At 37.7% G+C, this 55,589-nt stretch overlaps 8 protein-coding genes and 1 pseudogene across 11 annotated transcripts; 6 read left to right on the top strand and 3 right to left on the bottom strand.

Annotated features, from left to right (window-relative positions):
- Positions 1–545: 545 nt before the first annotated feature.
- Positions 546–4,204, top strand: LOC137735143 (pentatricopeptide repeat-containing protein At2g13600-like). The gene is made up of 2 exons (XM_068474532.1): positions 546–657; positions 1,182–4,204. The coding sequence occupies exon 2, from the start codon at positions 1,239–1,241 to the stop codon at positions 3,357–3,359; it is 2,121 nt and encodes a 706-aa protein (XP_068330633.1). The 5' UTR covers positions 546–657; positions 1,182–1,238; the 3' UTR covers positions 3,360–4,204.
- Positions 4,205–4,893: 689 nt separating this feature from the next.
- Positions 4,894–7,713, top strand: LOC137735152 (uncharacterized). Its single transcript, XM_068474544.1, has 5 exons — positions 4,894–5,049; positions 6,041–6,146; positions 6,763–6,881; positions 6,994–7,115; positions 7,255–7,713. The coding sequence occupies exons 2-5, from the start codon at positions 6,041–6,043 to the stop codon at positions 7,556–7,558; spliced, it is 651 nt and encodes a 216-aa protein (XP_068330645.1). The 5' UTR covers positions 4,894–5,049; the 3' UTR covers positions 7,559–7,713.
- Positions 7,714–7,870: 157 nt separating this feature from the next.
- On the bottom strand, positions 7,871–11,345 carry LOC137735145 (calmodulin binding protein PICBP-like). Its single transcript, XM_068474534.1, has 2 exons — positions 8,349–11,345; positions 7,871–8,240 (listed from the first exon to the last, which is right to left on the bottom strand). The coding sequence occupies exon 1, from the start codon at positions 11,138–11,140 to the stop codon at positions 8,363–8,365; it is 2,778 nt and encodes a 925-aa protein (XP_068330635.1). The 5' UTR covers positions 11,141–11,345; the 3' UTR covers positions 7,871–8,240; positions 8,349–8,362.
- Positions 11,346–18,690: 7,345 nt separating this feature from the next.
- LOC137735146 (origin of replication complex subunit 3) lies at positions 18,691–26,062 on the top strand. Of its 2 annotated transcripts, none has more exons than XM_068474535.1 (17): positions 18,691–18,760; positions 19,457–19,555; positions 19,656–19,989; positions 20,079–20,248; positions 20,338–20,468; positions 20,597–20,870; positions 20,957–21,034; positions 21,525–21,580; positions 21,686–21,773; positions 22,055–22,275; positions 22,675–22,744; positions 23,396–23,478; positions 23,569–23,622; positions 24,213–24,288; positions 24,544–24,671; positions 25,262–25,438; positions 25,905–26,062. In XM_068474535.1, exons 2-17 carry the CDS (start codon positions 19,481–19,483, stop codon positions 26,008–26,010), a joined length of 2,121 nt encoding a protein of 706 aa, XP_068330636.1. In that variant the 5' UTR covers positions 18,691–18,760; positions 19,457–19,480; the 3' UTR covers positions 26,011–26,062. The 2 variants fall into 2 exon arrangements, with proteins under 2 accessions (XP_068330636.1, XP_068330637.1); XM_068474536.1 differs by having other exon boundaries at positions 21,534–21,580.
- A 1,391-nt stretch (positions 26,063–27,453) lies between these two features.
- LOC137735149 (uncharacterized) lies at positions 27,454–31,291 on the top strand. Of its 3 annotated transcripts, none has more exons than XM_068474541.1 (5): positions 27,454–27,826; positions 28,559–28,625; positions 29,417–29,670; positions 29,754–29,861; positions 30,341–31,291. In XM_068474541.1, the coding sequence occupies exons 3-5, from the start codon at positions 29,502–29,504 to the stop codon at positions 31,081–31,083; spliced, it is 1,020 nt and encodes a 339-aa protein (XP_068330642.1). In that variant the 5' UTR covers positions 27,454–27,826; positions 28,559–28,625; positions 29,417–29,501; the 3' UTR covers positions 31,084–31,291. The 3 variants fall into 3 exon arrangements, with proteins under 3 accessions (XP_068330642.1, XP_068330641.1, XP_068330640.1); XM_068474540.1 differs by having other exon boundaries at positions 27,455–27,826; positions 29,421–29,676; XM_068474539.1 differs by having other exon boundaries at positions 27,456–27,826; positions 29,417–29,676.
- A 521-nt stretch (positions 31,292–31,812) lies between these two features.
- Positions 31,813–35,141, top strand: LOC137735148 (transcription termination factor MTERF15, mitochondrial-like; annotated as a pseudogene).
- A 777-nt stretch (positions 35,142–35,918) lies between these two features.
- Positions 35,919–38,116, top strand: LOC137735147 (transcription termination factor MTERF15, mitochondrial-like). The gene has a single exon (XM_068474537.1). The coding sequence runs from the start codon at positions 36,100–36,102 to the stop codon at positions 37,297–37,299; it is 1,200 nt and encodes a 399-aa protein (XP_068330638.1). The 5' UTR covers positions 35,919–36,099; the 3' UTR covers positions 37,300–38,116.
- Positions 38,117–38,256: 140 nt separating this feature from the next.
- LOC137735151 ((+)-borneol dehydrogenase 2-like) lies at positions 38,257–40,142 on the bottom strand. Its single transcript, XM_068474543.1, has 2 exons — positions 39,993–40,142; positions 38,257–39,219 (listed from the first exon to the last, which is right to left on the bottom strand). Exons 1-2 carry the CDS (start codon positions 40,028–40,030, stop codon positions 38,424–38,426), a joined length of 834 nt encoding a protein of 277 aa, XP_068330644.1. The 5' UTR covers positions 40,031–40,142; the 3' UTR covers positions 38,257–38,423.
- Positions 40,143–42,758: 2,616 nt separating this feature from the next.
- Positions 42,759–44,680, bottom strand: LOC137735150 ((+)-borneol dehydrogenase 2-like). Its single transcript, XM_068474542.1, has 2 exons — positions 44,520–44,680; positions 42,759–43,779 (listed from the first exon to the last, which is right to left on the bottom strand). The coding sequence occupies exons 1-2, from the start codon at positions 44,555–44,557 to the stop codon at positions 42,981–42,983; spliced, it is 837 nt and encodes a 278-aa protein (XP_068330643.1). The 5' UTR covers positions 44,558–44,680; the 3' UTR covers positions 42,759–42,980.
- Between the last annotated feature and the right edge of the window lie 10,909 nt (positions 44,681–55,589).

Raw genomic sequence — 55,589 nt, forward strand, 5'->3', positions numbered from 1 at the left:
TTAGTTTTGTTGTCCCCTCACATGTTCCACATAAAAACACCAATGAAATTTTCACGGAACTTAACAGCAGGGACAACATTGATGTGCAAGAGAGCATAACATAAATGATCAAAACTATGTATTTGCAATACATAAAGGACCATTTGTGATAAAATCAAATAAAAACTTTTAAATAAATATATCACATTATTCACATCTGACTATTAGGTAAGAATTGTATAAAATATCTAAGTACTCCAACGTTTAATGTCTTTTAAAAATCCCTTAAATCTAAATTAGACTAGGCACTCCAATTGGACTAACCTCAAATAGTATGTTAACAAGATCAAATTTTTTAAATCAAATGATGTGTCACCGACAAGAAACAAGCACGTTAATCGATACTTAATTAGTAATCTAATAATCTACAATCACATTATTTGGTTTGCAAATTTAATTTAAAAATTTTGATCTCTCCTGCATTAACTTAGGTGAATTATTAGGGTTTTGGTCTCCTAATTGGTACCATCACAAGAGTGAGAAACATTACGACGACGCCGTTTTGTCCCTTGATGCAAAATAGTGTTCTGACGAGTTCGAGTAAAGCAAACAGAGTTTTAAACCTTCACAAGCTCTGCTCGTTCTCTTCCTCTACCGCCAGCCTCTCTGATTCTCCAGGTGAGCTTCCTCCTTCTCTTCTCTTTTCTTCTTTCCCTTTTTCTGTTGGAATTTTCTGTTTGCTGTCCCTGATTTCATTTGGGGTATTTTGGATTTTAACTGCGATGGATGATGTAAAAGCAAAAATGCTAAATTTTGAGCGCTCAATCTCATTCGTTTATTAGTAGAAAACCAGCATTAATTCAAATTACGCAATCAATTTATCAACTTGCTGCTTCACATTTTTCTGTGAATTGGGTAATGCTCGTGGCAGCCCATTTTTTGGGTTATGGCTGCTGTTGCTGCAGATTTTTCGTTTGGTTTTGGAGGTTTGATTGTTCTCGTTTCTTTCTAGACCCTTGATTTTTTTTATTAGTCACAGTTGATTCTTGCTTTGGCATGTTTTCGACATTGAAGCACAATCCGCTTGTGTAATTCGTTAATTGGATAATTCGAGTTGGCATTTTGTGTGTTTCTTCCTTTAGCACATTTTTCATGAGATGATTACAGATGACATTAGTATATTTCTTGTTTCCGCGTTATAGGAGGCGAGTTGATGTGTTTTCGAGCCAATGCTGCTTTGTTGTAGCTAAGACAATGGAATGGGAACTAGACATGGATTGTTCAAACAATTTGTGGGTGACCTCTCTTTCCTCGACTCCACACCCTTTGGGAAGCTATTGGACTCATGCATCCGAACCAAGTCGGCACGTGATGCACGTCGCATCCATGCCCGTATCATCAAGACCCAATTTTCCTCGGAGATTTTTATCCAGAATAGGCTCATTGATGCTTATGGAAAATGCGGTTGCTTGGATGATGCACGCAAACTGTTTGATAAAATGCCTGAAAGGAACACTTTCACTTGGAACTCCATTTTAAGCACATTAACGAAGTTGGGTTTAATTGATGAGGCTGTGAAGATTTTTAGGTTAATGCCTGAGCCTGACCAGTGCTCATGGAATTCGATGGTATCAGGGTTTGCCCAGCATGACCGCTTTGAAGAATCTTTGGAATATTTTGTTAGATTGCATGGGGAGAATTTTGTGCCAAATGAATACTCATTTGGTAGTGCTCTTAGTGCTTGTGCAGGTTTAAGAGAGTTGAAAATGGGTGTTCAAATTCATGCTGTAATTGCAAAATCCTCGTACTCATCAGATGTTTATATGGGGTCTGCACTTATTGATATGTACTCTAAATGTGGGAGTGTTTCTTGTGCACAAAGAGTTTTTGATGGGATGAATGACCGGAATACTGTTTCTTGGAACAGTTTGATTACTTGTTATGAGCAGAATGGCCCAGCAAGCGAAGCCTTGGAAGTTTTTGTGAAGATGATGGAGTGTGGGTTCAAACTGGATGAACTAACTTTAGCCAGTGTGGTAAGTGCATGCGCAAGCTTGTCTGCAATAATGGAAGGTCAGCAAATACACGCTTGTGTTGTAAAATGTGATAAATACAGGGATGATCTTGTTCTGTGCAATGCATTAGTTGATATGTATGCAAAATGCAAAAGGGTAAAAGAAGCCAGGTGGATTTTTGATGGGATGCCTGTTAGAAATGTTGTTTCAGAAACTTCCATGGTAAGTGGATATGCAAAATCGGCAAGCGTAAAAGCAGCAAGATTGATGTTTACAAGGATGATGGAAAGAAATATAGTCTCTTGGAACGCACTTATTGCAGGGTACACACAGAATGGGGAAAATGAAGAGGCCCTTGGACTCTTTCTCCTCCTGAAGAGGGAGTCTGTTCTGCCAACCCACTATACATTTGGGAATCTACTCAATGCTTGTGCAAGTCTTGTTGATCTGCAGCTTGGCAGGCAGGCTCATGTACATGTATTGAAGCACGGATTTCAATTCCAGGTCGGGGAAGAGCCTGATATTTTTGTCGGGAATTCTCTAATAGATATGTATATGAAATGTGGATCTATTGAAGATGGCTGTCGTGTTTTTAAAAATATGTTGCAAAGGGATTATGTATCCTGGAATGCCATGATTGTGGGGTGTGCACAAAATGGTTACGGGATTGAAGCTCTTGAATTATTTAGAAAAATGTTGGCATCAGGGGAGCAACCAGACCATGTCACTATGATTGGTGTGCTATGCGCTTGTAGCCACGCAGGATTGGTTGATGAAGGGAAAAAGTACTTTTACTCAATGAGTGAGGAACATGGTTTGGTACCATTGAAGGACCATTATACATGTATGGTTGATCTGCTTGGTCGAGCTGGCTGCCTTATTGATGCCAAAAATTTGATAGAGGTCATGCCAATGCAACCTGATGCTGTTATATGGGGGTCTTTGCTTGCTGCTTGTAAAGTTCATCGTAACATTACCTTAGGGGAGTATGTGGCCGAGAAGCTCTTAGATATTGAACCTAGGAACTCTGGACCATATGTTCTTCTCTCAAACATGTATGCCGAGCTCGGGAGATGGGCTGATGTTATACGAGTAAGGAAGCTGATGAGACAACGTGGAGTTGTCAAGCAGCCAGGTTGCAGTTGGATTGAAATACAGGGTCATGTGCATGTTTTCCTGGTGAAAGATAAAAGGCATCCTCAAAGGAAAGAAATACATGATGTTTTGAAGTTGCTTCTTGAACAGATGAGGCGATCTGGATATGTCGAAGATGCTTGTGATCTCGAGTCTGATGAAGAACATGGTGAATCCCAACTAACCTCATTGTACCACATCGATATGTTGGAAGATGCAGCAGTCGGGTGATTTTCCTCGATAAAATTTGGTAAATACTCATCTTCATTCTTGGAAACGAAAAAGAAAAGAAAGCTCACAGAGTAATGTCATACTTTATTGTTATCATGCCTATGTTTCTTCATTTCAATTTATGGTGGATGATTATGCATTGGGTGGAAAAGAGAGAATCTCTATGTTTTGGGGCAGATTATAGTGAGCTTCTTTAGTAATGGATCCATTCAATGATGATTCAGATTCCTCCTTGGATGTAAGTAGTGATTTTGATTCACCTGAAAAGCCGTTGTTCATATCACGGTTTATATGCAGAGGGCAAGATGCAACTGAGGTAAAGTTTATATCACCTACACAGGCATACAGCCTTCCCTAGTTTTGCATCTTCAGATTTCAGAAGGCATACAAGTTATCTGCCGCCTGACTTATGGGATAAAATGCCATTCTAAGTTTCATACCGACCGAAGGCTGTCCATAAGAATGGAAGGCGATCCCCATCCCTTTACCGAACTAAGAAACATGGCTTCCGTGTCAGTATCGACCCATGGAGACTGATAAAGTTGAGCAAAGAGAAAGCATTGATAGCAGCAGAGAAAGGATTTGAACCACTACCGTTAGAGACCAAATGTGGACCACCGATGATGACCACACATAATAAAGGCGCGGCCACTGCAGCATCAGGCTTTACACCTCTGATATCCAAAGGGTGGATGCCAGGGTCACCCGGCGGAAAGTTTTGAAGCCCAAGAAGGCGGTTTTCTGGCTCACCAATCATGTTCTCTGGCATTGTGCCCTCACCAAAGAACAAGTAGGAAAAAAGAAGAAAAAAAAAAGTACTATTAGAGAAAATTTTTTGACTTGAAACTGACAGAGGTGTAATTTTACATTCATGGAAATGCATGTTAATGGTATTCATGTTGTTCTACATAAAACTAATATTGCCTAATTGATGTGGGTGAGGCCAATCGACCAGGGGCCGTTCCATAGAGTAGCATAAAATATCGCTTTGTCAAAATCATAATTACCGAGATTGCCTAACATTTGGCATAATCGCGGAGCTCCTCTGGGTGAACAATTACATTTGGCTTCAATGGAATAAATAGAAAACTAACTCTAAACAAGAATGTTCTTTCATAACTAATTGTCATAACGCAACGTGAATATTAAGAACAAAAGTAACATCTTCATACCAAATTTTGTGAGAGATTTTTCAGTGTGCCAGAAACACGGCTTGATACACAAAGTGTCATATTACAAGTGGTTCGATACTTGAAAAAAAAAAAAAAAAAATCTAATCAATTGTATTATGACACTTAATGTATCAGACCGTGTTTCATATTACAATGGTTCGATACTTGAAAAAAAAAATTCTAATCAATTATATTATGACATTTAATGTATCAAACTATGTTTTCGGCACATTGAAACAATTCTCTTTACTTTGGAAGCAAACTGGGATGCACAGATAACAGCTGGCAGCCTGGCACTAACAAATAGCCCAACATAAGCCCATAAAAGGCCCAATTACACCATTACAGAAATGAGAAATCTTCTCCAACTCGTCAGAGTCGGAACTCAGAAACTCAGAAGGGAGTGAGCGAAAGAGGAAGAGGAAAGATAACAAAGAGAGTTGAACGGTGCCGTTTCGCAAGCCATCTTCTTCCACGAGCCGAAAAAGTTTCGTCCCAAAACCTGCAACTTTCTCCGGGTCAGTTTCGTCCTCCTTTTCCCATCTCCTTGGTTTTTTTCGTTTGGATTTTTCTGTTGCATTTGCATATTCTAATTTTTGGGGGTTTTCGGAACGTAGTAATTCAATTTTCATGTGGTGCAAATGATCGTTTGAACCCTTTGAGTTGTTTTAAGATTAATCTTAATTTTGATGATTAATCAAAAGTTTAGAATTGAAGTTGTCATTGAGTTGTTATTTTAGTTGCTTGGATTACGAAATATTTCTACAAGACTTTGGAAAATTAAAGTTTTATCTCAATGGAATTTTGAATGGAATGTTGAATTTCTGTTACTTTTTGTGCTTGCTTGGTATGTGGATTGATCATATGAATTTTGATCAAGCTGTATAGGAGTATGGCAATGAGAGTGCACCGTGTTTCACTCCAACAGAGTGGCATTTGTTCCTTTGTGGTTGAGTATACGGAATTTATCCCTTCGGAATGATGGATTTAAGTATCTGTGACGGGGGATGCATTTCGAGGGAAAGGAGGGTCCGATTGTATTGTGGTTGAGGATATGAAAATGGATATTTGAAGTGTTTTACCAAGTTTTGTAAATTTAGGAATCAAAGGAAAAACTAAGATGACAGGACATACTAAAAGTATTAATAGAGGCCATATTCCCATAACATAATCCACTGCCTAAGTCATGTCCTAGGTTTCGGGCGGGACATAAATGTATTGGTTGAACCGGTGATTTTCTGGAGCTTTTGGTGAATCTACTATGTTCTTATTAGCTTTGTGCTAGAGGCTATGCAATGTGCCTTGGTTTTTTCTGGAGGTCTCAGGAAGATAGTCATGGTCGTTACTTCTTGTGGATTTTATGGTCTAGCATCTTATCATTAAAGCACATTCCTTTTCTGATTTTTCTTTACATTTTCCTGTTAAAGTTAGTGTTCAAAAGCTTGACGTTACATCAGTCTTTGCTCAAATTGTAATTCTAATTTTGGTGTTTGCTTTATGCTGTAACAGATGGAGGGAAGTTTTGCTCATGAGCTCTACTCAGAAAGTTTAAGCCTATCAAAAATACAATTGGATGGTGAACCCAGTGCAAACAGTATAGAAAGTGATCGACAAGGTATTTTAATGGTTTAAAGCACTCTTTTGTCCGTATAACATGGTCCACCTATGATATTCGTTGATTTCATCATATAGTCAGCCGTAGATAAGTAAATGCATAGGTTTTAACTGGTGAACGCATTTAATTTCAGAAGAATCAAATTGTGTATTAGAGCCTAAATAAAATTGTGTAATTGGACCCGTAAGTAGGTTCTTTGTTTATTCCTAGGTTGTCAAGGATACCTAATGAGCTGCATTAAATCTTTGTTTTCCTTGGAGCTTATCCTACACTGGATTGTTTTTGTATTAATGCACGTAAAATTTGAATTCAACGTGTGATGTAGTAAATGTGAAACAAATACTCCAATTAATCAAAACACAGTCATCCATATGCACTCCATTGAGTGAGTATGCTGTCCGATATCACTGGAGTGAGAAAGGTAATCCTTAAAGGATAAATGGTCCAAATTGTCACACTTGTAGTATGTAAATGAAGCTCTTATTTGCCTTTGAGTATTGCTCTTTCAAGGTTTCTGCTTTTGTATTAGTTTTATATCTTCTTGCCCAACAGGTAATTCTTCTAGCATATAGCTGTTCTCTGTGGTAAGATTCCTGGGTTTAATGTTTTCTTGCAGACCATGATAGGGTTGAATCGTGCGATGAAGATGGATCTTGGTATGCTTCTGACGATGAATTGCATGAACAATCTGCTTTGGGCCGGGAATGGCAGCGGAGACATAACCAATACCATACGGTTGTTGACAGTTCGGACATACTTTGGTCATTATCCGGGTTTAGTTAGTTGTTTTACATGCATATTTTAGGTAGTTCTCTAATATATGCCTTATTTATTGATAAATATGTAGACTGGTTACCGTGATGGTGTAATAGCGGGAAAAGAAGCTTCTTCACAAGAGGGATTTAATATTGGCTTTAAGAAATCGGTCCTTGTTGGGTACAACTTTGGTCTTGTCAGAGGTGTTACGAGGTAATATAAAGAAGCAAATATTTTTTTGCTGTAGTAATTTCTCACTTGCGTAAATTTTTGTACTGTTTGGAGTTTCTATATTATCTTACTTTAGTTTTGTTTTCTTCTCTATCCATTCTGGCGTATCTTCCATCCACAGTGCGCTGGCTTGCCTTCCAGATGGTTTAAAGGAGAAGTTGATTGAAACAGAAGAACAACGAAATGGATTTCAAAGATTGTTTGAATCTGTGCATTCTATTTCAACAAAAGGTGCCCTCGGGTATTTGTACGATGATATGATAGCCAAAAAAGATAGAGAACAGAGTGAAATTTCTGATACAACCGGTTCTCTTGAAGTTGGCTCGCCAGAGAAAATAGCACATGTTAGTGGCCTAGGCAATCACTTTGCAGAACTCCAGTCACTTCTTGTCAAGTGTCCTGCAATTAACGTACATCTACCGTAGACGAGATTATTGTTGTAATTTTGTGAGTATTTATTTGACATTTGTGAATTTAAGTTCTGAGAGTTATTTGCTAGAGTTCCATGTCATAGGAATCTTAAATTTGGAGAAGTGTTTCCAATTGGATTCATTCTGTTTATATGTGATCTTGCGGGAAATCTAATTATAATTGTTTTCTTTTGCTACAATGCGATAGTAAGACCTTGTGGATATAAGCAACATATGAATAACTGAAAGTTATTGTAGCATGCATGAGCAACTTTTCTTTTCCGCGATACAAGTGATATTGGGAGAGTCGGGAATTGAATATAGGAACTCGAGAATGGGGCTAAACGCTCCTAACTGCTTGAGCGACAAGTCAGTTGACACTTGACATGCATATTAAGCAAACAAACATATATATATTGTTTTGGAGGCCTGTGCCTCCTGCAACAGTAGAGGATGAAATGGTAGCAAATCACACCATAAAACATTAAACTGCCATTATGTATTGTTAATCAAAGTACACTAGCATGGAGCTGTAGGAGAACCACTCTCGAATCGTCACTGCATGAAGCTGTCTCCTTCCTCTGCAGAAATTCTGAAAGGAGCCGAGAAACGGGGAGTTGTGTTCTGCTGGAACTGTAGTTCTCCTATATTCTTGTGCCTTCGCTTCAGTAGCTTATAGATGTTGCAGTCTTTTCACCTGCACAACAGTATGAGAATGGTTCCCTTTGTTATTTGATACACGCGCTCATGAGCAGCTATTAGAATTAATTATCTGAAGGCTCGGAGATAGTGATTATATATTCACCTCAGTAACTGTCATCAGCTACAAGCTTGCATAGGTCTTGCGTGACTGAAGCCTGTTGATGTATGCCGAAGATGTTTTTCCACTTTGGGCGCTGGCATGACCGTTTCAAAAGCTGCAACAAGCAGTGCCACCTTCTTCTTCCTTGCAGGAGCAAGTTTTGTGACAGCTTGCTGGAGTGCATAGTCAAGCATCCATTCGTCTGTATTTTTCTTGTCGTCGATAATCTGATGCCTGAGGTCAACCTTTTCTGGTTCGGGGTCAGGAACCAAAGGCAGGTAATTCGGTTCTCTTGGATTGAACTTCCTTTGCTCCTCCCCATCCATGTTAAGTTTCTTGCATTTGATTCTTTTCCAGTAGTTGTAGGTGTTGGGAAGTTCTTGGTCGAAGTTGCTTGCTGCTTCAGAAAATTTTCGCTTCATCCCAGGGCTAACGCTATTATTGGCCGTGTTGAAATTTTTTGCGGCTTCTGGCTCTGAATTGTTTTCCACTTCCATGTTATCAGGTTCTCCTGTGTTGTTACCGAAGATATCTGATTTTTTCAGCCTTAAATCGCTTTGATCCTCAGATTCATTGGAACTTGAAATTTTGGGCTTCGTGTACTTCCCTTTCGACAGGTTACCATCTTCAGCAATGTCATTATGCTGGAAAGGTTCAGTCTTCTTGCCATTATCATAATCGTCAACCTTGACAGCATCTTCATCAGCTTCAGAAGCATCGTGCACCGAATCAGAAAGCTGAATCTCCGGTGATGGTTTGACATCACCTATTTGCTCTGTTGCTTCCATTTGATTTTCAGGATCCCCTGTAGGGAGTTCGGGTTCCAAGCCAAAGTCACCAGGTGCAACATTTTGATTTGTTTCTGAATTCTCTTTATCAGGGCTCCCGTTGCATCCTTCATCTGTTTCGGCATCATCTGTGTCGCAGCTATCCTGAGAAGGAATAGAAATTCGGTCTCCTGTCAGCGTACTAGTTTCATCTTCATGAAATGTATTATTTGGTTGGTTCTCTGAAGCTTCATCTGTCTCCACAATGGTGTAGTTGCTTTCAACATGTCCAAGGTGAGAGCCGATCTCATGATCCTCTGCTTCAAAACTTTCATTTTGTTCTTGAATTTCCACACCAGTTCCTGTTAGTTCTTCAGTTGGCTCCTCTGTTGAAGATATTTCTATGCAATCTGTCTCCGATAGTTCACTGCCTCCTTCAAATGCATCCTGAGTGTAAGAAAGTTGGTCGTAATTCCATCTTTCATACTCTTTCTCGGACTCTAGAATCTCAAAATTCTGTTTAATGACATCCTGTTCACTGACATCACCATCATTCTGCAGTACTCCATAATATTCCTGAATCATATTATCGCTGTTACCTTTCATTGCGTCAGAGTTGATCAGCGATTCTTCTTGCTTATCAGTGTCTTGAATTTTTATTGAACAACCGGCATTTGGGACAGATTCATAATCACCAAGCACTGTAGTGGCAAATTGCCCTTCCTCCCACTCCATGTCAATACTTTCAGAACTGGAATAATCCATTTCAGTGCTTGAAAGGTCTTGAGAGTCACTCTCTTTCAAGCAGCTTCCATTGGAATTGTCTTCTTGATCTGACTGTGGTCCGTAGTCTTCATCTGCATCTTCTTTTTGGTCTTCTTCAGGAAATTCTTCGAAGCTTTCTGCCTCAGATTCACTCTCAGAATGCGGTGATCTATCCGACAGGCTGTTGGCATAATTTTCTGTTTCTGCTTCATCACTTGCATCATTTGGAAACGCAGGACCCTCGTAAACTTCTTGTTGTCCTACAAAATCAGCTCCTGCTTTCCTTCCAATTGCCTTGGTGCCATCTTCCTCGTTTGTAGTATAGATTTCAACAAAGAAATCCAAAGCAGCTTCTTTCTCTGCAATTTTTTCATTCTCATCAAACAACATTTTCTGCAAATCAATTTCTTTTGTTCCATCATTACATCGCTTTGCTCCGCGTGGACTCAGAGCTTGCAATTTCATCATCTTCTGGGTCTTCAACGAACGTCTTCTTGCAGACAAGAAACTCTTCAATGGTGGCATAGGCGAATGATGATGGCCATTAAGAGAACAGTACGTATACGGGCAAACCTTCATGATTGAAGTTCCCTCAGCTTCGGTTCCCCCAGGACTAATCGTCAGATAGTCAGGAAACTTTGTATCCTTCAGTGTTGAAGAACAAGTTGCTCTCTGAACATTCACATCTGCACAAAGAGCAACCCTGGAAGTTTTTTTCGCCGAAGCTCTTGGCGGCTTAAAACTAGGGGACTTCATTAAAGTTCTCACAAGCTTCAAACCAGATGTCCTTGCTAAACTTCTTTCAGGTTTACTAGAAGCAGAGCTAAGCTTTGAACTGCCTGAATTTTTTCGGTTCTGGTTCTTACTATCCGAAAATATAGGCGGAGAACTTCGAAGACTAACCTGTGACTGCTCCTTCCTTGCATGAGAACAGCTGGTGGGCTTCATGTAGTTTGGCGAGCCGTAAGTTGCCTTGGTCAGAGGCTGCTTCTGAGGGGAAGCCGCAGTGCTTGGAACATTGAGAGGCTGCGGTGGCGGGCTTCCTGGCTGAGATAAGTTCTTCCTCAAAGGTGATGATCTCAAGCTCTGAACATCTGAAAGCTTGATTGATCTAGCTTTCTTCATCTTCTTCTTCTTCAAATCAGCTCCTCTGTGTTTCCCATCTTGGAACTGAGAAGACGTCTTCAGGCTCGAAAACCGCTTCTCGAATTTATCATGATCAGCTTGGATTCCAAGCTTGTTTGGCACCTTTCTTTGGACCATATTGAAAGGAAAACCAGAAGCGAAGACAATTCAAGGGTCACAGAGGAAAGCCATTCCCTCTTGTCCCATGCTTTGTTTTTGCATGGGGAGATTGCATTGGGAAGGCAGGAAAGGGATTCTTGGAAGCCAACGGGGCAGAGATTCCATGGGAGTTCTTAGCTTTGGTTTCCTGCTTGCTCGGCAGATGATGGGTGTTTCGAGTAAGGCTGAGACAAGGTCCCCTTTTTTTTCTGGCTTTTTAATTTTTATGAATTATCTCCTTTAAAATAAAATAAAAAAATGAATTATGAAGTTTGTGACATGGGAATTCTACATATGGCACTCACTTGTTTGTTATTTCTTAATAATGTATTAGCAGAGAGCACACATTTTGTACGTGTGAACAATTTTTCTTATTAAGTGCATTTTTTTTTCTATACTATTATTCCTTCTCGTCAACTTTTTTCCCTTTTTTTTTTCTATTTTGCCCTTCTTATGTAAATATTGTATATCAAAAGTGTTATTAAAATAGGAAATGATTATCATTTTATAAAAATAAAAAAATAAAAAAATAAAAAAAAATAAAATAAGATAAAATAGGAAAAATATGGATATAATTATCATTTTATCAAAAGATACAAAATTACTATTTTACCCTCATGTAAATATTGTGTATTAAAAAATGAGGGCAAAATTGAAAAAAGTGGGGAGAAAAAGTTGACAATGGATCCTCTTAATAGAATGGATAGATTATAGGAGTAGAGGTTGGACAAGAATCATATCTTTTGCTTTTCTGACCTAAATACCCTCCATTCTTGTTTGTTATTTCTTAATAAGGCATCAACAGTCGAGATTAAGGCATAAAAAACACATCTATTTATTTATTCTCCACTCTTGATATTAGATTGAGGACTGAGGACCATATATTCATTGATCACCCGTTGATTAGGAGAACATTTATAATTCTAGACATGCTATATACCTACCATACTATATGTTCAATTAAATTGGAGAGATGTCACTTATTATTACAGTCTAGTAGTATTCATCTTCATTTGTAAGTGAGAAGTCTTAAGTTAGATTATCGTCAGAGACGAATTTGAACTACATTATTCATAACCATTGTGAGGCTTAACCCACTTCTCAACCTCTTAGAACAGATAATATTGTTTATTAAAATAATATTAAATTGAAGAGAGGATTAGTTGAACTAATTAGTAGGCTCGAATATTTGTTGTACCCTTCCAATTATATAATGAGGTAGAAAAGCCACCTACCAATTAAACAAATCAATGTTTCTCTTAAATGGTATGGGAAGCGTAATAGTATCAATGTTGTGATACAAGAAAAATATTTGTTAATTTAAAAGTGATTAATTGTTTTGATGATTAAGATTATTTTGTTTTAACGCACTCGCTCTCGGTTCAAACCCTTTCTTCTTCTCCTTGGACCAAATTAAAATAATTACATCGCTTGCTTCTATTATCGAAGAGAAAGACATTCGAGAAAAAAAATTTTGGGGGCAGGGGGGGGAATGAAAGGTGGAGAAGGGTATAATCGTAATTTCACAAGGGGCACAATTTTCTTGTGTATTATTTTGGACTGTCAGTTTGCAAAAAGATAAGGGGCATTGCCAACTGGTCGGCGTTAATGGGCTGCTCGTGGGCTCTACCAGGAGCCTAAAATTGCCCGTTTGCAAAAAGACGCTCCTCCGTCTGAATTCCCAATGAGAAAAGCGTTGTGACATCAAGAATGTGAAATGGGCCCACTTTAGTGGGCATTTAATAATTTTTGTTGATTTTTTTTTTTAACTTTTTTTTTTTTTTTTTGGTCAAATAATAAATTTTGTTAGATTAACTGACTTGAATATACATTATCATACAAAGGCTCAACAACTTTTCACTCTTGTTTCAGAAAACGTTTAGAAGAGGGAATACTACTTCATTTCAAGGTTAAGCATACCACAAATCTCTATGAAGACATATAGAGGGGGTTTTAATCTTTTGTTTTTTTTTTTCTCAGATTGCCAATTGAGAGAGATTATTGGCAGCAGAATTCGAATTAAATACTTGATCTAGTGAAAGAACGAAACTTACTAACTCAGTTATCCCTCGAAGGCAATTTTTGTTGATTTTTCAGAAGCCTTGAATGTGACTTTTCTTCCTTCCACTTAATTGTGATGGAACAAGGCTATTTACCATTGTGATTGGAATGGTGACGTGAATAGAAGGCAAGGGGGAAAATCATTTTGTGCCCATTAGGAAGTAACGTTATCGACTTTATATATTCTCCATTTTATTTCTGCAATTTTAAGTAATTAGTTTATAAAAATAATATTTTAAAATAAATTTGTTTTAAGAAATTAAGATAGTTAGACATGACTTCTGCTTATTAAAAGATTTTATATAAAGTATATTTTTCTTGAGTTAGGGTTCTTAATTGTACATCAAAGTACTTGTCTAGACTTTGTTTAGTGGCATAATATTTACACGACATTTGCAGTTCACTTTTTTTTCTTGTTGACAAAATCTCATAACTTGTATTATTTTTATTTTTTAAAATGAGACAATTTGTGACAAGTTACGGTTTTCCATTCCTTCCAAGCCCGGAGAGGTTATGGAGAATTTCACCTGCTCGTGGCAACAGTTAAGCAAACTCACCAGCTCGGAGCATCAAATCCAGACAACATTTGTATTATTTCACTCTTTTTTTTTTTTTTTGAATACCTCGATATTTTTTACACTAAGGGGAGAGGGAGTTCAGCAAAGCCACATAATGGGCGACCTAATTTGATATCGAATTTGTCATCCACGAGATTCGAACTTAAGACCTCTCACCTCCTTTCTTAAAATGGATGAATATGCGTAAAATCTAACGGAAATGGATCCTCTCCGGATCCTTTCCTCCTAATCCACCAAGTTCGGAGTTCGGGACTATTGAAATTTGATCCAACAGCTACAAATAGGGGTTCACTGTAAAAGTTATAATAATTTTAGCCGTTGGATCAAATTTCAATGGTGTGAATCTCCGAACTTGATAGATTAGAAGGAAGAGATCCAAAGATACTTTTTTTTTAAATCTAACGACTTCAGTTCGAACTCGATTATTTCATCGTTGAAATAATTACATATACTAAAAAACTGAAGGAAAAAATATATATATATATATACACACACACACTACAGTTAACTTTGAAAATATGAAATAATCAAAAGGTTTACCCTACCATGCAATCATGCATCTTCTGCACCATAAAAAGAAGGGTATATTATCAATTTCCCCCCTGAACTTGTGACCATTGGCCAATTTCCCCCCTGAACTTTAATTTTGGCCAATTTCCCCCCTCAACTCTCATAATTAGTCAATTCCCCCCCTGAACTTTAATTTTGGCCAATTTCCCCCCTCAACTCTCATAATTAGTCAATTCCCCCCCTGAACTTTAATTTGGCCAATTTCCCCCCTCAACTCTCAAAATTAGTCAATTTACACCCTACTGTTAATTTTTTTTTTAAATTTTCCATCTATTCTTTTCTTAATTTTCAATCTTTCTAATAGCTTCCAACAAAGTACTAAAATTAACATAAACTCACCTGCATAATATAGGGTAAAATGTACAAAAACATAATACAGTTAGTATGTGACATGGGTTGATTATAAGAAAAAGTTATGAATCGGGTTTAAAGCATGTAGAAGAAGAAATAATAACAAAAAGAAATAATAATCCTAAACTCATGGATCAAACCTATTTCAATAAAATGAGTTATTCTTAATAAGGAGTCGAAAATTATGAATAGACTAGCCATTTTTTTACTAAAGCTCGATTCTCCGCAATTTACTTGAACTTAGCTTTCACTTTTATAAAGAAAATTGTATTCACATACAAAAATTTACACATCAATCCTTTTTGTTATCAATTTTGTATAGTCAAAAATCAAATAAAATTACTCCATACTGATTTATTATGACTAATAATACTATCTATGATAAATTGTAAAATTCTAAATTTTAATCTATTTGTAATAGGATAAAGATATAGGAACATGATTAACATACATCTTATTTAGTTTCTTACACACACTTGTTTAATTATGATCAAATTAAAAATTTAACAGTAGGGTGCAAATTGACTAATTATAAGAGTTGAGGGGGAAATTGGCTAAATTAAAGTTGAGGGGGGAAATTGACTAATCATGAGAGTTCAGGGGGGAAATTGGCCAAAATTAAAGTTGAGGGGGGAAATTGGCTAATGGTCACAAGTTCAGGAGGGAAATTGATAATATACCCTAAAAAGAAAGATCCAATGAGGATGATGGATTAATCAAGTACACTACAATGATTACCAGCCTCCACTAAAAGATATTTTGGGCAATCGTGCATGGATTGCATCTCTCTCTCTCTCTCTCTCTCTCTCATAACCCCCGCGCGATTCAGTAATAATGCCATGGATACGAAATAGTATTTTCAACTTAATTATTCTACTAAATATATACTTATTGCCTCATAAATTGTAAATTCGTTCCTAAATACATTATAAAAGCATCCCCAATAGGGGCTCTATACTCCATGAGGCTATTGCATTTCAAGCCTTAGCGAGAAATTTCATCCCTAATGAGCCGGAAAATGAGACTAGATCCACCACCAGGGCTTGCAACTTCCTTAATTGGGTAGCATAAAATTAGGCTACATCTAGCCCCAAAAAGCAATGGGTCCCATAAAAAAAAGTAGCAACCCATATGAGCAAAATTCTATCACTCTCCCTCCACTTTCGAATACACTTATACTCTCCATTTATTATTCTTTTTTAATTCTTTTTTCTTACTTATTTTCTTGCAATTTGGCTAATTAATGATTGTTTAAAATTTCATAAGAATTTAAATTTCAAATTGATTTAACGTTCATGCGCATTGGTGGATGAAATTGTCAAGTAATTTTTTTCAAAATTGTATGATACTAATTTACCAATTGGTGCTAGATAAATTGTTGTGTTATATGTGAAAAATTAAATTATTTAAAAGGACGAAGTGGGAGTTTGTTTCTTTCAACGGATGAGATTGAGATAAGAGAATTTAATCCAATGAACAATTCATAAGTGATTAAATCTAACTTTGTCACATTTTGAACTTTTTAGGTTGAAAGGTCCATAAAAATAATAATAATTAAGATAGCACGTCCAAAAATCAACTTACGAAAAGCTAACACAAAAAAAAAAAAAAAAAAAAAATCATCGCTTAATCAAATTACTACATAAATGAATATATATATATATATATATATATATATATATAGCCCCATATAGAGCCCGAAATATATAACCCCTCATTGTGAGTGATTCTTTTATAAAGCCTCAAAGATTCCTTAGAGCTCTAAAATGAGCTATATCCACCATTTTTCCAACCTCATAAAGAGCTCCTCACTGGGGATGCTCTAAAGATTTCCTTAATGCTCACAAAGAATATTTCAAGAATATAAAAACTTTGCATTCTTTCCAAAAAAACGTGGGTTAACACTCACGTTTTTCAGTCGGTTTTGCATATACATAAATCACTGTTTAATCTATTTATTTTCACCTGGGTCTTACTGCGAAGATTTGAAAATTATGGTGCGACTTTCCGTTGAGATTCTTGAGTGTAGAAACCCCATTTGACAACCAGTGTCGGATCTAGGAAAAATATTTCAGGGGGTCACTTGTAAAAGTTTACAAACAGTTTTTAGACAATAACAACCTTAAAAATTAAACCATAGTTCCATCATTCATAACTTATAGAACAAATAACAATAAAAGTTACAATAGTCCCCGACGCTTTTTGATATTTTGAAAACGTTGCATTATAGCTTCATTGTCAATGGAAGAAAAAACATTGCTCACAATATAAACCATTATGCTATCACTCAACCATTGATCTCCCATTCGGTTACGCAATGGAATCTTTACAATATTTATAGCGGAAAAAGCTCTTTCCACTGAAGCAATAGATACTGGTAGAACCAAAGCCAATGTAATTAGCAAATACACATGATTATATACTCTATTCCTCCCTGTCTCCACCATTTTTTTTTTTTTTTTTTGCATGGCTACCAATTCCTTTCAATTGAGAAAATTCACTACTTGAACGCATATCAAGAATATAATGCCCAAGTTGTTCTTCAAGTGCCAAGAGTTGACAAGTAGTAAAATCATTCGAATAAAATGAGCAAAACAAATTAGCTTTTATTCATCAAAAGTCGAGAATGAATCATCCAGGCTCAAACTTGCTAAACAAAGTGCAACTCTATATTTACCTCATCAAGCGACTATTTAATTCCACAAGTTACTTATTGACGATAGCAACAAAGAGCTCCACATGATAATGATGGAAATTTACGATTCTTTGAGCTCTACGCCATGATCTCCCTCGAGTAACATATCCATCATACATGTGTTTATTTTTTTGGCTCTTGGTGTTTATTTATTTTTATTAAACTAAGGGTCCGAAACTATGTCATTTTGACAAAGTAATATTTATTAAAAAAAATAATAAGAAGAGCTGCTCTTACAGTTGGAGAACATGTATGAAGCCAACTCCAATATTTAAAGGGGCACCACCCAAGTTATCCATGGACATTTACCGAAGTTCGAAGGGTCAACACTCAAGTTATCCTTGGACATTTATTGAAGTTCAAGGATCAGCTGACCTCCTGCCCCTCAATGCATCCGCCTTTGTTGACACTGTTATGGGCCTCCCTACTATATTTTTCACTTATTTTTTAGTTTTCAGCTTAAATATTCTACTAAATGTATATTAGTTGCTCAATATACTGTAAAACTACATCCAAATTCCTTAAAAAGTTTAACTTGATGCTTGGGATTTTTTTTTTTTTTTTTTTTTGTGAAAATAGAAAATTTGTATTTTTGTCAAAAAAACATGGGTGTTAGTCGGGTTCGACGCATGCATCAATGAAAATAGAAAATTTGTATTTTTGTCAAAAAAACATGGGTGTTAGTCGGGTTCGACGCATGCATCAATGAAAATAGAAAATTTGTATTTTTGTCAAAAAACATGGGTGTTAGTCGGGTGTTACCTTCCATATTTGTGTGTTTCCAATTTTCAAACAGATTAATCAAGGGAAAAAAAAACGAAAATTCTTGAGGCCATATTTTGCCTTAGAACCCATTGAAGGCTTAAACCCTAGGTTTTAATGCCCAAATTCCTAGATAACTTAAATTCGTAACTCTAAGCTTTAGAGTCTAGGGGTGGGCAAACGGGTAGAGGAACCGCGGGTTGAGACAGGTAGTTTAAGTTCAGAGCAGGTACTGCCCGGTTTCAAATATTTTAGAGAATAAACAGAGCGGAGCAGGGCAGAGCAATGTCAATTGTGGGACGAGCCGAGTCTGTATACTTAGAAAAACGAAACCCCAAACCAACCCATTTCTAATTATAATGAACAGCCGAGATTGAATCACAACCCATCATCCAATCTCAACTAGGGGTTTGGTTTCCTAATTGGTAGCACGAGTTTGAGAAACACTACGACGACGCCGTTTTGTCCTTTGATACAAAATAGTGTTCGGACGAGTTATAGTAAAGCAAACAGGGAGTTTAAAACCTTCACAAGCTCTGCTCTCTCTCTCTTCCTCAACCGCCAGCCTCTCTGATTCTCCAGGTGAGCTTCCTCTATCTCTTCTCTTTTCTTCTTTCCCTTTTTCTGTTGGAATGCTGTCCCTGATTTCATTTGGGGTATTTTGGATTTTAACTGCGATGAATGATGTAAAAGCAAAAATGCTAAGTTTTGAGCACTCAATCTCATTCATTTATTAGCAGAAAACCAGCATTAATTCAAATTACGTAATCAATTTATCAACTTGCTGCATCTCATTTTTCTGTGAATTGGGTAATCAGTTTAGACTGCGTTTTGACCTTCATTGAAGTGGCAATCCTTGTGCATTTGGACAATCGCGTCCTCCAGTCCCCAGGCAAAGAATCAGAATGTTAGCATATATAGGGTGGTTAGGAGATGTACCTTGGGTGGAACTCACGAGCAGTGAAATTAACCACTTATTTGTTGATTTCTACATCCCGTCAAGTTAGTAATTCTAAGTCGTTCATGTGAAAATCTGTGGGCTTACTGTCAGTTCTCCATTTCATTTGTCTTGGTTAGTTTTCATGCATCAGTGATTGCAATTTTCATGTTAAGATTGATTAACTTCTCTTTCCTGATTCAATTTACCAAAGATGATGTCTTTCATATACATAGCATGGAAATTTGGTATTTTCTTGGTCATTCTTGGATTATTCATAATTTTTTCCTCCGACACCACTAGCTTTTAAAATGAAACCCTAAATTTGGCTAATCGTGTAGACAGTAGAAGAGAAAAGAGCATCAATGGCGGCTTCATCTGCAAGTGCGGATGATTCACCGCCTCCCTCAAGCCCCGATGCCGCACAAAACAACCTCCAGGTCCCTTGCGTTCCTTTCCCATTGCGTTTATTTATGCTTTTTTTATTTTTTATTTTTTTTCTTTTTCTTACGAATTTTGTCTAATTTTCTAATTGAGCAGCATTTCTTCATCCTTCACAAAGCATCTGAAAAATCAACTTCGAGTGGGAAACCCCGAAAAAGGCTTGACCCATGCCCAACAAAGCTTAAGGAAGGCGACGAGGGCTGCTTGAGAATGGAAGCTTTTCAGTTAGTTTGGTCAGGAATCGAGTCCTCCATCAAGGACGTTATGAGGAATATGAATGCTCATGTTTTCAACCAGATACACAGCTGGGTATGTGATTCCTTCAGTGCTATCAAGCCAATTGCTCCCTTCTCTTCTCCCCTCGGCCTGTTTCCGATTGTTACCCATGCTACTTGTTGCGCACAGCTCTTCACTGCGCTCCTTCTCACCAGTATGTTTTTGTTCTGCATCTCTTCCCTTTTATTTATCCTAATTTCAATTTGAGTTGATGGAGTTGATCGATTGAGTCATTACTGGCAGAGAATATGGAGTTTGTTGACGATTTCTCGACATTTCAAGAGCTTGGCCTCTGTCTGAAATCTCATGGATGCCATGTTGCTAGCCTTTCCTCACTCGACTTTTCACCAAAAAATGGGATTGCTGGTTCTCTTTCAAGTTTATTGAGACAGTTTTTGATGTGGTCTTTCGATGTAAGTGTTTACCTTTCTTTGTGCCTTCAATTTATTCAATTATACAACAAGTAGATCCTTATTCAATTTATTTTATTTTATTTACTCAGGCAGCTGATATGTCCATATTGGCATCATGGTACAACCAGCATGGAAACTATGGTTCTCCGGTGGTTGTCATTATAGACGACATGGAAAGATGTTCTATTCCTGTCTTGTCTGATTTCATTCTTATGTTGAGGTATTCTTGCCCCAACCCCTGCTTTTTGCTTAAACAATAAATAACACAGATACTCTCCCTCCATCTCTCTCTGTGAGGACAGGATTTTGCTTACCTGGCCTTGTAACTTGCTCCACTGTTTGTATCAGCGAATGGGTTGTCAAGATCCCAGTCATTTTAATAATGGGAGTTGCAACAACATTGGATGCCCCAAGCAACATACTTCCTTCTAATGTGCTGAAGAAGTTGTGCCCTTGCAAGTTCACGTTGGGATCACCGGCTGAGAGGATGGATGCAGTTGTTGAGGCTGCTCTTGTGAGGCAGTGTTCTAGTTTCGCTGTTGGTCACAAGGTGGCTATGTTTCTGCGAAACTACTTCTTAAATCAGGACGGTACATTGACATCTTTTCTTAGGGCTTTAAAGGTTGGTAATTAAGTTGTTACATTTCCTCTCATGTTCTCTTGTCATCATGACTAAGGCCGCTGCTGATGTCAAAAAGTATATTTCAGATAGCCTGTGTCCAACATTTCTCCTCGGAGCCTTTAAGACTCATACTTGGTGGGTTGCTTGTTAAAGAAGACACCAAGGTTAGCATCTATGGAGTATCACTTTCCTCTGTGTCTACCATTTACAATGTTATACATTGATAGATAGCATTCAAGCAAGGTGCATAACTCATACCCATTTTATTCATATTCCTTTTCTGCCATCTCTTATTTAGATTTTTCATTTAATAGACAAAAGAGAAGGATTTTCCTTTTTGTACTCTACTGAACTGTAACAAAGTGGTCAATTACTAATAGATCCCGTCATAATCCTGTTTTGGATTTGGATTCTGGAAGGAGACACAGAACATTTGGTTTATGTGTAGATGTAGTTTATGCAATCAGATATGCACATGTTGGAATATCCATGAAAGCAACAATGATCAACTTGGTGATTATTGCTCCCTGCTTGCATTCTTTATTATATTTATTTTAATACTATGCATTCATGATAAGTTTCTCCTACCTCCCCCAACCCAATGCCAATCAATGTTTTGCATATTTTTACTACGATGTAATTTGGCCATTGAAGGGATCTCAGAATGAGAAAGTGATCAAGTGTGCTTCCCAAGTTTTATGTCATGGAAGGTAATCATAAGATTCAAACATATTTATACATTTTTAGTGAGGATGAGTTCAAAATGTGAATAAAAACGATAACATGCTGACAGCTGTTGGAAATTCTGTCACCAGGGATCAAATGGCTGAACAAACTGATATCAATATAGCTGGTTTAACAGAGTTGAAGAGATTGCAGATGCTCTGGAGCACTGTTGTTCTGGTGACTCCTTTTTTGTATTATATTTTTTTACAGATATTAATTATTTGTGGTTCAACATTCCTAAGCTTAACATTTTCCGACTTATAAGCTTAAATGCAAATTTTGATATGTTTTCACGGGTTTTGATACCTGAACCTGAATTTTTGTAGTTAATGTCTGATGAGTGAAAGAACACAGTTTAGTGTTTATTTCTTCTTTTTATATTCTTAGGGCCTTATACCTTTCTTGTTTCATATCATCAAATTGGCTTTTCTGTATTTTGACACACAAGTGTTTTGCAGTGCTTATATGAAGCTGGGAAGTGCGACAAAGTTCAATTGCTAGATTTATTTTGCGAGGCGCTTGATCCAGATGTTTACAACTCATTCGCTTCTGATAATGATAATTGCACTGGATTGGGAAAAAAATTTGTTACATCTTTGTCAAATGATCACTGTATGCTTGAACAACATTTGAGCTCCCGAAAGGGACGCCTTATTTGTCAGGTAGTTCGCAAAGTGAGGTAAGTAATGTGGGCTAAAAAATTCAAATTTACTGAAGTAGGTCTCACTTTGCACGCATGGTTTAGTTCTTATGTTTACTTTGCCTGAAATTGCTAAGAAGCATAGGTTTTTTAATTATTTTATTTATTTATTAATATTTATGCTTTTCTGTTTTATTCTTATTTAAGCACCATGCTACTTAGACTCAAATTAGATGAGTATCACTTTATCTGTTCTATGTTTTGTTAGATGTCATTCCAATTTTTAATTTTTTTATATTTTATTATATATTACATATATATGTCATTTATGTTCATCATTATACTGAAATTGGAAGTTTTTCATATCAGTTAAGTTTCATTTTTTTCTTCGTCGGTAGTCTCTAGTTTCTGAACCGTCTAAACTTTGGAATTGACCAGGGATCTTCCCGCAGCATTACTCTGTCAGTTGCTCAAAAGTTGGGAAGTTCTCACTGTCAGTGTTCTTGAGGTATGACATTAGTTTCTTTGTCTTCTTAGTAGCTTGTGATATATTTGTGTATTGTGATGCTGTGCCTTTTGGAGAAAAGAAGACTAGTTTTCTGAAATGAAATTGTCACATAACTCAGCGCTTGTATTTTGTGATCTCATTCTGCATGCTTTGTTGTGGCCTTTCTTTCTTCCTCTTCTTCTTTTAACTCTTGAATATCATAGTAGTGAATATATGCACAGAAGATGATTTGGAATTCATCTCTTCGTTTGCACATAACTCAAGGCAATCTCGATCTACTTTTGTTTATTAGTCAAATACTAGTCAAACAATTGAATGTCCACAAAAGATAATTTGGAATTTTGACACACATCATTTCATTTATCTTTTCCATAACTTTATGTTGTGCCTGAACAATTATGAAATCTGTTAATGGGAATATATATTCCTTAACAGCTTTAAAAGTACTCAATGGTCTATGTGTGCCTTAGAGATGCTAAACATGTAAAGTACTCTGAGTTTCTTACAAATGCTATGCTTTGTTGTAATTTTGTCATCATAGTCTCCTTACCTCATGAGTCTCACCTAGCTATTACTATTACATGATTCAAGCAGTGATAGTGGTAGATTACTAAGTTAATTGAGTGACCATCAGTTATGTGCTTGAAATAGATTCATGGCATGATAAAGGAACTGCAGTCCTTATTGAAATTTGAGGAAGGAGGTTGCAAGCCAGATTTGACTGACATATCCAAGTATCATCTCTCTCCCACTTCCGTTCCTTTTAAACTAGCATGTGAACTGCCCTATCTTATTTTTATTTTAAACCTCTATTCATGTGACAGGAGGCATATATCTCACAGTGGAAAAGCTGCTATATTAATTGATTGCATGGTTAGGTAATTCTTATTACTTTGCAATTGTCTTTTTCTAAAACTATTACCCTAAGCCCCAATGAACTGACCTAATTAATTTTGAATCGGAATTGGAGTAGGAATGGGCGAATGGGGCGAATGGTACTGAATTACTAATACGCCAGAATCGGAATGAAAACCAGTTTGATTACTAAAATGTGCGGAGAGCTGTTGGGTTAATGTGAATGGGTAAACTTGAAATTTAAAAAACGGTGTGTAAAAATAATAAATTTTGATTCCTTGTGTTTCCAGGAATAAAAATATCTCACCCCAAAGAGTCCGATTCTTCAAAATCACGAGTTATTCCTTATTCTGTGTGGGCCTCACTTATATTTTGATTCCAGATGTGAATTATTAAACATGAAGCATTGAGTCTATTGACTTCTCTCTTGGCAGTGATAAGGTTTAGGCAAACACATATGACTCCTTTGTGTAATATCATAATAAAGCAACTGAAATGTGCTTTCTTAATACCTGTTATCTGGATTGGTTTTATACCTTACTTTCCGGTTATTGAAAAGCATTCTGGGCTAATATCGTCCTTTCTATTTTATTTTTTAATGTCTTCATGACAGGTATTTCATGATGCCAATTGAGTGCATGCATCTTCATGAGATTTTCTGTTTTAGAAATGTTGAAAAACTTCAATCGGTAAGCATCACAGTGGCTGCTCTGATTAATATACCTATAGCTGCAACTTGCTACTTATGATGAAATTCGTATAGGATTTTCATACTATCATATTTTCAGATATTGTTGTGATTTAAGCATTGAAATTCTTGGAAGTTTGATATGTAATGTTTTGACAGGTTATTTAGCTGATTAGCATGCCTGCCACTTATGAAACTTTTTAAACCTAATTTTGGAACTCTATAAATTAATTTCTTAACTTCTTACTTATTTCAGGCTTTAATAGGCGACTCGAGGAAGAGGATTCAAGTGGATCTTTTGGAGTTCCATAAAATCCTAAGATGCAGTTGCTGCAGTAATATTGGCAACATTCCATTGTCTCCCATGCCTGATACCTCAATTGTGTGAGTATAATCATAGCCTGTCACCTTAAAACTGTTTGAAAAGCTATGAGAAACATTGATGCAAGCTATGGAAGCCATAGCTCAAGTTTGCACTGTACTTTCTGAAAAGTGATGCTAATTTTCAGATTCGTTATGTTTATATCCAACTACTTTGTAGTCTAGACATGTAGGGTCACTTTGTGATCATTGTCAAAGGCAAAATCAAATTTTCTACTGGTTTCATATCATTATGCATATTCGGTAAATCTTGAATTTTTTTTTTTTTTCCTCTTTCGTCTAGGACTGAAAATATATTTTTTTAGGGAATTTTCTTTTCTGACAATGAATAACTTATTATCTCTAGGTGATAATTTGTTTGCATTGCCTTTTGGTATTGGATGACCAATAGGTCAAATCATACATTATGAGTAAGGGAATACAAGACAAATGTTTGAATCATAAGATCTATGGCTGATAAGTGTACATGTGTTGCGTTTTTAAATCATGGTGACTCAATTTGAGAGTAAGCGGGAATATACCAATGTGACTTTAAACACTGGACGTGTGTTTCCTTAACTTGGTTGTTATTAGATGTTCATTTTATCTTGTAGGTATACCCTGGCTCAGGAGCATGGGGATCTTATCAACCTTCATGACTGGTTCCAGTCTTTCAAGACAATTGCAATTCAGCCCAAGAGGAAAGCGAAATGCAAGTTAAAGCAGTCCCCACTACCCAAAAAAAGAAAGGAAAGCAATGACTCTGAAAACAAGAGTGAAGCATCTATTCAGTATCCTTTTCGATTTTCATTCTTCCGAGTGCAGATTATCTTCACTTGTAGTGAGTTGATGCAGTCTCGTTTGGCTTATTTATAGATGAATTATGCATTCAACGGCCTGACTTTAGACTAAAGAACTGACCTAATCAAAGATGTTTATATTGCTAGACATAATCTCACTGTTTCTGTTGACCCTTTTTTACAGCTATGGAAGGATAAAATTACCAGTCACGAAACCAAATCCCAACTTCTCTCAATTATCGTTTTCTGACCTTGTCACGCGTTGTGAGATGCAACAGTTCCCAGGGGTTGTCGATCACATATCTGCTTTGTTTTTATAGATGCATAGCATAGCATAGCATGCATTACTTGTTCCTGCATCAAGGATTATGTTCTGTTGTGTTTTTTCCCCATATTGAATGACTGCCAAAAATTTGAGTTGGATGTGTATCATAGTCCTTAACCTTGCTTTTCACAGAGCACGATTTTGCAGGGCAATTACAGAACTACAGATTACAGGCCTCATTCGGATGCCCAGCAAAAAACGTCGTGACTGTGTGCAGAGGGTGGCCTTTGGTCTCTGACAAGTTGTACAAGTTCAGTTTGGCTCTTAATTCCCACCCCCCCCCCCCCCCCCCCTCTCTCTCACTTGCATCGGCTTGGAAGTACTGTGTTTTAAACTAGTTATAAATAAATAAGATTCATAGTGAGTTTAACATTTGACACGGGAAAAAAAAAAAAAAACTAACGAAAATTTAATTTAATTTTTTTTAGTTTTAATGAAAAATGACAAGTGAATGGTATCAGGAAATGTAAAAATATGGTTTTTCGTTAAAAAGTGAACAGTGCCGGAAGTGTTTTGTTAAAACTCCAAAAAAAAAAAAAAACTTAAATAATTTCAGATTTAAGAAGTTGAGATAAAACCACATTTGTTGGGGTTCGCATGTTGGGTTTCAAAGGATAGTTAAAAAGCTTAAAATCATGCATTTTGCCTTGAAGTTGCTTGGATCACACAAATATAATCAAGGGTGAAATGGGAATGTGCTTTTAAATATTGTTGGTGGTTTCATTATCACAAATCATGATGATTCTCATCTTGTTGTTGCGGGTACAAAACAACTAACAACTTGAGCACTCTCATGGCTCAAGCTTTGGCCCTCAAAGTGGGCATCATTCAAGATAAGGATCCTAAGGATTTTGAAATTCTATCCGTTCATCGTACATCGTGCAGTAAAAGATTATTAGGTACTGTTTGTGTTTAATTTTAAATAAAATAATTAAAAATAATTTATGGTCGCACGATGAGCGAATAAGATGTAAGAATCTTTAGAATAATTTATGTTGGTGGATTTCATTTTTGTTTTCAATTGGAGTTATAGGTTGCGTCCCAGCTTCCATGGATGGTTTTTGGGCATTATTTTAACTTGACATCTTAAACAAATGAGGTTTAGTTATATTAATTATTATTAGACCCAGACTGCAAAATTCCTTCTGCATTCTTATTCAAAGGAAAAGATTTTTATTCTCTTCCGAGCTGAAATTTAGACGGGCAATTTGTAATTGCACTTTTACTTGATTTGGTATTTTGTAATCGTATGAATGTAACGGATAATTTTCAATTTTCATTGTATAACTGACAATCCAAGAAGACGCCTTGTAATTCTCGCAAAATTCAAGTTAACTAGATATGATATGACGTGGCTACTTTCTGCCAATAGCTGTTGCATTTTTCTAGGGCATTCCTCCCAATCCCACATTCCTGCCTGCCATGTTACCTTCTATGTTCGGAGAAATTAGTTTTAGTTGTGACGGGAACATAAATGGTACTTCATGTATTTTTATGTAAATGATGAAAATTTAAAATTTTTAAGTTATTAATCTTTTAACACACATATATCATCATTTATATAAAAATATGTGATGTATCATCTCGTGTAATAGTATCACTGGAAAATCTCTCATTAATTTATGTGTTTCCAAATTTCAAACAGATTAATCATATTGTAGAGGAAAAACAGAAGGAAAATTCTAGAGGCCATCTTTTGCCTTTAGAAGCCATAATTGTGTGCTTCCAATTTTCAAACAGTCACTCGACCTCTCCACCATCCGTCCCTCGGCCCCCTCGACTCCAACTCTCAATCGTCTTCTCCTCCTCGACGACGACAGTGCTCACCAGCCTCACTTCACAGAAATCACCCAGCCTATTACCGCCGTCGCGACCAACACAACGGCACCATCCATAAACCCATCCTCCTCGACGACATCCCAGAGAACCCAGGTCCCAGAACCACGACGGCTCGATTCTCTCCTCTTCGACAACACCACCGCCGTCGCAACCACCATCACCCCGTCACCGCCGTCGAGGACACTGCTACCAGCCATCATCCCTCTAAAATTTAGGTAATTTTGAATTAGGCTTTTGTTATTAATGTGAATTTCTGGTGTAGGGATTTTAGGGGTTTTAAATTAGAATTTATAGATTGATGATTGATCTGTTGCCACCATTAATGTATTTCTGAAACTTTGAGAAAATACATGAACACAAAATAAGCTCAGCAGAGAGATCTTCAGGTTTTCTCGGCAAAGCCCTTTTCTTTAGATCATAGCATTGTGTTCTTTATTATTCGATTAGTCTACATGGGCCGTGTGTTGTTTCGAAAAGCACCCAACTACAAGTGATTATTAGACAGTGTGTCAACAGACTCAACACCATTGCATCTGACGTAATTTTTACCCCATTTATAGCTTTCGCCGGTACTTATGAAATTTGATACTACTTGGCCTAGTGGCACGTTGGAGTTTGCCTTTAGACCTTGAGTCTAATCTGCAGCTATATTGGACTTTGCCCGTAATAAAAAATAAAAAAATAAAAACCAAGTTTTCGTAGTTAACTTGACCCCATTTCATCACCCTTGGGGTAAATTCTAGGTGTGAGAGAAAATGACTGTAGTGATTTTTCATATTCTGTTTATATAAATACATGCTGTGGAATTGCTTCACTCATGATTGTACCTGACCTGTGACTTCGGTATATGAAAATCGGATTGCTGTGTTTTATATCAACTTATACTGCATCTCCAATGTTTTTTTTTCCCATGTATTAATATTGGATTCCTTCATTTTGATTATTAGGCAAAGATCCCTGATATTGAGAAGTGCTTAGACGTTGTTGCCACTTTGCAAGCCAAGAAGGGTACTGGTGAGGTTCCTTTTTTGTGATTCTCCACCCTTTGCAGTATGTGTAATACTATACTTGTTCTATTTCTATTTTTATTTGATGGATTTTCCCTAGTGATGTCCCATTTGCGAAGCATGTTTTCTCATAACACATTAACAACATTGAGTATGAAGCAAGTCTGGTACTTATAGCTCTCGGATATTTTGTATGTTGATCTGATCTTTAGATGTCTCGGATGTTATTTTGAATGTCTCGGATTTAATGTATCGAACAATGTTGGATGATGTAATGTTGTTATTTTGGATGTAATGTTAATCTATGGACTTGGATGTTGGACTTTGTAATGTTTGGATGTGTTGTGCAAACTATAAAATCTGTACTGTGAGTGAATCTGTGCGGCTGTGCTGCAGTAAAAATTTAGCTTTTTCTTTTTTTTTTTCCAAAAAAAGGACCCATGGACCTGGCCCGGACCGACCTGTTTCAGTTAGGTCCGGTTCCTGCATTAAAATATGTTATACCCACCTGGCCCGGCCGTTTCTTTTAAACCCGGGTCCGGTCCCTTCAAAATTGGGCCCGGCCCGTGCCCAGCCCTACTCACGAGCAGTGAAATTAACCACTTATTTGTTGATGTCTACATCCCGTCGTTTTAGTAATTCTAAGTTGTTCATGTGAAAATCTGTGGGCTTATTGTCAGTTCTCTGTTTCATTTGTCTTGGTTAGTATTCATGCATCAGTGATTGCAATTTTCTTGTCAAGATTGATTAACTTCTCTTTCCTGATTCAATTTACCTAAGATGATGTCTTTCATACAGATAGCATGGAAATTTGGTATTTTCTTGACATAGGTCATTCTTGGATGATTCAGAATTTTTTCCTCCGACACCACTAGCTTTTAAAATGAAACCAAAAACAACTGCTGTGCCTAGAGCTCAGAGATCCAAATCTTTTCAGGGGGATGGACCTAATTGGGTTCTTATTGCTGGTGGTGCCTTGTTAAGTACATTGTCAATTCGTCTTGGTTACAAGCTGAAGCAAGCACTTGACACAAAGCCCAAGGAGAATGCTAGTAATGGTTCGAATATTTCTAATGTGTATAGCTTTTTCCTTACAGTAGCTCCTTCTACCTTTTAACATTGTTGTCAATTTCAGGAAGTGGAAAATCCTCTGACCAAAGAAAGTCTGCAGGTTGCCGTGTGCACTCAAACGTTTATTCCTTTACACAACAAAATGATGGAGGTTGCTTTAATTGCATGTCAGGTATGGAGTAGTAAATTCTTGGCTTTGGAATTTCTGAGGTTTAAACAAGTAGTTTCTGTTCAGGATTCAAAACTAGTTTTGGCCAGTGGTTGATTACACATTCATTTGCATGGTTCTCCTTTGGGTGTGAAAGCTTGTCTGATATATTGTGAGATACAACCATATTGAAAAAGAAGAGAATGAGAAACTCGGTGTTCAGTTTTTAATGCTACACCTTAATCTAACTGGGCTTTGTTGAGAGTAACAACAATTGGACTCTTTCTGAAGAGTGAGGCTGAAGAACTGTATGGAAAGTTTTGCTGTTAAACAGCAATCCGTATTTGGATTGATGCTAGTTGAGTTTCATTTGAATTGCGTTATGTTTGTTGCAATTTATTTGCAGTTCTCCCATATTGCTTGATGAGCAGTAGCGTGATATATTATTTGACAGCCCATTATAATAATCTGGTTGTTTCATATATGTAATGGGTTTGAAATAGGAACTGAGGGCATGATGGAGATGAAGTGCCTGCCCAATGACCAGATGCTGACTGAATCTGATGGTGCCTTGCCTTTAGTCATGGTTCCAGCCCCTGGATTTAACAAGGACAATGGCATTGTCTGGGCATCTTCTCCGGATTGCCTTGAGTTGCCTCCAAAGCCATTCCTCCAGTATTCAAACTCCTCAGATTCTCCTTGTGTTTCAGAATCTGGGTCTGACATCTTTAGTAAGCGGGAAGTCATACAAAAACTGAGGCAACAACTGAAGAGAAGAGATGACATGATATTAGAGATGCAGGATCAGATTGTAGAGCTGCAGAGTTCACTGAACACGCAGCTGGCACATTCTACCAATCTACAGTCACAACTTGATTCAGCAAACAGGGACTTTTTTGATTCGGAGAGAGAAATCCAAAGGCTTAGGAAGGCAATCGCTGATCACTGTGTGGGACATGTGAGCCCCATTGACAGATCACCCAAGGTCACTATTTGGCAACCTGAAGAAAGAAATGGTCATGTGAATGGATTTCCTGATGGGGAAAGCAACTTTGATGCAACCGAAAGAGGAAGAGGGGATGGAGAGAGGGTTGAGATGCTCAAGAGGGAAGTAGGAGAATTGAAGGAGGTGATAGAAGGAAAGGAATACTTGCTACAAAGCTACAAGGAGCAAAAAGCAGAGTTCTCACTGAAAATCAAAGAGTTACAGCAGAGACTGGATTCTCAACTCCCTAATATTTTGTAGGAAACATTTTGCTTTTGTGTATTCTATTGCTTGTTCTGCTTGTTTTTGTGTATTCTTTTGTTGTGCTTGTTTTTGTGTATTCTTTTGCTTGTACGCATCAGCCCTACTTTTGTCTTCAAAGTAGGGCACTCGCTTACGACGGTACCACTCTACTCACAACATACTTTTCCTTTCGTGAGAGCCTTTTCCCACGCAACTTTTCATTGAATCAGGAACCGAATTGGCCATTGCCTTTGAAACAAAACCTCTCAAAACTAGGTTTTTGAAATTGTGTCTATATATAAACCGTAACATTTTGCGCGCTGAAGAACTTCATCGCTCAAAATGCATGGTTCGTTGCACAAAATGTATTATAAATGCACACTAAATGGGAGCGGATAAAGGGTATTTGTCCGTTTCAATGAAACTTTGGGTGACGAATATGTGGAAATTTTTGTCGCGTAAACATTTGGCGGAAAAAAATTTTTTCTCGCTTTTTCTTGCGCGACGAACACTCGTGATCGTCGCGCGAAGTATTCTTATGTGACAAATATTTTCGTTGCATGAAGTTTTATTTTTCCTCTTATCCTGCCATTTTTGCGCGACCAATATATTTTTTTGTTGCGCAAGTGCGATGACGACGAGAAGAAGTACAAAGGGATACATTTGGCTCCCACTTTTGAGGTGCCTTGGATGAGCAGGCAACCAAATACTGGCGACTAGTAAGTTCTCAGCTTATTAATATTTGATTTTCTTCTAGTGTAGCCTGAAGTGTGAGGCTTTAAAGTCCAGTGGGCCAGAAAACAGGAAATGAAAAACATACATCTTACTAGAGAGCCGCCGAGGTTTTGGATTTTCCACCTGAAAGTGATCAGTACCGGCGCCGTCTAACATGGCAGCCCTCTTCATCCTGAAGGCCGGCAGATTGGGTCGTTCACTATTTTCCAAAACTAAAAGATTTGTTCTTGGAGATGTAAAACTCCCACATTGTACTCTTCAAAGTCTGATACTCTGCAGACACTTGGCCTCAGAAATCTCAGAAACCCAATCCAATATCACAGTCAGTTACCTCATAAACTCATGTGGGTTGTCTCCGAAGGGTGCAATTTCAACATCTAAGCGGGTCAAGTTGCGATCCCCGGAAAGAGCAGACTCCGTCTTGGCCCTTCTCAGAGACCGTGGATTCTCTGCAACCCAGATCTCCAAGCTTGTGAGGTCGTGCCCACAGCTTCTCGTAACCAAACCGGAGAAAACCCTTTTGCCAAAGCTTGAGTTTTTCACTTCTCTTGGAGCTTCAAAAGATGACCTCGCAAAATTTCTCGCTTGCTCTCCTGCTGTTTTGGGTATGAGCTTGCAGGAACGGATAAAACCCACTTGCCATTTCCTTAGGAAACAGCTTTCTGAGAAGAAGCTCGTTGTTTTTTTTGAAGAGAGGCGGCCCGCGGATTTTCTTGGAAGGCCATTCGAAGAATGTGGCGCCAAATATTGAGATTTTGAGAGAATCAGGTATGCCCCAATCATGTATTTCACTGTTGCTGGTTCATTATCCTAGCTCTTTAATGCGGAAGCCTGAGAATTTTGGCAAAGTTGTGGATGAGGTTAAGCAAATGGGATTTGATATGGAAAAAATTATATCTGTTGCAGCAATAAAAGCATTGTGCAGTAGTAACAGTAAATCCATATGGAATCGTAATTCTGAAGTTTATAAGAGGTGGGGTTGGTCGGAGAATGATGTTCTCTCTGCTTTCAAGCGGTTCCCACAATGTATGACTATGTCGGAGAAGAAAGTAATGCAGGTAATGGAATTTCTAGTGAACAAAATGGAATGGCCGGCAGGAGTGATTAACAAATACCCAATCATAGTGGCTCTCAGTTTAGAGAAGCGAATAATCCCAAGGTGTTCGGTTGTTAAAGTTTTGATGGTGAAAGGATTTATAAAGGAAATTGAAAATGTGAGTTTGTGTTCTGTAATGTGCCCTGCAGACAAATGCTTCTTGGCGAAGTTTGTGGCCAGATATATAGATGAAGTACCTGCATTACTGAGTGTGTATCAAGGCAAAGTTGAAGTCCAGGATGCATGACATTGGTTGGTCAGGAGAGGTGAGATTGTAATAATTTTAGCCTCTCGATTAGTAGAAGCTAACATATCGATATTGCCTTCCTTATACCTAATATGCTATTGATATTCTATGGAAGTAAATTCAGTTGTCAGTCATGGCCAAAGAGAAATAACATTTGTTCATCTTCAACTCCACTGACTAATCGCATTAGTTTTATATACATTCTTATCTGAAAACCAGCTTCAGGTTGACCTGCACTCCGAGGTGCATTGTTGGTTCTTAAATTTGGATTGTCTTCATGATTTCTTTTGTTAGAAAACACAAATTTACATGCTTCTTATGGGTTCGTTTTACTATATAGTTTAGTTTACTCTGTTACTAACTACCCTCTAGAAGCTAGCCTTTTTTTTAGTGGTCATGGCCTAGATCAGTATCATTGTGTCATTTTGATTCACTTGTGCTTGTTTCTTAGCATTTGCCTTTAATCAAAAAATAAATTGCAGTGGGTTGTGAGTGTTAATTGGGTTCTTCCGGGACACAAAATGCCAGCTTTGGTGGGATTTGTTATCAGGAGTCATTTGGCTTGTAATGATGGAACATTATGTAAGCTCCTTAGTTATGTGAAGGAGAATGTGATTCCGGAATCGTTGTATTCTTAGCATTTTATTCATGCTGTGAAGTTATGTCTTCTTTACAGCGAGTACCCATCCCAGTGCACCCGAATTGTTTGGTGATGGAATGAAAGTGGGATTTTGTTGCAAGTAATTAAATGGCTATTTAGGTTGAGATATGGTTGCTAGCCATCCTAGGTATAAATGTTGCTCATTTATGGCCTAGTTTCCTATGCCAGACAGATGAGGTGATTTAGAGCTTCTCTCTCCCTTTCTAGAGTGATGGTGAGAAGCGAGAGTGTCATAAGGGAGATCGGGTGGAGAGAGTATTTGGTAAGTTTCGATCTGGTTATAGGAAAGGCAGCCTACTCTTATTACCGTTTATATAGGTCTTACATAGTGCTTGATCTTATTTTTCGTTCTATTGCTTGGTACCCTATGCCTGCCTTGTTTGCAATCAATAAATTGGTACTAACGGTTATAATCTCTTCCACAGATTCACTGGTGCAATTCTTCAAAGGTAATCAAAAACCCAAAACAGTCACAAAACAGCTCAAATTGCCCGGATGAAACTTTCTTCTTCTTTTATATCTTTAATTTATATTAGTCATGGTAATTGTGTTTGTTTTCGTAGAAACTGAGTGGAAAAATGAAAAGAAAAACAATCACTGTTTTCCCTTTTGTTTCGTATCAGCTGTTGCCTTCGTGAGAAAATGTGACACTCCTCCCAAGCAAGGTATGTAATAAATCCACGTTTAAGCTACGAGTCTGATTCAAGAATGTATTGTCGATTTCTACAGCAGATTCTCATATTCGTCAACTATTCCGTTGAAATGCTTGTGCTTCACTTCCGTTGTCTGCTTATAAATATTTACTCAGCAGTTTTTACTTGTGTTTATTAGTTTGAATAAGAATTGTTGGTGGCTGGAAATCTTGCTTGCGTACGTTGTTCCATGGTTTAAAATATGTGAGCTACTGTCGACATGGATTGGTGAACGCATATAACCGCTGACATGTCTTGATGCAAATCTTTTTGTCCGTAAATTCGGCAGGCGAGGAACTCTTCACCTTGAATTTCCATCGGAGGTCCATCTGTTCTTACTGAGTACTTGTGGCTTGTACATTTAAGTTTTACATCGGGAGAGTTTTACTGGACGGGCGGTCCTGTTTTGTTAAGTGTTTCTATAGACTGCCTCTTTTAAGCCTGTTTCGTTGTAATTTCTTTGTCTTGCGCTGGATGGGTTGTTTTTACGTTGTGCTGGCTTCAGTTTTTCTCCCACGTGCACATGAGTCGTGTGCATGGCTGCGCCTGACCCAGACATTAACGAGGGCGATGATACTGCAACTTAATATCAATGCCATGGTAGCGACGTTAATGCTCAATAGAAATTTCTGTGATATGTGTCGATATTTTGTATCAATACGTCGATATAATGTTGTTAAGATGGCATTAATGTTTGATTATTATATTGTTGTTCACGTCAATCTCTCAAGTGATGCAAAGATCAAGTTACATGGCACAGATACACTAACATGTAGCCTCTCGTACTGTTAAAATAAGAGCATATAAATAAAAATATACATATCTTTATTTTATTAACCTAAAAGGTTACCGTAATCAAGGTTCTAAAAAACGCTAGACGCTAGTCGGGTCGCGTGTTGGGGTTTTGCGCCTAGGCAATTAGGCGGGCACCTGGTTCTAAAAAACGCTAGACGCTAGTCGGGTCGCGTGTTGGGGTTTTGCGCCTAGGCAATTAGGCGGGCACCCAGGCAGACCAGACAAATTTAAGTAAATTTATTATATTTCGTATTAATGTGTTTGCTTATACTTGAGTATATATAACCTCATCATAAATCATAAAATAGAATGACATGTATATTATGAAGCATTGAAAGATAATGAAAACATGGGAAATAAGCATATAATATGTGTTTATTTAAGTATTTAACAAGTTTCTTACAATTTATTAAAAAAATAAAATGCAAAATTAAAGTTATCTATTTTTTATCGAAATGAGTCACGACCTAGACAGATACCTAGGTGAGTCTGAACAGGCTAGGCGGTTTAGGCATGCGCCAACAAGTCTAGGCGTATTTTTTTAATTTTCAAATATCTAGGCATTAATCGGGACAATAATCAATCGCCTAGCATCTAAACAGAGCTTAACGGTGGTAGGCGTTAGAACAGTGACCGTAATTTTGATTGGCACCAGAAGTTACGTTAACGGTTCAGTCACAAAGTTCTCAATGCGAAGCCCATGAAAAGCTAAGCTTTCTCCCGGGCGAAATGCTAAAACCCTCTGAACTGATGAGCCGCCGAGGTTTCGGACTTTCCACCTGAAATTGGACATCGCCGGGAACCTAACATGGTAAGCCTCTTCAACCTGAAGGCCGGCAGATTGGGTTATACCCTATTTCCCAAAACTAAAAGATATGCTGTTGGGTTTGTGGATCTAAATCCCTCGCATTTTGATTCTTCTCTTCAAAGCCTGATACTTTGCAGACTCCTGGCCTCAGAAATCTCAAAACCCCAACCCAATTGCACAGCCAATTACCTCGTAAACTCATGTGGGTTGTCTCCGGAAGGTGCAGTTTCAGCATCTGAGCGGGTCAAGTTGCGATCCCCGGAAAGATCAGACTCCGTCTTGGCCCTTCTCAGAAACCGTGGATTCTCTGCAACCCAGATCTCCAAGCTTGTGAGGTTGTGCCCACAACTTCTCGTAACCAATCCGGAGAAAACCCTTTTGCCAAAGCTTGAGTTTTTCACTTCTCTTGGAGCTTCAAAAGATGACCTTGCAAAAATTATCGCTTCCTCTCCTGCTGTTTTGAGTGTGAGCTTGCAGAAACGGATAAAACCCACCTGCCATTTCCTTATGAATCTGCTTCCTAAGAAGAACTTCGTTGTCTTTTTGAAGAACGGCGGCACGCGGATTTTATTGGAAGGCCATTCGAAGAATGTGGCGCCAAATATTGAGATTTTGGGAGAACTAGGTATGCCCCAATCATGTATTTCTCTGTTGTTAGCTCATTTTCCTAGCTCTTTAACACGAAATCCTGAGAATTTCGGCACGGTTGTGGATGAGGTTAAGCAAATGGGCTTTGATATGGAAAAATCAGTGTCTGTTTCTGCAATAAAAGCGTTGTGTAGTAGTAATAGTAAGTCCATATGGAGTCGTAATTGTGAAGCTTATAAGAGGTGGGGTTGGTCGGAGGATGATGTTCTGTCTGCGTTTAAGCGGTTCCCTCAATGTATGACTAAGTCGGAGAAGAAAATAATGCAGGTAATGGAATTCCTAGTGAACAAAATGGGATGGCCGGCAGGAGTGATTAACAAATACCCAGTCATTGTGGCTCTCAGTTTGGAGAAGCGAATAATCCCAAGGTGTTCGGTTGTTGAAGTTTTGATCTCGAAAGGATTGATAAAGGAAATTCAAAATGTGAATTTGTATTCTCTGTTGAACCCTGTGGAGAAATACTTCTTGAAGAGGTTTGTGGCCAGATATACAGATGAAGTACCTCAATTATTGAGTGTGTATCAAGGGAGAGTTAAAGTCGAGGATGTATGATGTTCGTAGGTCAAAAGAGGTTAGATATTGTTGATGTAGTATCGTAGATGCAGCGCTGCTCATTGTCATTGGTAGCAGCTAGCTTTTGGCTCAGTGTATTTTTCTAGAAATGAATTCAATTGGTTGTCATGGATGAAGAAAGATGAAAAATCATTTTTCGTCTTCCCCTTACACTGCCTAGCTGATTTCGTTATACGTATACTCTCTTATTTGAAATTAACTTGAGATTGACCTGCTCTGCTCTGTGGTTGTGGCGCCTTCAACTATAGGATGGATGGTCCTTGACTTTGTTCATCTTGGAATTGCCTTCGGTAGATATGTTGCTTCTATTCGGTTTCAATTTAATCTATTTATAGATATGAAGGAATGAAAAAGCTTTTGTCTGATGTTTCAAATTTTAAGACGTGTAAGATATCGGTGCTTGTCTGTGTCTGTCCTTGTTCTGCTCTGCTAATACTTGTTATCCACAAATAGCTAGTCTTGTTTGCAGTGACAATGGTTGGGTGGTTAATACCATTCTGCATTGTGACTCCCTTGTGTTAGCCTACTTTGCGAGACCATTAGGATCTCGTTATGCTGAATATTTCTAGTATTTAAACTGTCTCGTTCGCACTTTACCCTATGGGATCTCGTTATGCTCAATATTTCTCGTATCCAAACCATCTTGTTTGCACTGTTTACCCTATTTGTTTTGAAGGCTCTGGAGTCATATTTACGGTGAAGGTGTTTTCTTATTGCTCGGATTTGTTTTGAATGAAAGCTTCAAAATGATTCCGGAAGCCAGTGTTCTCCGAAGGTGAGTTATTCATAAGCTTTGACATTTCCATGGCCTGGCAGATGCATAAGTTCCATATAACTTATGATGGAAAAGAATGCAACAATCCAGCAATATGCACACAAAATGGTCAACTTAGAAATGTGAAAAAATACTTGTAAGAATCCTGGTAGACAGTTAACTGTAAAGAGAGATGGAAACATACTCGGCATTTCATTATCTGAAATTGGACTTCTAAGAAACAGATAAGTGCATCAGGAGGAAACGGAAGTGCAGAAATCATTTTCCACGACAAACGCTCCAAAGATGCTAGCGGAAATATAAGGACCAATCCATTTAACTCTTCTCATCATCTAAAGACTCTCAGTGAGTGATTCACACAAGTGAAGCCCCCATCGATCATGAGATTATCCCCACTTATATACTTGGACTCGTCACTTGCCAAAAAGAGCACAGCATTAGCTACATCATCAACTTTCAGTTCCACTCCTTGCAAGTTGGCATTTTTTGATACAAAAGATCGGAAACCTGTCCCATCTTCGATTCTCGCATCCTCCTGCAGGTGAGCCAAAGCCAAATTCGTTGCAACTGCATATGGAGAAACGCAGTTAACGCGTATCCCATGATTCCCAAGCTCAGCTGCAACGTTCTTGGTCAGCCCCAACACAGCATGCTTAGACCCTGTGTATGCATGTGGTCCAATGCCTCCTTGAACACTTGAAACACTGGAAAGAGAAACTATGCTGCCCTTTTTCTGCGGGATCATTGCCCTAGCTGCGTGCTTCATTCCGAGGAACACTCCCTTCACGTTAATATCAAACACTTTCTGAAACTCAGATAAGTCTGCATTGCGGATGTCTGGACAAGGCGAACCTGTCACCCCAGCGTTGTTGACTATGATATCCAGCGTGCCATATTTATCGACAGTGAAATCAACTGCACGGCTAACATCATCCTCTACCGTGACATCACAATGGAGATAACAAATGTTTGGATCTCCGTTGAGGGATTCGCACACTTGTAAGCCGAGGTTGTCCTGCACATCAACTAAACAAACTTTTGCGCCATGCTTGTGGAGCAGGCGCACAATGCTTTCTCCAATGCCAGTGGCTCCGCCGGTCACCAGTGCCACTTTCCCTACTAACCTGAGGAGAAGGGAAAGAACTGAGCAGCCATTAGGGAAACCTATCCACATAACATGGCCTTAAAATTGTACATATTTTATTTATTTCTCACACGAAATTAAGATAAAATTTCAGTATTGTGAATTTGTGACGATATGAGAAAGCCAAGTTCAAAAAATTTTGCAACCCGTTTCAGATTCAGATGAATAAAAATTTCGAGATTTCAGTTGACCAAGAAACCTTGATCATTTTCAGGGGATTTTCAAGTATATGATATACACCAGAATGTTCAGTCGTTAAATCTTTAGTCGGGTATCCGATGACCAAGATCTAACGGCTAAAACCCGAGTGTATAAATCGTTTAGATGTGCTTTTAAAATAACTGAAAATGGTTTTAGAAAAAAAGCTTTTTGATTCAAAAAGCACTTAGGAAGCATTTAAGTACTTTTTCCAAATTTACTTGCATTTTTATTAAGAATTTATTCCAAAAATATTTTCACCAAAAACTTTCATTCATTTGAAAAGCTCATCCAAACAAGCTCTAATTTACTACCACATAATCTGAAGTTATTCCAAGAGTGAAGCAAACTGTAAAAACCACAAAGGAAACTAACAAAAATGATTTTCCGCCGTTAGATTCAAACCTAGATCACGGATTCACATGAACAATATAAGCAAAGCTGTATTTGAAGTTGCAGATTTAACACCCAGAAAAAGCAATGAACAACAAAGCAGAAAACGCAGAAGTGGGTGGTGAGAAACGTACAGGAGAAAGAGAGGTAAGAGTTTGTTACCTCTGGAAGCTTGGAAGCGAACCCGCTTGTTCAGTCATGGTGGTGGACAGAGCCTCACCTCTTTCTTCTTCTCTCTCTTTTTGTCTGAATATATTCCTTTCTCTCCTCTCTGCTTTTCTACCAGTACACTTCTTCCTAAACCTTTGTCAAGTTTACTTTTTCTTGGCTGATTCCCATTTTATTAAAAAAAAATAGAGATTAGCCATGGGATTTATTTCGTATCGAACTTTAACGATTCAAATTGTTTATTTTGTAATTCTTGATTCATAGATCATTTTTGTAAAAAATTAGTTTAATTCGAAATCATTTGTCTATTTAATTATCATGATGAAATTTCAATGTTTTTCTTAGAGCAAAGTGTTCGTCAATTTATTTGAACTCAATTTGATGCCTCAAATATTTTTGATCTGGCTAATATTTTGTAAGCATGATTTATGAGGTTCAACTTGAAAAATAGATTATTCGGATCGTAAAAATTTTATATATGGACCTTACAATTAATTCTCATTTATAAATACTAAAAATAAATAAATAAATAAAAAACAACTAATGAAAAGAGTTTGAAAACTTTGAGGGTTAACAATCAGGATAAAATAAAGGATAAAGTGAATAGTACCATGATTGACTTTTTAGTGTAAAAGTATGATTTTTCGTTAAAGTAAACAGTATCATAAGCTTTTCATTAAAATTACCTTATGAAAAATGAGAACATATGATTGATATTTAAAAAATTTCACCCAAATCACACATGGGTTTGTTTGAGAGCAATACTTCACAAGAAAGTCGATTTTTCATAGCTGAAGCATGAAATAAAATTACTTTCAAACTTTAAATCTCATTTCCAAGATCTTTGATTTCGAGATATGTGCATTTCTAATTTCATGTTCTTGATGTTGTATGGTGGGTTCCTATAATTTTTTCTCATTGATCCACTGTATTATTGAGGGTTTAGAATATTACAATGTGATAGAATGTTTACAACGTGACAAAATCAAAGCCCTTATCCACAATATAATCACTTTTCAAGGATATTTTGCGAAACCTGAATTTGTGTTAAGTGCTTATTTTTTTATAGCGCTTAAGACAAATTTCAAGAATTTAAGCAACTATACGTGTTGAAACTTGAAACTAGTTGGGATTGGTATCTCCAATGGTTGTTTATGATCATCCTCTCTTCAAATGAAGAAACAATTAGTTTAGGGTTTAGGGTTTAGAGTAGGCGGAATGAAGACTACAGGAGCAGGTGCATCATCTTCTAGTGGTGAGGGTTGCGTGATGAAGGTGGACCAGGGCAATCGACCACTAGTGGGCAACTGCATTAGGCAACTGGAGCCATCAACTCCAATGCAGTCAGCGTTCAAAAGAGATGGTCGAGGAGGAGAGGTGATGGAAGAAGACTGTTTTGAAATAGTCAGGGGATTAATATGGTTGCCAGCAAGGGTAGCTGATATTTTCAACTGTGATGGCCCCGACATGTCGAGGAGAGATTATTTAATGTATCTAAAATGAAGAGTGATACATCATATACTATTATATTTCATAATAAAGTTAATGAATTGGGTTCATTCGACATGTCCTATCATCAAAATATACAAGTCATCGAGCAAAAACATCTGTTGTAATAAAAGTTCAAGAGACAAATAATCTTGTGTTGGCAAACCACGCAGCCCCCAACACTCGGTGGGTTTTGATGAGATGCGATGTGATTGGGGGATGGAAAAAAGTGATATTAGATATACATCAATTTGAAGTGATTATGCCAACAATCTGAGGGTGTACATACGTCAAAAGAAGGAAGGGGAGTCATAACTAGGGCCCTTTCCTAGGGATGAGGATGGTCATTTGTATTGTGGGGATTTTAGGAATTCCTATATTCAAGTCGTTCATTGTATATTGTGTAAACAGTTTTCGTCAAATACTATTTATGTTTAATTTTAAATAAAAAAAAATCAAATAATTTCTGACTGTATGATACACGATGAATTACTAAACTGTAGAAATCCTATTGGATCCAATTCCCTTTCCTAGGCAAGCGTTGGAACAAAAATTCAGCACCATCGTGAATAGTTGAATTGTGCGAATTGACCATCTACCAACAAGAAGAAGCAACCGTAATTAATTTAAAGTACCGGTGTGATACTGGTTTAAGCTTTTCGACGATTATGTTAGTAGAAATATTTTAGAATTCAAGATTAGAAAGCAGAGTATGCATTATGAAAGCATTATACTAGTCCCAAGAGAGTTATATATATATATATATATATATATATAAAATTCAAATTAAACGAGAAGAATCCTAAAATATATCGAGCATAAGATATTGGAATATAAGATCTAGCATCCTTGGATATAAATACAACTAATCGAGATATTTAAGTTCAGTTCCGTTTCAACATTCACCTATTTTTCTTCCCTTCGTACAATTTTGTTGCGAAGTGTCCCTGTAGTCGATAAGTTTAGATGTGAAGATAAATTTACAAACTCGATTGGATCTCGTTATGCTCAATATTTCTCGTATCCAAACCGTCTTGTTTGCACTGTTTACCCTATTTGTTGTTAAGGTTCTGGAGTCATATTTACGGTGAAGGTGTTTTCTTATTGCACGGATTTGTTTTGAATGAAAGCTTCAAAATGATTCCGGAAGCCAGTCTTCTCCGAAGGTGGGTTCTTCATAAGCTTTGACATTTCCATGGCCTGGCAGATGCATAAGTTCCATATAACTTATGATGGAAAAGAATGCAACAATCCAGCAATATGCACACGAAATGGTTAACTTGGAAATGTGAAAAAGTACTTGTAAGAAGCCTGGTAGACAGTTAACTGTAAAGAGAGATGGAAACATACTCGGCATTTCATTTTCTGAAATTGGACTTCTATGAAACAGATAAGTGCATCAGGAGGAAACGGAAGTGCGGAAATCATTTTCCACAACAAACGCTCCAAAGATGCTAGCGGAAATATAAGGACCAATCCATTTAACTCTTCTCATCATCTAAAGACTCTCAGTGAGTGATTCACACAAGTGAAGCCCCCGTCGATCATGAGATTATCCCCACTTATATACTTGGACTCGTCACTTGCCAAAAAGAGCACAGCATTAGCTACATCATCAACTGTCAGTTCCACTCCTTGCAAGTTGGCATTTTTTGATATAAAAGATCGGAAACCTGTCCAGGCATCTTCGGTTCTCTCATCCTCCGGCAGGTGAGCCAAAGCCAAATTAGTCGCAACTGCATAAGGAGAAACGCAGTTAACGCGTATCCCATGATTCCCAAGCTCAGCTGCAACGTTCTTGGTCAGCCCCAACACAGCATGCTTTGACCCTGTGTATGCATGTGGTCCAATGCCTCCTTGAACACTTGAAACACTGGAAAGAGAAACTATGCTGCCCTTTTTCTGCGGGATCATTGCCCTAGCTGCGTGCTTCATTCCGAGGAACACTCCCTTCACGTTAATATCAAACACTTTCTGAAACTCAGATAAGTCTGCATTGCGGATGTCTGGACAAGGCGAACCTGTCACCCCAGCGTTGTTGACTATGATATCCAGCTTGCCATATTTATCGACAGTGAAATCAACTGCGCGGCTAACATCATCCTCTACCGTGACATCACAATGGAGATAACAAATGTTTGGATCTCCGTTGAGGGATTCGCACACTTGTAAGCCGAGGTTGTCCTGCACATCAACTAAACAAACTTTTGCGCCATGTTTGTGGAACAGGCGCACAATGCTTTCTCCAATGCCAGTGGCTCCGCCGGTCACCAGTGCCACTTTCCCTACTAACCTGAGGAGAAGGGAAAGAACTGAGCATCCATTAGGGAAACCTATCCACATAACATGGCCTTAAAATTGTACATATTTTATTTATTTCTCACACGAAATTAAGACAAAATTTTAGTATTGTGAATTTGTGACAATATGAGAAAGCCACGTTCAAAAAATTTTGCAACCCGTTTCAGATTCAGATGAATAAAAATTTCGAGATTTCAGTTGACCAAGAAACCTTGATCATTTTCAGGGGATTTTCAAGTATATGATATACACCAGAATGTTCAGTCGTCAAATCTTTAGTCGGGTATCCGATGACCAAGATCTAACGGGAAAAACCCAGGTGTATAAATCGTTTGGACGTGGTTTTAATATGACTGAAATGCTTTTGCTAAAAATATTTTTGAAATAAATTCTTAATAAAAATGCAAGTAAATTTGAAAAAATCACTTAAATACTTCCTGGAAGAAAGCATGATGCTTCGCTTTTCGAACCAAAAAACATATTCACTACTACATAATCTGAAGGTATGCCAAGAGCGAAGCAAACTGTAAAAACCACAAAGGGAAACTAACACAAATGATTTTCCGCCGTTGGATTCAAACCCCAGATCACAGATTCACATGAACAATATAAGCAAAGCTGTATTTATAGTTGCAGATTTAACACCCAGAAAAAGCAATGAACAACAAAGCAGAAAACGCAGAAGTGGGTGGTGAGAAACGTATAGGAGAAAGAGAGGTAAGAGTTTATTACCTCTGGAAGCTTGGAAGTGAACTCGCTTGTTCAGTCATGGTGATGGACAAAGCCTGACCTCTCTCTTTTTCTCTCTCTTGTTTGTTTGAATATATTCCTTTCTCTCCTCTCTGCTTTTCTACCTACTACACTTTCCTAAACCTTTATCAAGTTTGCCATTTCTTTTCTTGGGTGATCCCCATTTTATTAAAAAAATTCAGATTAGTTGCGGAGGACCTGGCTATTTGGCCCTCCCATTTCCTATACACTCTTATCTCTTCTTATTTTGTGTGATTATAGTTAAGACACGTTAACATTTTATATTGATTTTTTTATAAAGATAATAAGACAAAAAATAATATTAATATAAAATATTGATGTGGCTTAACTGTAACCGTACAAATAAGAGGAGAGGATGGAAGTGTATGGGAAGTGGGAGGGCAGAGAAGCCAGGTCCAGTTGTGGAACCTTTTTCATATTTAACTTCAACGATTCAAATTGTTTATTTTGTAAGTTTCAATTTATAAATTATTTTTGTAAAAATTTAATTTAATTCAAAATTATTTTCTATTCAATTATCACGATGAAATTTCAATATTTTTCTTAGAATAAAATGTTAGTCAATTTCTTTGAACTCAATTTGCTACCTCAAATATTTTCGATTTGGCTAATATTTTGTAAGCATAATTTATAAAGCTCAACTTAAAAAATAGATAATTCGGATCTTTAAAATTCGATATATGAGTCTTACAATTAATTCCCATTTATTAAAAATGAGAATCCCTCCCTTAAAGGCATCCTATAACTATTTAAAAATAATTCAACATCAGAGTAGACAGACATATGATTACGATTAATAAAATTTCACCCAAATCAACATGTGTTTGTTTGAGAGCAATACTTCACATGAAAGTCGATTTTTCATAGCTGAAGCATGAAATAAAAGTATTTTCAAACTTTAAATCTCATTTCCAAGATCTTTGATTTAGAGATATGTGCATTTCTAATTTCACGTTCTTGATGTTGTATGGTGGGTTCCTATAATTTTTCTCATCGATCCACTGTATTATTAAGGGTTTAGAATGTTGCTGTGTGGTAGAATGTTTACAAAAATGAAACATCGTGACAAAATCAAAGTTCTTATCCATAATATAATCACTTTTCAAGGATCTCTTGCGAAACTTGAATTTCTATTAGTGCTTATCTTTTTATAGCGCTTAAGACAAATTTCAAGACTTTAAGCAACAATACGTGTTGAAACCGGTTGGGATTGGTATCTCCAATGGTTGTTTATGATCATCCTCTCTTTAAATGAAAAACAATTAGTTTAAGGTTTAAGGTTTAGGGTTTAGAGCAGGCAGAGCGAAGACGACAAGAGCATGTGCATCATCTTCCAGTGGAGATGGTTGCATGATGAAGGTGGACCAGGACAATTGACCACTAGTGGGCAACTGCATTAGGCAAGCGGAGCCATTAGCTCTAGTGCAATCAGCGTTGGAAAGAGACGGTCGAGGAGAAGAGGTGATGGAAGAAGACTGTTCCAAAACAGTCAGGAGATTAATATGATTGGCAGCAAGGGTAGCTGATATTTTCAACTGTGATGGCCCCGACATGACATGAAGAGATTATTCAATGTATTTAAAATGGAGACATCATATGATATTATATTTCATGACGAAGTTAATGAATTGGGTTCATTTGACATGTCCTATCATCAGAATATACAAGTCATCGAGCAAAAACATCTATTGTAATAAAGTTAAAGAGACAAATGATCTTGTGTTGGCAAACCACACAACCCTCAACACTTGGGTTTTGATGAGATGCGATGTGATTGGGGGATGGAAAAAAATGATATTAGATATACATCAATTTGAAAGTGATTATGCCAACTATCTGAGGGTGTACATACGTCAAAATTCTAGCGATCTTTATATTCTAACTGTTTATCGTACATCGTATGATCAGTTTTCGTCAGATACTATTTGTGTTTAATTTTAAATAAAAAAAAATCAAATGATTTCTGACCGTACGATACATGATGAATGATTAAATGTGGGAACCACGCTGCTTAATAGTTCGTTGAGCTGGACTCCCGCTTCCAGTCATTGGCCTTTTTGATCTCATATGTATTCCGATCGAGGTTGAACGTTCATTCTTACAATTATCTTTTTGAAGCATGTTTGTACCATACTTGACCAATCCCGAAACTACTAAGCACCAATCAACAGCATACCGTCAAGGACCCACAAGACTTTTCCTTCAACCAGAAGGCCAATCACAACACGACACATGTCGATATCAGAGGCCAATCACAACACGACACGTGTCAATGTCAGAACAAAACTAGAAACTCTCTTCTATAAAAGAGGATCATTCTCCCACAATAATCCCTAATGTCATTTGTACTAAACTATTCACTAGAACTCACTAAAAGAGAGCTTGAACCTATGTATTTGTGTAAACCCTTCACAACTAATGAGAACTCTTCTACTCCGTGGACGTAACCAATCTGGGTGAACCACGTACATCTTGTGTTGTTTGCTTCCCTATCTCTATTCATTTACATTCTTATCCACATTAATGACCAGAGCAACCTAGCGAAGGTCATAAACCTCACACTTTCTATTGAACCAAAGTCCTCGCCGATTTTGTGCATCAACATTTGGCGTCGTCTGTGGGAATCGCACTTATTCCTACTCTCTCCAGCTTTGTCAAGCTGGTTTCCACCATTCGCACACTTTCCTTCGACCAGGCACCCCTCTCCAACATGGAGAGTGAAGGGAGCCACAGCACGCAGAACGACACCCCCCTCGCACTTAGTACAAAGCAACGAAAGAATGAACGAAAGAGGTTTGCTCTTCAGGCTAAAGTCGATGAGCTAGAGGCTCAGAACAACAAGATAGCGATAAAGAATGAGATCCTCCAGGAGCAGTATGAGAAGCTCTTCGGAATGCTCCATAAAGCTAGGCATACTCAAACACACGAACTCATTGCCCCTGGGGAAGTCAACCACCACTTGGGTGCCCCCCAACACAGGGGATCACTTGCCTTCAACATGGATATCCATAATGGGGAGCGAGTTACTCATCAAGGTGTTGATCAACATGAGATCGCTCTCGACCCAGCTGCTTCAACCCGAAGCAGGAGAAGTGGAGGAAGGCACTTTCTTGCAGAAGGAGTAGAATGATCAAAAGCCGTTTATCGCGACTGTCGAGACTTCCTGAGGCAACGTCGAGAGAACCCCATCCACATAAGCTCAAATGTCAATGATCCAAGGGTTTCTAAAAGGTTCAGTCCCCTTCCATGCCCCAAGCCAATTGCCAATCTAAGGAATGAGCGACATGTCCTAGAGGAAGATGAAGGTACGGGGGACTCGGGGGCGTTTCGACAGGCTCGCCCTGGAAGTCAGTACGGTGAGTCCAAAGAAAAATCTCATGCCCTTGACCAAGCTTTCCTACTGCCAAGAGGAGATGGAGACTTACAGAAGAAGGATCCAGCAGTACCTGACTCTACTCAGGACCCTCTTGTCCTACAACTCCTTGAGGAAGTAAACAAGTTGAAGGCGGAATGTCAGGCCGAAATACCTGACTAGAACCAACCTAGGCCTGGCCCTCTTACAAGGAGGATCCTCGACACCCTCTCCAAGTAAAGACAAAGCAGAAGCTTGGCTTACAACTCTACACTGGAAGGGAGGACCCGATTGAACACCTTAACCTCTTTGAGTCCACTATGCATATCGGATGCACATTGATGAAGAACAATATCTTCTCTTCCCCTCTACCCTCTCTGGCGGAGCTCTGAATTGGTATTGCCATCTTCCACCTGAGACAATAGACTCATTTAAGGAACTAAGGAAACTGTTTGTTTCTCAACACATCTTCTAGATCGATCGCTTACATTCTGCAGATGACTTGTACACTATTCACCATAAACAGGACAAGTCATTATGAGAGTGTGCCGGTCGCTTCAGCCATGAGTATTCTCGCTGCATTGAGACAGATGACAAGACCGCCCTCAAAGCCTTCACGACAGGCCTACGTGATTGTTTCTTCAAGTACATGATCAATGCCAACACTTGGAAGACTTACTCTTGGGTGATGACACATGCTGATAACCACGCCTCCGCCAAAGCAAGGACATACCAAGGGAACATCCATATGGTTAACCCTATCAACAAGTGGGAAGTGGAAGTCAAGCTCTACCATGTGAGGAGATCTTGGCCATTCAGACACCTATTGCATCATCTCCTGCCTTATTTAGCTACTCGCTAAGTCACCACACGTATTTGTCTCTTGGTAAGAGGAAGAATTTTTACTCTCAGCAAGCATATTACAACAAGAGGGATAAAAGTTCGTATCAAGACAACTAGGGGTGAACGTACCGTTGACTATTATGACTATGGGGCCAAGCCTCACTTTTTCAAAGTGAATGACTGGGTACTGAAGGAAATGCTATTATAAAAAGGCATATACATTACAAATGTTTTGATTCTCAACCACATGAGATCTTTTGTCACACAAGCCATTTGGTAAATATTTAAAGCAGATGGAATTCAGACAACTTCTTCTGAGTCTTTTGCAATCCTAGCATTAGAACAATTGGTCTATGCTGACCTACCCCTATACTCCAACTCAGAGCATCAACATGCGTACTTTGACACAAAGCATGTGATACTAAGTCTTACAACCAACATGGTTCACATATCGAAAGCATGGATCCCTTCATGCATAGCAAAACATTCATAAGCATCACTTATGTCAATCAACATACACATCATACATTCCAACACATTCATACATAAGCCAACTGTTCTTTGAAATGGTTCAACATACTTTGTGTCATTCAACACTTGCTACAATGTGCCTCAACACCTCGCCCTTATTCTCACAAACCAAGTGATGAAATGTAAAGAAAGAACTCATCTTCATGCCACCAACCAGGTGATAAAATGTACAACCTGTACTCTAATATCATTTGGCAACTTGCCACTCATGCCACCAACCAGGTGAAGAAGGAACTTATTTTCATGCCACCAAATAGGTGATGAAGTGTACAACTAGTACTCTCCTTCATGCCACCAACTAGGTGATGAAATGTACAACTCGTACTCTAATATTATTTGGCAACTTGCCACTCATGCCACCAACCAAGTGAAGAAGGAACTCATCTTCGTGCCACCAACCAGATGATGAAATGTACAACCCATACTCTAACATCATTTGGCAACTTGCCACTCATGCCACCAACCACGTGAAGAAGGAACTCATCTTCGTGCCACCAACCAGGTGATGAAATGTACAACCCGTACTCTAACATCATTTGGCAACTTGCCACTTATGCCACCAACCAAGTGAAGAAGGAACTCATCTTCGTGCCACCAACCAGATGATGAAATGTGATGAAAGGTGATAAAGGAACTCACATTCGTACAACTAACCAAGTGATGAAAGTAACTCACCATTCATTCCACCAACCAAAAGACGAGTGGTACAACTTGTACATGTGAACTCCTAGCATTCACAAATAATAAAAAACCCTCAAGCTTCACAACTCAACTAGGAGAGTACTTATGCCTAATAAGAGTTATAGTCACAAACAAAGTCTTATTGCAAGCCAACAACGGCTTCAGTGCATGGTATACGAAGATCAAGCTCTTCAGCCCTCTTACATTTACTTCAGACATTTCTCCTCTGTAACAATGCAAACACTACAACTCATAGAAAGCTTCACACACTCTTTATCAAGACTGTTCGAAGCAAATTCAATTTATATGGTTCATCCAAACTTTTGACTACTACAAGGTGTGGCTTGCATCACAATCTCTTGCTTAACAGTCTTCCACAAAATTTGTATACTTTGTCTCTTCCACATGTTCAAATTTCTAATTTTCCCAAATAAAAAAAAAAAAAAGGGAAATTCAACAACTTCAACAAATGTCAAAAGCCTCACACACTCTAGATCAAGATAGTATGAAACAAAATCAATTTATGGTGCCAACAAAAGCTTCAACAAGTGAAGGGCAATACCAAATGTCAAAAGCCTCACACACTCTTGATCAAGATAATGTGAAGCAAAATCAATTTATGGTGCCAACAAAAGCTTTAACAAGTGAAGGGCAACTACAATTCTCAAAAACTTCACACACTCTTGATCAAGATAGTGTGAAGCAAAATCAATTTATAGTGCCTAACAAAGCCTCAACACAAAAGCTTCACCTACAAATCTTCGTTAATGGAGAGCAACTACAATTCTCAAAAGCTTCACACTCTTGATCAAGATAGTGTGAAGCAAAATCAATTTATAGTGCCCAACAAAGCTTCAACACAAAAACTTCACCTACAAAGCTTCAACACAAAAGCTTCACCTACAAAGTTTCAACATAAGAGCTTCACCTACAAAGCTTCATTACAAAAGCTTCACCTACAAAACCTCAACACAAAAGCTTCACCTACAAAACTTCAACACAAAAACTTCACCTATAAAGTCTCAACACAAAAGCTTCACCTACAAAGCTTCATTAATGGAGAGCAACTACAATTCTCAAAAACTTCACACACTCTTGATCAAGATAGTGTGAAGAAAAATCAAGTTATGGTGCCCAACAAAGCTTCAATACAAAAGTTTCAACACAAAAGCTTCACCTATAAAACTTCAACACAAAAGCTTCACCTACAAAACGTCAACACAAAAGTTTTACCTACAAAGCTTCACCTACAAGCTTCAACACAAAACCTTCAACATCAAAGCTTCAACACAAAAGCTTCAACACCAAAGCTTCACCCACAAAGCTTCAATACAAAAGCTTCACCTACAAAGCTTCAACACAAAAGCTTCAACTACAAAGCTTCAACACAAAAGTTTCACCTACAAATCTTCACCCATTAAAAAAAAAAAAAAAAAAAAAAAAAAGTGAGCCTAGGCCTCCCTTTCTTTGGGTCTAACAACTTTCATATCAAATATATATGAATGAGGAGTTTTGGGCAACCACTTAGAAAGGAAAATGGTGAAGTTTTGTTTGGAAAATTGCCTACTAGCAAGACACATTCCTCGACCGGAGACTTGGGGGACTCCTACCATATACCACTACACCTTGTTACTCAGAAAATGGCGAAGTTTTGTTTGGAAAATTGCCTACTAGCAAGACACATCCCTCGACCGGAGACTTGGAGGACTCCTACCATATACCACTACACCTTAGTACTCAGAAATTTCACGACTACTCAATGCCTTGGATTTTTCAAGTCCCCAATCGAGAAGTTTTCCTCACTTAAGAAATTAAGGGATTGAGAAGCCTCAACAGCCTTTTGCTAACACCATTGTCGAAGAACAAAGCTTTGCCATACCATATCTACTACTTTGTCAAACAGCAAAAGTATCCCATATCATCAGGATCGAACATATTCCAGGTTTGACGGACTTGTTTTGACCCTCAAATTCTGGAGTCGGCTCGCTTCTTTGGAGGAAACCAGAAAACCCTCCAGCCCAGTTTAAGAATACACCTGTGGAAAGTCAAGTACAACAAAGCACGTGCCGATTCGTCCGTCTTCTCCAAAAACAAAAGTACCTCATATCATCTCTTCTCCCTGTTTCTTTTCTTTATCCTTGTTGCTAAATGAGAGACAGGGAAAATGAGTACAATCAGCCGGAACCCAAGATCAACCTACCGATTTGAGACTGATTGTTTGGAACCCTGATTGCTTACCTTGTCTGTCACCTCCTTCGGCAGATCTCCTCGCCTAGAGACTTGGGGGACTCCTACTATATGGTTTGTATCGCACTTGACCAAACCTTAAACTACAAGTAAACTTCAAATGAAAATGATACATTACTTTGTACGTCAACGCCAACTAAAGATACCACTCATGGATGAAGGAAAAGTACTTCCAAGAGAAGATGCCACATCTACTTACAGGACAGAGCAGGCAAGTGAATGCGACACCATACTTCGGTACTAGGAAGTTTCGTGATTACTCAGTGGCTTGGATCTTGCAAGTCCCCAACCGAAGAGCTTCCCTCACTCGGGAACTTAGGGGAACACTGTTTGTACCATACTTGATCAATCCCGAAACTACTAAGCACCAGTCAACAGCTTACCGTCAAGGACCCACAAGACTTTTCCTCGAACCAGGAGGCCAATCACAACACGACACATGTCGGTATCAGAGGCCAATCACAGCGCGACACGTGTCGATTTCAGAGGCCAATCACAACACGACACGTGTCAATGTCAGAACAAAACTAGAAACTCTCTTATATAAAAGGGGATCATTCTCCCACAATAATCCCTAATGTCATTTGTACTAAACTATTCACTAGAACTCACTAAAAGAGAGCTTGAACCTATGTATTTGTGTAAACCCTTCACAACTAATGAGAACTCCTCTACTTCGTGGACGTAGGCAATCTGGGTGAACCACGTACATCTTGTGTTGTTTGCTTCCCTATCTCTATTCATTTACATACTTAGCCACATTAATGACCAGAGCAACCTAGTGAAGGTCATAAACCTCACACTTTTTGTTGTACCAAAGTTCTCATCGATTTTGTGCATCAACAAAGCAGATAGTACACAGTGCTCATTCTATAGATATTGTAAAAGCCAACCATGAACATCCAGCGCCCGTTATCTCCTCATCTTCCTATTTATAAGTCACAGCGCATTCGACTCATTTTTTTTCTATTTCTTCTCAAATGTAATTGTTCATCATACATCATATGATCAATTTTCGTCAGATACTATTTGTATTTAATTTTAAATAAAAAAATCAAATGATTTCTGACCGTACGATACATGATGAATGATTAAATGTGGGAACCATGCTGCTCAATAGTCCGTTGAGCTGGATTCTCACTTCTAGTCGTTGGCCTTTTTGATCTTATCTGTATTCTGATCGAGGTTGAACTTTCATTCTTACAACTATCTTTTTGAAGCAGGTAGTTCACAGTGCTCACTCTATAGATACTGTAAAAGCCAAACATGAACATCCAGCGCCCGTTATCTCTTCATCTTCCTATTTATAAGTCACAACGCATTCAGGTCATTTCTTTTCTATTTCTTCTCAAATGTAACTGTTCATCGTACATCGTATGATCAGTTTTCGTCAGATGCTATTTGTGTTTAATTTTAAATAAAAAACATCAAATGATTTATGACCGTACGATACATAATGAATGATTAAATGTGGGAATCCTATAGGATCCAATTCCCTTTCCTAGGCAAGTGTTGGAATAAAAATTCAGCATCATCGTGAATAGTTGAAGGGAGTTTTAACGAAAAGTTCACAGTACTATTCACTTGAACGAAAAACCACATTTTTACATTAAAAAGTCAATCTTGGTACTATTCACTTTACCATTTATTTTGTCCTTATCATTAAAACTCAAAGTTTAGTTTTCCTATAGTTGAATTGTGTGAATTGACCATCTACAAACAAGAAGAAGCAACCATAATTAATTTAAATTACCAGTGTGATATTGATTAAAGCTCTTCGACGGATATGTTAGTATAAATATTTTAGAATTCAATACTAGAGAAGGACTATGCATTAAGGAAGCGTTATACTAGTTGCAAGAGAGTTTTTTTATTTATGTATATAGAATTCAATACTAGAGAGCAGAGAATGCACTATGGAAGCATTATACTAGTTGTAAGAGAGTTTTTATTTATTTATTTATATAGAATTCATATTAAACCGGAAGAATCCTAAAATATATCTAGCGTAAGATATTTGAATATAAGATCTAGAACCTTTGGATAGAAATACAACTAATCGTAGTAATGAGATATTTAAGTTCAGTTCCATTTCAACATTCACCTATTTTTCTTAACTTCGTTCTTCCCTTCGTACAAGTTTGTTGCTAAGTGTCCCTCTAGTTGATAAGTTTAGACGTGAAGATAAATTTACAAACTCGATTGGATTTTTTAAGCTAAGGTAGTTTAGACCATCTCATAAGTGGAATGCCACGTAATAAAATTTGAATGCATATACAAACTCCAACAGATATGCTAATTCTATGTAGATTGACAATTTTATTGTGAGCTGCCAAATTTGAGATATGAGAAAACTTGATGTAGAATTATTATATTTAAATGTTTTGTTGTGTGGATCATAATAATGCAATAATCATAAATCATGAAAGTTCAGTTTTTATTTATTTATTTTGAAGAGCGGGTTCAACAAATATTAATTGAATAAAAAAAAACATATGGGTTAGAGTAAAAGAAAATTTGACATTGCTGCATAAGCCTACAAATTTGCATTTGACATTTTTTTAACATCTTTATTGGAGATTGACACGCCCCAATCCCGATGTCCAGGGGACAGAGGGATAGCCATGTGCTGGCCGACACCTAAACATGCATATAAATTTCGCGCGAACTACATCTAATATTCAAATAGAAACCTTTCCAAAATAATATAATAAGTTCAATTGTCAATAAAATAAAAATGATAATGAATGACATGTTTAGAGCATACTACTAATTCAAAATACAAGCAGAAAGCGTAATAGAAAGTGTTATTACAAGAATGTCCAAGAGGAAAGAAGGACACAAAGTCACTGGTATGGGAATGTCTCGTAGCTCGGATAGTATGCCTTGTTCCTAGGTTTTGAGGGGGCGCAAAACAAAATATGAGTGGAAGAAGTTGATATATAAGTAATACTGAAACAGTTATTCATCAACGTATTAACACCTAAAGTTTATGAAAACTCAGTAGTATAATATGTAATAGGTTTTTTGAAAACCTTAGCATGCAATAAATTATTTCATAAAACATATATCGTATATAATGTGCTAAATACTGGTATCATAATCGACCGAAGCAACTACATCACCCGACTGAAGCTAAATATATGATGTTTGTACCATACTTGACCAATCCCAAAACTACTAAGCACCGGTCAAAAGTATACCGTCAAGGACCCACAAGACTTTTCCTCCAACCAGAAGGCCAATCACAACACGACACATGTTGGTATCAGAGGCCAATCACAGCGCAACACGTGTCGATATCAGACGCTAATCACAACACGACATGTGTCAATGTCAGAACAAAGTTAGAAACTTTCTTCTATAAAAGAGGATCA

Source organism: Pyrus communis, chromosome 5 (assembly GCF_963583255.1).
Source record: "Pyrus communis chromosome 5, drPyrComm1.1, whole genome shotgun sequence".
Lineage (NCBI taxonomy): Eukaryota > Viridiplantae > Streptophyta > Magnoliopsida > Rosales > Rosaceae > Pyrus > Pyrus communis.

Bases quoted from the DNA above. Each gene is read 5' to 3' on its own strand.
- LOC137735149 (XM_068474540.1), top strand. From the start codon at position 29,502: ATGAAACCAAAAACAACTGCTGTGCCTAGAGCTCAGAGATCCAAATCT. The intron at 29,677-29,753 runs GTTCGAATATTT...TGTCAATTTCAG, and splicing joins CAAGGAGAATGCTAGTAATG to GAAGTGGAAAATCCTCTGAC. The intron at 29,862-30,340 runs GTATGGAGTAGT...GGTTTGAAATAG, and splicing joins TTGCTTTAATTGCATGTCAG to GAACTGAGGGCATGATGGAG.
- LOC137735146 (XM_068474535.1), top strand. From the start codon at position 19,481: ATGGCGGCTTCATCTGCAAGTGCGGATGATTCACCGCCTCCCTCAAGC. The intron at 19,556-19,655 runs GTCCCTTGCGTT...CTAATTGAGCAG, and splicing joins CCGCACAAAACAACCTCCAG to CATTTCTTCATCCTTCACAA. The intron at 21,035-21,524 runs GTTAGCATCTAT...TGGCCATTGAAG, and splicing joins TTGTTAAAGAAGACACCAAG to GGATCTCAGAATGAGAAAGT.
- LOC137735150 (XM_068474542.1), bottom strand. From the start codon at position 44,557: ATGACTGAACAAGCGAGTTCACTTCCAAGCTTCCAGAG. The intron at 43,780-44,519 runs GTAATAAACTCT...CCTTCTCCTCAG, and splicing joins TCACTTCCAAGCTTCCAGAG to GTTAGTAGGGAAAGTGGCAC.
- LOC137735145 (XM_068474534.1), bottom strand. From the start codon at position 11,140: ATGGTCCAAAGAAAGGTGCCAAACAAGCTTGGAATCCAAGCTGATCAT.
- LOC137735147 (XM_068474537.1), top strand. From the start codon at position 36,100: ATGGTAAGCCTCTTCAACCTGAAGGCCGGCAGATTGGGTTATACCCTA.
- LOC137735143 (XM_068474532.1), top strand. From the start codon at position 1,239: ATGGGAACTAGACATGGATTGTTCAAACAATTTGTGGGTGACCTCTCT.
- LOC137735151 (XM_068474543.1), bottom strand. From the start codon at position 40,030: ATGACTGAACAAGCGGGTTCGCTTCCAAGCTTCCAGAG. The intron at 39,220-39,992 runs GTAACAAACTCT...CCTTCTCCTCAG, and splicing joins TCGCTTCCAAGCTTCCAGAG to GTTAGTAGGGAAAGTGGCAC.
- LOC137735152 (XM_068474544.1), top strand. From the start codon at position 6,041: ATGGAGGGAAGTTTTGCTCATGAGCTCTACTCAGAAAGTTTAAGCCTA. The intron at 6,147-6,762 runs GTATTTTAATGG...GTTTTCTTGCAG, and splicing joins TATAGAAAGTGATCGACAAG to ACCATGATAGGGTTGAATCG. The intron at 7,116-7,254 runs GTAATATAAAGA...TTCCATCCACAG, and splicing joins CTTGTCAGAGGTGTTACGAG to TGCGCTGGCTTGCCTTCCAG.